Source organism: Eutrema salsugineum, unplaced genomic scaffold (assembly GCF_000478725.1).
Source record: "Eutrema salsugineum unplaced genomic scaffold, Eutsalg1_0 scaffold_7, whole genome shotgun sequence".
NCBI lineage: Eukaryota > Viridiplantae > Streptophyta > Magnoliopsida > Brassicales > Brassicaceae > Eutrema > Eutrema salsugineum.
The window spans coordinates 7,675,005-7,735,952 of NW_006256486.1; the positions used below are offsets into that span (position 1 = coordinate 7,675,005).

A 60,948-nucleotide genomic window follows, 5' to 3' on the forward strand; every position below is an offset into this window, starting at 1 on the left:
GTTTAATACTTTCATGAGAAGATTAACATGCCTTGAGTTCAAAGTTAAATGAAACCGCTTGATAAAATGATTCATTAGCCCATTAGTCTAGCTTGGAAGCACCCGAGTCGATTATCTTGTCTAAAGTCTCTGCCTTTATCATTCATTATAATCATCTGAATCGTTTATTTGTCATTTGCATCTTAGCTTTGTTCAAATCTCATTATTTGCTTTACTTTTATGCTCATCCGCTTGATACTTAGCCTAGCAAAAACCTTTAATATTCTCTCTTGACTTAATGAACAAATGACATAGATAGTGTCTCGTTTACAAGCTTGGATTGACACCCCTTTGTACTACTCTGACAGGGGATTGATAACCCTTATTAAGGCTTAAAAACCTAAGTTATCAATTGGCGCCGTTGCCAACTTGTAGGAGCATTAGTCTCTTATTTGTTCTTAAGTTCAAGCTTTTCTTTCTTTTGTTTTACTAACTCCTTTCCAAGTTCTTGTTTTGTTTTCAGGTGCATGAATTTTAGGTCTTGGAGCACAGGATCGCTTTTCCCATACGACGATAATATCGACAGATTAGAGAGGCGAACTCGCGAGAGAGAACGGCACTTTGACAGACTTGGAATGGCAGAACAACAGCGAATGGAGCAATAGGCTCAGGCAGCCGAGCACCAGGCTCAGTCTAATCAGGCGCAGGCAGGAAGAAATGAACAACAAGCCTATGTTAATCAGCAACAGGCTCAAAGAAACGAACGGCTTGCTCAGCAAAACCAACACCAAGCGAATAGAAATGAGCAACAAGCCCATCATGTTCATCCGCCACCGCCACAAGTACAGAGACAACATCCTCCAATTTGTGTTGGAGAAAATGACCGAGCTAATGCGCACCAATACCGAGCTGGGATTCAAGCTCCACCAGTTCAAAACAACAACTTTGAAGTTAAAGCTTCCCTGCTCAATATGGTGCAAAACTCAAAGTTCCACGGACTGGCTGGAGAAGACCCTCTCGAGCATCTAGATCAATTTGATCGGGTTTGCGACTTAACCAAGATAAATGGAGTCTCCGAAGATAGCTTCAAGCTACGCTTGTTCCCTTTCAGCCTCGGTGATAAAGCACACCAGTGGGAAAAGAATATACCGAGGGGGTCTATACAAACCTGGGAGCAATGTAAACTGGCGTTCTTATCAAAGTTCTTTTCCACATCACGCACGGCTAAACTCAGGAATCAGATCTCCAGTTTCACGCAGCACAACAACGAGAGCTTTAGTGAAGCTTGGGAACGGTTCAGGAGCTACACTAACCAATGCCCACACCACGGCTTCTCAGAGGCATCCCTCTTGAGTACTTTATACCGAGGTGCACTCCCCAAGATCAGAAACCAACTCGACACAGCTTCAAATGGGAATTTTCTTGGAAAAGAGATCAATGCGGCAATGGAACTAGTTGAAAACCTAGCCATGTCTAATGACACATATGGAGAGGACTTTGATAGAGCAAACCGTACAGAGGGATCTAGTGATGAACAGCGTATGAAAAAGGATATAAGAGAGCTTTAGAGCAAGCTTGACAAAGTTTTGATGGCGACTCAAAAGCCAATACACTTTGTAGGCGAGTTTGATGAGCAAGGGCCAAGTTTTGACAATGTTAATGAAGATGGTATAACGCAAGAAGAGCTGAATTACATAGGGAATCAGCAGAGGTATCAGCGGTTTAACAACTACAACAGTAACCCAAACCTCTCATACAGAAACCCGAATGTAGCTAACCCTCAAGACCAGGTGTACCCTGCTCAACAACAACATCAAAGCTATGCTCAAAAGGCTCCTTTTCAGAATACCATCCAGCCCAAGCAACAGTTCAATGGGCAACAACACGGCTACACTCAGCAGAATCAAGCGGCTCAGGGTAACAACTTCACCAACCAACCGCAGCAACACAAGTTTCCACCAGGGTTCAATCCGCAGCCGATGGGTAATCAGCAACAGATTCAGGGACCGGGTCAGAATCAGATGGGGAACGACGTCTGTGGGATATTACAGCAACTGTTACAGGGCCAGCAAAGGGTTGAGAGCCAGCACGCGACAATGCAGCAAGATATCAAGGAGCTTAAGCAAAACCAGGCATCTACATCATCAAGAGGCCCGGCTCTACCAGGTAAACCGGAGCCGAACCCTAAAGAGTATGTGAACGCCATCACATTGAGGAGCGGTAAGGAATTACAAACTCCAACGCCTAAAACAAAGATCATTGAGGCCAATGAGCAACTAGAGGGGGAGGCAGCCTCAGATGATGCGCACAAAGAAGAGGTCTCAGAGAAGGAACCGATCAAGGACAAAGGAAAAAAGGTGGAAAAGACAACCGAGCTTGAAAAGCCCGATGTTCCACCACCACCTTATCAACCCAAGATACCATTCCCAGGGCGTTTCAAAAAGAAAATCCTAGACAAAGCCAAGGCGGTCTTTGAGAAACACTTGGAGAACACGCAACTCACCTTACCCATTATAGATGCTTTCTTAGCTATACCCCAGCTTGGGAAGTTTCTAAAGGAACCGTTCCTACCCACAAGACAAACAGAAGCGCGGGCCAGAACAGAGTTTTGAAGGGTAAAGCCGTTGCCGTGACACGTAGTGGGGAGACCAGCAAGAAAACCTCGATGCGACCCGATGACGAGCCAACCCCCAAACGAGCAAGAAATACTGAGCTCACTCTGGCACCAGCTCTCGAGTCAAAGAGGAACGGGAAGAAGGCAGCTGTGGGATCTGATGACGAAGAGCCCGGAGCCTTAGTCCCTTATGTGGACAACGGTGACAAAAAGTCCAAGAAAGAACCAAAGCCCGAGCCCGAGGATGAACACTTCCCAACTACTGAGGAATACTTGGACCACTTTAACTCCATCAGAGTGGCCCAAGGTCGATTCCCTGACTTGGAGTTGCTGAGGAAACTCGAGATACTTGATGACGTGACCCTCATTTTTGAGAATATGGGCTTGGCAAAGTTCTTTGAGATGAGCGATGTTGCCTACGAAGGGATTACACAGCAGTTTCTTGCAACCTTGGAGGTCATCATTTACCCCAAGAGAGATCCAAAGCGTTTACATGGCAAAGGATTCGGCCACATTGAATTTGAAATGGATGGCGTGCACTACAAGGTCAGTTTCAAGGAGCTTGATGAAATCTTTGGGTTTGAAAGGAATGGCAGCTCGCTTGATAAGTTTGTGTACCCTCGCGATGAGCTGGCCGCCTTGTGGGAAACGATATCTTTTGGACCTTACTTCGGAGGCAAGAGCAAGACAAGCTGCATAAGGAACCCTGCGATCAGATACACCAACCGCATCTTAGCATCAACATTCTTCTCGACCTTTAACCCTGGTGTTATTCACACGGCCGAGCTTGAACTATTGGGACTCGGACTGAAGCCATTCATCACTCAAATGAAGAACAAGAAAGAGTTCCAAGGGCCGCTGCATGTACCATCGTTGGGTGCATTCTTTGCCATTCAAATGCTCACTTATCGGCACAATGTATGGTGCGACCGCAAGAAGCGAGGAGCAAGAAGACTTCAGAACGGTTGGATAGTCACCAAGATCCTGAGGGCTCAAGGGTTTATATTACCTGATTCACCAAAGAAGCCGAATCTCATTGATGAGTTATACCTTAGCAAAAGTGGTTTCTTCGGAGGCAAGTCAGGGGACAAATGGGTTTACAACTTCACCCTACTGCATAGAGACGGCACGCAGGTTCTCCTGCCTAACCGAAGCCTCACCATGCTCGACAAGCAGTGTAACGTCTCATTCTACGTTCTCAAAGATCAGTTGTATAACCCAGCTTTTGACCCACCAACACGCAAATGCACCAAGGCAGCACCTGGCAAACCAGAGAACACTAATGGCCCGGAAGATTGTGATAACGAGGAGCAGAGACAATATGAGAGAAGGATCGGAGCAGGCCGCTATCACTTTGATCCACAAGTGTGGGGTGAGCCTGAATACCACACCAAGAAGCTGTACTCGCGAGTAAACACCCTCCAAAAGTGGTGTAAGTGGCAAGACAAAACCATCCACGCATTGGTGGATTGTGTGAGGCATTTGAAGAAGAAGGTAAAGCAGCTCACGAGGCCATCCTCACCGGATAAGAACTCAGCGACCTCAACCGCACCGATTACAGAAGAAGGAGTTGGAGAAAGCTCAAACGCGAGGAACACGGAGTTTCCACCAGGCAAAGAAGACTGGATCGACCCAGCCACGGCTTTCCTGCCTGAACCCTCAGAAAGCAGCCCACCACGTCAGCCCACTCCCTCATGCTCAACATCGAATCCCTCGCACTACTTGGGATCCGACCTCTCCGACTAAGGTATCGACTTCAAACCTTGTACATATGCATCTTGTATATATCATCTTGCATTCGTTCAGTTTGTATTTTCTCTTCTCTCACACGCTTTTATAACACAAGGGACTGTGTTATCTAAGTGTGGGGGAGGAGCTTTGTGTTTTCTGATCTGGTTTTCTTTGTTCTTATTTGACTTTTGCATTCTTGAGTCTCATCTAGCTTAATACATGTGATAAATTACATCATTCTAGTTGCATCTCGCATTCTAAGATCGAGTCTAGCTGCATCATGTAGGATTGCATCAGTGCAAGGAGCAATGATAGATTTTTTCCTAGAGAGTAAATCACTTGAGAACTTGAACTAAATATGCTTGTGAAACTCATTCTGTGCTTGTAAAGCTTGAAACGATTTGAATCTGAGAAACAAGTTTGAATTACACTCAACTCTAGCTAAGTGATAACCTTGAACTTGAAATGTAAATATCTTTTGATGCATTGCTTGAATAGGCTTGTGGATACCGATATACATACTTGAGCTAGAATCGTTGTTTTTACCACCCTCCTTCCTTAGCTCAAGTAGCTGAATCCGCATCATGGATCAGTTCCCTCACCTTGAACCCATCTTTCTTTCAAGCCAATGTTTGTGTGTGAATTGTAAGGCCACCTTGGACTGAACTTGGCAGAAAGTGTTAGGTTTAGAGCGACAAGGGCATGGCTCATTGAGTGATATGTTCCAATATCAAGGAACCAAGAATATTGGTGAGAAATAAGTGTGGGGGAAAAGACTTGTTGGTGAGTGGAAAAAGGTGAGCTGAGTGGAAAAGTAAGAGTGGAAATAGCTAGGGGAATGAATGAAAATGAATTAAGTCTTGGATGTGAAAATATAAGCTCTGAAATGAAAAGAAGCCAAAGGCTCAAGTGTTCTGAAATAAAAATGAGAGAGGCTATACGCTATGAAAGAAAAGAGCTGTGTGAATAAGCGAAAACCAAGGCTTGAAAATAAAAGAAAAAGGCGAATCCCCTAGTGAAAAGAAAACGATTGTGAAGAGTGAGGATTCTGAGAGGGTGAGCAAGTGGGAAACGCTTTGAGTGGAGTGTGGGGGTGTGATGAGTCTTGCCCTTGTATGCATCGGTTGCTTTTTACCTTTAGCATTCTGCCGAAGTTTGGTCGTTCATAGAGAGATCCCTGTTGCATTGCACCCGCTTGAATATTGATGAGATCATTTTTATCTCATGACCTTACCCTAGCCAAGCCAGCCTATTTGAACATTGCATCATTTGATTCACCGGTTACGAACTTAATGAATGTGAAAGAGTTGAATGTGATAATGGCTTGTGGAGATTCCATGCTTAAGTTGGAAAATATCTGAGTATAGCTTTGCATTGCATATTTGAGCATGAATCCGAGTTCTCTTTGTGATCACTTCTCTCTAAAAAGGAAATATGAGCTCCATCTGCATTACAACCTCTCTCTCTCTTTTGTTCTCTTCGCTTGAGGAAAAGCAAAGGACAAGTGTGGGGGAGTTGATATGTCTATATTTTACATCATTTAGAATGCATTTTAGAGTCCTCACCATATGTTTTCCCATGTAAATTGAGTCTTTAGGCATGAAAATAGGATTTAGGGCTTGCATTAGGTCCCAAAGAGTTTTGCATGTTTTGAAGTCTTTATCAGGTGCTTTGGAAGTCATTTGGAGCTTAAGAAGAGGAGCAGAGAAGAAAACGGTGAAGAAAAGGGTCAAAAATGGTGAAAACCACTTGGAGGAATTTCTCGGCCAAATCGCGTAATGGCCGGACAGAAACCTCGGTCAAAAAGTTTACCGATCGCTCATTACCGGCCAAAATCCTTACCGATCGACCAAAATCAGCCTGGGTCGAGTATCGGGTGTAAAATACCACGGGTTGAGTTTTTGGCCGAGGCGAGAGAAATTTACGACCAAAAAGCTTACCGCGGTACACAGCCCTCGGTCATTTTCCTTACCGCGGGAAGCTTTTCTCGACCAAAATCTGTCCTTGTCCGCACATTTCAAAGATCAGCAATCCGGGGAACCTTCCGATCCGAATCAGTTGGCGGGGTCTTCATCAAAGTTGGAGACAATCAAGCAAAGATCCCAGAACGATCGGAATCATCCAACTCGGACCAGTGGAGAGAAAGATACAGCTTCCGGAAGATGCACCAGCATTACGCGCATCCGAGAACCGAACGGCGGAGTCCAAAGATCACGGCGGACAGAGCCTTTCCGGACCGAATTAGCTTGCCCGGTCTTCATCAAAGTTTGAGATCTGTGGAAGAACTTCTCAGGATAGTTGGAATCGCTTAGTTAGGAGCAGTGGTTTGAAAGGTAAAGTCTCCGGAGTTCACATCGGTCCAAAAAGCCTGTTTTCCGGTGATTTTAATACAGTGCAAAGATGTGAAATCCAGGAAGCCTTCCACTTCCCAAGCTCCGACAGTTTCTTCACCAAAGTTCGAGCTTCTAGAGTCATCTTAACTATGGGACTGGTCTCAGAGCATTTGGAGTCGTGTGTTGAAAGCTACTGTTTCCGGAAGGCAATATGGTCGAAACAAGCCCAAATGAGTTGCGATACACGCTAAGTATTTTCTCAAGCCTCGGCATCAGAACCTCGACATTGCTCAAGCCAAGGCTCATACCTTGGGAGTATTTTGAACTAGACCTCGGGTTGACGCCTCGGCACGTTGGAATCAAGGCATGCACACGTAAGAAATGAGGCTGGAAACGACTAAGTATTGGACGTGCACCTCGGTGTAATGACCTCGGCGTGCATGCCGGACTGTGTTCTCCCAAGTACCTCGACATCATGACCCCTCGACATTTTATCCCGAGGTCCCTTGTCACGAACCCAGAATCAAGAACAGAATGGCTCAAGAACATACACGTGAGGATAGATCAAAGACTAGGGTTCATGCATGTTCTTGACGTGTTCTTCACGAGATCTTCATCTGGATCCTGACTCACGTGCACGCCTCGGCATGAAGACCTCGGCTTCACTTTCCGACACACCGTGGCACTCACCCATCAACCCAAGGAAGCGGTTCAGTACCCGGTTTGTTCCGGGCTGACCCGCGACACTTTCCCTTTGCTATAAATACATTTTAGGACCAAAAACCTAATCATCTTATCTCTTATCTGTTTTTAGCTTTAAGAACTTGCCTCTTTTGTGAAACTGGATTAATCTAATCCGATATCTCGTTTTAACGTCTGAATCTTGCTCTTTATTTATTCTCCTTTTATTATCAGCATTAAACTCCTAATCATGACCAGCTACACGTCTTGCAAAGGACTTAGTGAGCTTGTTATGATCAGTGAGTAGTCGTTTAAGCGGGTTTAGATAAGTAGATTAGGGTGCTTTCAAGGTAGATTAGTGGGTTTAGGTGTCTAGTCTTGCATGTTTCATTCCTTAACCGAAGAGATCTCTAGGCTGGATCCAAGCACATCACTTGAGGTTCAGATCTGAGACATATCTCGCATCAAAAGTGTTTGTAGAAATGTCTGAACCACTCGGTTAAGGATTTAAGAGCCTTTCATCGCGAGAGCGATAGTTTGTTCTCTTAAATGACATTTTTGAACCGATTCTTATTGCTGACTGATTTATGATTCTCAAAAGGGATTTTGGTATGAAAAAAAGATCAGTTTAGATGTTTAATACTTTCATGAGAAGATTAACATGCCTTGAGTTCAAAGTTAAATGAAACCGCTTGATAAAATGATTCATTAGCCCATTAGTCTAGCTTGGAAGCACCCGAGTCGATTATCTTGTCTAAAGTCTCTGCCTTTATCATTCATTATAATCATCTGAATCGTTTATTTGTCATTTGCATCTTAGCTTTGTTCAAATCTCATTATTTGCTTTACTTTTATGCTCATCCGCTTGATACTTAGCCTAGCAAAAACCTTTAATATTCTCTCTTGACTTAATGAACAAATGACATAGATAGTGTCTCGTTTACAAGCTTGGATTGACACCCCTTTGTACTACTCTGACAGGGGATTGATAACCCTTATTAAGGCTTAAAAACCTTAGTTATCAAGCATGATGTATGTATGTGCACTGTGATAATCTTTTTCATTGGACCACCAAACTTTCTTCACTTTTCCACTAAGACGTCCGATCGGCGAAAATATGTCAGGTACACCCTCAACTGCATATGTTTGGCCAACTCCTCCATCATCATATCGACGAGTAGCTCTTTTGCGTGTTCGTACTTTTAGTGCAAAATAGTACGAAGTGAAGTGCGAAGTCTCTTCTGTTAAGCTTCCCGCCACAGTTGAACCTTTCACTTTAGCTAGGTTTTTGGCTTTACCCTTAAGATGCTTCATGAAACGCTCGAACGAATACATCCACATGTACTGAACCGGTCCACGGAGCTCTGCTTCATGAGGGAGATGAACAGGAAGATGTTACATAACATAAAAAAATGATGGCGGGAAGATCTTTTCCAAATTGCACAACAAGATTCGAATATTCGATGACAGTTGTGCTATTACATCAGCTGATAATGTTCGTGTACTAAGATCCAGAAAGAAAAAAAAGCCTGCATATGTACATATACATAATATTAGATAAAAATTTAATATGTACAAAAAGTATAATAGGGATAGAGTGTAGTTAAGTAGTAATTATTTTACCTCCAACAGCTTCATGGACATTTTTGGGCAAGAGTTCAGCAAATGCAAATGGAAATAATCGTTGCATAAACATGTGGCAGTCATGACTTTTCATCCTTGCAAACTTTACCCCATTCTCAACAGATTTAGAAAGATTAGAAACATACCCATCAGGAAACTTAACGTCAGATGAAACCCATTTGAACAATGCTGACTTCTGATCTGCATTCAACCGAAATACAAGAACTGGTGATTTCCCGTTTCTTAGTATATGCAACTCACTTCTGTTGCATAAATCAGGCAAGTCCAATCTTGACTTACTATTGTCTTTTGTTCTTTCTGTCACGCTCATAACTGTATGCATGATGTTATCAAAAAAAAATTTTCTCAATGTGCATGATATCAAGATTGTGTCTGAGTAGATGATCTTTCCAATAGCGTAGTTGCCAAAAAATACTTTTCTTGTGCCAATTATGATGAACTCCATAATCTTCAGGCATATTTGCAGGAGTGTGCCAGTTTCCCCCACGCGTTATTGTTTCCTCTGCCCTCCAATGCTCGATTTGCGCTTCAATATCAGCTCCTGTTAAATATACGGGTGGATGGATACTTACACTTTTCTTCTTCCTAAATAACCTCTTGTTCCTCCGATATGGATGGTTATCCGGTAAAAACCTGCGGTGATAATCAAACCAACAGGTTTTTTCTACCATGTTTTAGCTGAAACGCATCAGTTCGATCAAGACAATAAGGACAAGATAACCTCCCATGTGTAGTCCATCCTGATAGCATACCATAAGCGGGGAAATCACTTATTGTCCACATAAGCACAGCCCGCAGAGTAAAATTTTTCCCCGTTGAAAAGTCATATGTTTGAACGCCAGTATACCATAACTGATTCATCTCATGTATGAGTGGTTGCAGAAAAACATCGAGAGCTCGCTTCGGATGATTGGAACATGGAACCAAAATACTAAGGAAAAAAAATTCTCTTTGCATGCACATATCTGGAGGAAGGTTATAAGGGGTCAGGATTATTGGACATAATGAATATTGTCTACCAGACATACCAAATAGACTAAAACCATCAGTGCACAAACCAAGATAGACATTCCGTTTGAACTTAGAAAAATCTAGGTATACCGTATTGAAGTGTTTTCATACCTTTGCATCTGATTGATGAACAACTTCTTCATCTACTTGTGTATGTTCTGCATGTCATCTCATCGATGCAGCTGTCCTTTCAGATTGATAAAGCTGTTTCAACCTATCAGTTATAGGGAGATACCACATAAGTTGGTACGGTATCCTTTTACGCCCACCAGTTTGCGGCCTGTATCTTGGTTTTTGGCAAAATCGACATTCCTCCAGCTGATCATCATCTTTCCAGAAAATTATTAACACATACATCTATCATCTGAGAAGGTAGACCAAGACTAAAAATCAACTTCTGTATTTCATAGTATGTTGCCTCTGCCAAGTTATCCTCCGGTAGATACTCTTTCAGAAGATCAGCCCAATCATCCATGCAAACCTCAGCCTGGTTATGATCTGTTCTAATTGACATCATCCTAGCTGCCAACGATAATTTAGGCAGACCTTCTCTACATCCTTCGTAGATTGGCTGATTAGCATTGTCTAACAAATCATAAAATCGTTTGACATCTACATTGGGTTCCTCAACAGCTTTACCAGTATGTATTTCATGAAATGCATCAGTCACCATCTCATGCATCCTATCATGATCTAGACCTTGATCAGATTGATACTGATTAGGCTGACCATAATTTGATTCATCAAAATCAACATGACTTTGATAATTACTACTACTACCAGCATTTCCATGAGTATTACTGCCATATATTTCTCCATGTAGATACCAAACAAAATATTGTTGCATAAACCCTCTATTTAATAAATGCGTCCACACAGTTTTGGTTAGTGTATACCTTGTATTCTTGTATTTCAAACAAGGACAAAACATCTCCCCGCTTTCTTTGGTTTTCTCCATATTTGTGGCATGATACATGAATATTTCTAACCGTTCTTGAATTCTTCTGTTAACACCCCTTCTAAATCTTTACGCATATACATCCAGCTTCTTAGCTCGTATATAGACATCTCGAAAAAAACTCAAAAAAACTCTCTCTCTCTCTCTATTGCTTAGACAATATAATAGACGGTCTCTTGTGCCACGTGTAGCTGCGTGAATGAAGAAGCCTTTTTATATTATTATTTCTTTTTAAAAGAAATTATTCATTTGGGTTTCCAGCAATGGACAACCCAATATATCGGGTTTTTAAAAGAATTCTTTTGTCAACACCCCTTCTGAATCTTTACGCATATACATCCAGCTTCTTAGCTCGTATATAGACATCTCAAAAAAAACTCAAAAAACCCTTTCTCTCTCTCTATTGCTTAGACAATATAATAGACGGTCTCTTGTGCCACGTGTAGCTGCGTGAATGGAGAAGCATTTTTATATTATTATTTCTTTTTTAAAAGAAATTATTCATTCGGGTTTCCAGCAATGGACAACCCAATATATCGGGTTTGGAAACACAATCTCTAAACTCAAAAAAACACTATAATAAGGTTTAAGAGACCCAAATAAATCTATGGGATGCTGATGCTCTTATGTTTGAATGATGATGTTGTAAATGAAAGAAGAAATAAAGATGTATTTATAACAAAATTTCAGACATTACAACGCTTTTACAACGGTTTTTTTACATCGTTTTTACATCCAAACCTCAAAATAACGACGATTTTACATTGATTGTGCGATAAAATATTTCAACGATATTAGGTAGGTGAACATGTTTTAAATGTTCTTCACCTACCTTCTTATTTGACGTAAAATTGTCGTAATTATACATCAAAAAATAGTCGTCATAAATTCGTCGTAAAGTTACAGTTACATCCATTTTACCACGAATTTGCATGAAATATCAAATCTCTCTTTAATGATGTATAATCGTTGTAAAGCGTCGAATTATACGTCAAATTTACGACGATTTGTTTTTACGACGTGTTGTTTTTTCGTCATAAAGTCATCGTAACAGACTGTTAGAAAACGATTGTTTTCTTGTAGTGTCACATTCCTTATTTGATGAGTTTCCATAAGAAAACAGAGGAAACTCAATGTGTTGTTGAGATTGTTTTACCTGACCAGGGCTATGGTAAGTGACTTCACCACCACGTTCTGTTCGATAGACAATAGACATTGAAAGGAGCATTATTTATGTCGAAATTGAGATGATCCTCTGAACTTCCAGTTCCATTGTGTAAACAGGAGAGTTTAAAAATCACTGAGTCTGAGCACTTCTGATTTCTATCGATCATAGCTAATTTCTCATTGACAATGCTTTTCTGCCATGACCATGCTTTCTTGTATGGAACCAACTGGTTGATGGAGACTGTTCGTAAGACTTGATTGAAAGAGAGAAACTTTCATTTCTTGGGTTTTTGTGATTCCCTGAGTTTATTATCTTGACAGATTTGGATACTCTGTCTCTGTTTGCGTCACTAAGATGGTGATGATGATGGAGGAGCGTGAGCTTTGGGTTTGTAACAAATTTCCACTGATTTATCAAGCCATTGCGTAGAAAATTCGAGATGATTTATCCAGTGATCAAAGTTTTGGTCTTTGGTAGAGATTTTTCATTATTGAGTTTTTGGAGAAATAGCGGAGACACACAGGGAAATTTATTAGGGTAGTTTCATAATATTACAACACTATTAGGGCTAATTTGGTCTTTGAGCTTAAGGATACTTGAGTTTCGCCCTAGGTTCTGGGTTTACTATATATACAATCGGATGTCTTCTTCTTCTCTCAAAGAGTATTCAAGCGTTACAGACTTTTATTTCGTTTCCTTTTAGATTTAGGTTTAGATTTCTCATCACAAAAATTTGATTTTTTTATTCTCTCGAGTTTTTTCGGTGATTTCAGTTTCTCTGAAATTTCTGCACTATTTTTTTTTTTTTGTGGCGATGACGATGAAAAAATGACCTTTTATCACATGAGTGAGATTTTCAAATCTCATGATTACCTTTCAAGCGCTTCTGAGCCATATATTTTAGATCTCGATTAAATTTTTCAGGATTATTAGTATTTTCGTCCTAATTATAGTTGATCGAATTTTGCTCTGAACTTCTTGTAATTACTTGAATTGAATATAGTTTGGTTGTGTATAATGATGAAGTTAATTAGGTTAATAGGTAGGGGAGTTTGAAAAAGTTTCTTAAAGTTTTTTTGGTAAAATTGCACACGAAGAATTGCAGACATTCTCTTCCATCTCTAAGTCTTCACTTTCTTATTTTCTTTATGCTAAGAAAGTCTTTCTTAAGAAAATCAAGACTTAGAATAGAAGAGAATATCTGTATGATACAAAACACAGAAAGAAAAATGCAGTTTGCTTTAACACCTCTATTAGCTCCAAGCCTCAAACTAATCTCAGCCGTTGAACATAACTTCTAATCTTAGCCGTCCACATCTGTTCATATCCCATATCTTATTTTCTATAACAGTCTTCCAATTTGGCAAAAAAAAAATCCAAACAAATTTTCCTTGCATAATTATGTCAGTTGAATGAAAACAGTCTTATTCTTCTTTTTCAGGCTGTAACATTGGAACATATAAAAATGGAAAAAAAAGGAGAACTTGTACTAACTAGTAACATAACTTGTATCCGTGACCAAAGATTCAAAGAAAGTAACAAACAATAAACCTTTACTTTATCAATTTTTTCAGGTCAAAGAAAAATAGATGCATAAATTCACCCAAATCTGCATTGAACAATCAACGTCTATAACTTTTAAAACAAATCTACCATAATCAATGTTTCATGACTTGTTTCTCATCTTACAAATAAAAGACAATTAACTTTCCTTATGCTTGATACATCAGCATTAGAGAAGTTGACACCTGTCAACTAAATTTTAAATAATAAATTTTAATATTAAATTTTAAACCATTTAAAAAATATGAAAAGTTTGTATTAACTAACATTTATATAAGCACTTAAAGAACATGAAAAGATTGTATTAACTAACATTTATATTAATGTTAAACAAAAATTTATGTTATAACTAATAAAAAATATTGATAGATATATATTTAATTTTTATATAACTGTTGATTATTTAATAATATTCAAGATGTTAAAATTAATTTTTAAGATTATTTATAATAAAATACTAACAAGTAGTAAATAAAATGATGATTAAGATTTTAATTTTTTTTATTAATTAACTATTAATTAATATTTGTGTAAATGTCAAACAAAAATTTATGATATAACTAATTAAAAATATTGAATGATATGTATTAATTTTAATATAATTTTAGATTATTAAATATATTTTAAATTAATATCTTAAAAAAAAATTAGAATAAAATATTAACAAGTAAGTAAATAATAAGTGATGATTATATTAATTTTTATAAAAATATAACAAAAAAATGGAAAAATTTAGAAAGATAAATCCGCATGTTACGTGCGGATATTCACCTAGTATATATAAAGAGATAAAACATACTCATTTTTTTGGTGGAATGATGAGATTGTAATATAAACAACTTACATGAAATAAATCAATGAACGACAAAAAACAATAAATTTAATAGTTTTTTTATTCAGTATATTTTTCTCTTAGAACTCCATGTATTATATCCAAAAGATTAATTCTTGTTTTTATCAATAAAATAATGTCCAAATTTTAAAGTCAAAACAAAAAATTTATCTCTATGTTTTAGATAATAAATTAAGAATTTAAAATTTGAAGTTCTTATATTTTGTTTTTAATTAATTTAATGGTTGGTGTGCTCTTTAATTTTAATAAATTATTAGATCTTAACACGTGCATCCACACATGAACTATATATAATTTATCAAATTTTGTAATATAATTTGTGTTTTTGTTTTTGTTTAGATATTATTTTCTAATAAGTGATAAATATTTTTTTTTGTTTATATAATTTGTTTCTATAGATTTTTTTTAGTATATCTATGAATGCGATTAGAAAAACATTATTAAAATCCGTCCATTCATATTAATATGAAAAAGTACAACGATCATAAAAACGTTATTATAAGATGTCTATGTCTATGTATATTAATCCGAAAAGAACCGCGGTTATTATAACATAATTATAACCCATATATTATTTATATATTTTATATATATTTTTAGTTTGAATATTAAAAAATTAGACTTATTTAATAAAAATAGACAACACAATATATCCGATTTTTATTGAAAATATTATTTAAATTTAAATATTTATTGTATTAAAACAGAAGCACATTTAGTGCTTGTATCCAAACACTCCTAAAGTTTTTTTTATAATATTTTATTTTATTTTTATATTTAATTTCCGAAAATTAGTTATTAATTTAGATATTTTTAGATTTCCTAAAATCTAGGTCATCTTTAATTTAAATTTAAAATTATTATAAATTTAATTAAATTTTGTTACAAAAATTTGCATTCAATTTAATTTAAATTCAAAAAATTCAAAAAAAAATTATAATTAAATTTTATCACGAAAATTTAGATAATAATTTTAATACTTTAAAATTTCTTAAATACAAGAGAGATTTAAATTTAAATAATATTTTTATAAAAATACATAGTAAATAAATATTTATCGTATTTTGTCATAATCAATTAGTCTAAAATATTAAATATTTGAGATTAATAAATATTTATATTATACAATAATATGATCGAGCTGATTAGAATTATATATATATATATTTATATTTAAGGTCCATAAGTTAATTTATTAAAACATGTAAGATATTAAGATGATTTGAGACAATTAAACTAACAGGTTAGCCAGTTTATATATATATATATATATACATTTTTAATAGCACAAATAGTAAATAAATATCTTATTATATTTTTTCATAATCAATTAGTCCAAATATTCCATATTAGTAAATATTTATAGGATTATACAATTATAATTATAGTCTTATACAGGTTAGTTTGTCAAAACATGTAAGATATTAAAAATGATTTAAGACAACTAAACGGATGGATTAGCAAATACATAGATATATAGATTTTTTATATGTAAATCTAAATTCACATAATAACAAAGTTTATAATTAACATTAGATCAATGTATACTTAATTAACGCATACTCTTATTCTACTAATATATAAATTTTACTGTTTAAAATTAAAATATGATAACAATTTTTTGATTAAAAAAATAAATAACAAAAATAAATTATATCTAAACAAAAAAGATAAATGCAATTTATATTAGAAATAAAAAATAAAACATTTTCGTGCGGACGCACGGGGTTAAAATCTAGTTTATATTAAATCTAAATTAATATTTGGTTTATAATTTTTGATAAATAATATAACTTATATTTAAGAAAATCTATAACAAATCCAAATTCAAATTTAAATTTTTAAATTTATATTGAAGTATAAATTAAAAATATATTATTTTATTAATACTACATTAAATTGATTTGTTTGGTAACATAAATAAGAGTTATCCAAAAACAGAATAGTTGAAAAATAAGTAAAATCTATCTAACACAAAACATGCTTCTGTTTTAATAGAATAAATTATTTATATATTTTATATATTTTTTAGTTTGAATATTAAAATAAATTAAACTCATTTAATAAAAATATAGAACAATATATCCGATTTTTTATTGAAAATATTATTTAAATTTGAATATTTAAATTAAATCTAAATTAATATCTGGTTTATGATTTTTGTAGAAATATAATAATAAATTATTTTATAATTTTTGATAAATAATATAACCTATATTTAAGGAAATCTATAACAAGTCTAAATTCAGATTTAAATTTTTGAATTTATATTGAAGTATAAATTAACAATATATTATTTTATTAATATTACATTAGATTGATTTGTTTGGTAACATAAATAAGAGTTATCTAAAAACAGAATAGTTGAAAACTAAGTAAAATATATTTGAATACAAAACATGCTTCTGTTTTAATAGAATAGATTTTAGCGCGTTATTTACTGTTATTTATAAAACTTTAGGCACATTATTTATTTCTCTAGTAAATTAGTTATTTTTGTATTAAGTTTGAATCATAAAAAGCAAGTATACATTCTTTTCCGGAAAGCTATAAGATGCATTATCAAATTAACAATGTTGACTTTGGCATAAACAGAGCCAGCCTTGCTCCAAATCTATCGTAGCCTTGTGTAAGTATATGTAACATCCTTATCTCCGGTTCTCTCTCTTTCTCTCCTATGTTATTTTCTCTATCATCTTCTATCTCAGCTGTTAAAACCTAGTTCTAAATTGATTTCTCCCTCTTCTCTGCTTAAAAGTCAGTATGTGTCCAATGATGGAGACTTTTCCTCCATACTCGGTCACTGTTCTTCAGAACCCATAAGAGAGGAGATGAAATATAGGCTCCAAAATCCTTTCAGGATTGGAAGTGATGTACCTCTCACCACTTCTGCCATCTCTTTTGCTCCGTTGCTGCGACATTTGAAGCCCGAAAAAGTGAATCGTCTGGTCGCAGAAATCCATGATTCTTCTCCGTTGGATCCTGTGAGGATGGCTGCTCTCTAAGCACGCCTTGACAAGCCTTCTCCTCCTTCTCCTCGTCCACCTTCTCCGTATATGCCAAGGTGAGGACTTATTGTCTTTCTCTTTCTCTTAGAGCGTGTTTATCGTGTTTTTGCTAAGTCTTTTTTAAAATCTAGCTTTCCACCAAGCGAGCTATGTGAGTCTCTAAGTGTTCTCTGTTGATTGCCAAAACAGTATATATTATTATTATTTTCTTAGATCTGCATATTATAGGATTATTGCTTGTTGCTTGATACACACGTCACCTCGAATCTGACCTAAAATTATTGAACTCTAAAACCTGGTAAATTGATTGTTAAACATTCTTTCGTTACAACGTGGTATCAGAGCTTATAATTTGATCACTCCAGTTTTGACCTAGAGTTAGAGGATCGTGCCAAAAAGTTTTGACGCGTTTGCAAAATTGTTTTTTTTTGTGAATATTTTTTCAAAGCGTTGTCAATACTAACAAAACAATAATATATTGACGTTCAATCTAAAACTTTTTCTATTTTTTATTTATTTTCTGTAGCCTGAAGCCTAGGTTCAGGATGTGTGAGACCACACAGAAAAGGGTTACCCTCCATTCATGTGGCCAAATAAGTTTCACCCTTGGATCTGCAATGAAGTTGTTGTTAGGCGAGATTTTCCAGCTGGGTGTGGTCCTAATGTTGCCAAGATGGCCATTCCAGAACCACTACGCCATCTGGTTAACGTAATACTGGTCTTGAATAGGCAATCTCTAGTTAAAAGGCAGTCATTCGATGTGTTTGATTTGGTTCCGGTCTAGTCTACGCAGCTAGTGGCTCCAAAGGGTATGATTCACAAAAGTATCTAGAGCTTGTCAGCCTGTGAAAAGCAAGGGCGAGTTCGATCTCGCAGAAGCAATGAATGGAACCTACCCATATCATCCAAGGAGACTGGAGTGTGCTCCATATGACGAGTCCTGTGTGATGTGTGGTGGTGGAGCTGTGGGCATTATATGGTTGTGAACCAAGTGTGTGGTGTGACAGTGATGAAACTAGGTTAGTGCTTACAGTGTATTACACTTTGTTTGTGCTTGTTTTAAGATTAGACATTCATGATAGTAACTTGTGTAATGTCTGAAGGTGAACAGCGAGCCTCTTAAAGGTTCATCTTCAATGAGTAATCTTTTTCTTTCTGTGTTAAGGTTAAGATGATTGAAAAAAAAATTTATTGTTGATTGTGATCTGCACATTTACCTGGTAATTTTATAATGCACACTAAGAGATCAAACCAAGCAATTTAGTCTGCCGACATACATGCTCAAGTTTTCAATCTCTTTTTAAGGGATTCGGGATATGCATGTTACATATGTACTTGTATTTAGGCTCCATAACAAATACAAATTTTTTTTTTCCCAAAAATATTGTTTTTTTTTGGTGGTGATAGTTGAGGAGTGAATTTATATAGCCAGATATTATATTAAATGAATATTATAATTAATACAAAAACGAAATATTAGTAACTCACCTCAATGACATGCAACAGTAACAATTTACATGCTTGCATGGTTTAACTAATTTGGAGTGGAATCTCAGAGAAGTTGACTTTTTGTGTCGACTTTCAATTATATTGAAAACCAAATGGGCTGAAACACAGTAAAAAGAGGTCCAGTAAACCCAATAGTTACACACAAGAAAAAAAGATTAAACTGCATCAAACATGTGTGTGCAACGTGTTCAATTTGGAGAAGACGGAACATTTCAATCGACTCATCTCGCCGACTCAACAAAATTTCCACCATCAACTTCGGCCGCCGGTGAATTTTCTGGATTTCTTCAATTCAATTCCGCTAGTAAACTTCTTCAATTGTTGGTCCTTGCTTGTACTGGTACTAACACCTTTTGCACAAAATCGCCAGAAGAGATTGACTTGATCTATTCTTGAGCCATCGAGAATTAAATCCTCAGCAGATCAAACTGGAATACTCTTCAGAGAACCGTCAAAACACATTTTGAACTCTAAATCTTTGTATCACACTTAGATATAACTGCATCAACTAGATAGAACATCCATTGAACTTGGCTACTCTCCCACCGACAGGCCTCGACAAGGATATCTTATTCCCTTGGATCCTTTGGGCGATATGGATAATAAGGAACTTGAGAATTTTTGAAAACAGAACCCTATCCCCTGCAGAGACAATTGCAAAAGCTACTCGAAAAACTAGAGAATGAGTATCAGCACAGACGTCGATGGTCCCACCTATGGCTATGGTTTCAAACAGACAACAACTGCGTCTGCTACTGAACCATGTGGTGTACCAAACAGATGCTACATGGAATGATCTGTTAAAGAAAAATAAGAGAATGTTGAATACTCCGTTGTATTAAGAATAAGCCACAAGCGGCAATAGATACAATGCAATTGTTAACCTTAATCATAATACTTAATAATAATTATATTAAATTACCCACATATATATGTATTTACATAATATCCCATAATATTCCCTCTCAAGGTGGAGTATGAAGGTCCTGAATACCCAACTTGGATTTTAATAAGAAAATTGTGTAGAACTCAATGCCTTTATGAAAACATCCGCCAGCTGCTCATGTGTGCGAACGTGTGATATCTTAAGAACTTCTCTTTGAATCTCATCGCGCACAAAATGACAATCGACCTCAAAGTGCTTTGTGCGCTCGTGAAACACCGGATTCTTCGCAGTGTTCAAAGCCGACTTATTGTCACAGAATAGCTGCATTAGCTGATTATGAGAAATACCAAACTCCTGAATTAATGCCTTATCCCATTTAAGTTCACGTGTAGTAAATCACATAGCTCTATATTCTGCTTCCGTCGAAGAACAAGAAACAGTGTCTTGCTTCTTAGTCGTCCATGTCACCGGTGAATCACCAACCAAGACCACCAATCCTGTTAAGGATCGGCGAGTAATCGGACATGTAGCCCAATCCGAATCACAATATTCCTGTATCTGTCAGACGTAGCACTCAACATAATACCTTGTGATAGGTCCCTCCTCATAACTAAGAGATTTTGAACACTAAGAACACAATAAGAACAACACAACACAATTTCTTTGGCAAATTTTCAGTCTGACCATTATCTTGACCATGAGGTCTTTAAATATAAAAAGGAAAACAATTGATCGATCTTACAAAGAAGGAGATAAGAAAGTGGGAAGAGGGAAGTGGAGAGTGGAGACTACTGGTCCTATGATTAAGCATAAAAGATTAAAAAATTTAGTTAACAATAAAATTAGCAATTAATCAGTCCCATCAATATACCCATCCTCAAAGAGAACCTTGTCCTCAAGGTTCTTAAGAAAAGACTTGTGCATCTTCTTGCTTCTTCCACGATGGAATGGTAAGGTCGTTTCCAGTTAATACCCGCTAGAAACAAATCATGTTTCCATGGTCTAAGCTTTTCTCGTTTTCTGGCTGGAGCATGGTAAGGTCGACATTTTGGTGGTGAAGTCACCGGTAGTTTGAATGACGAAGTCACCAAGCGTCGAGATTCTGTTCGACTCTCCACCATGGCTATCTTCATGATGCTTTTGGCCAGCCGGTTTGGCTTCCTCACCGTCTTCATCTTCTTACTCCACGTTGCTGCTCCTTCCTCCCAATATTGCACCATATTCATCACCTCTTCGTGAAACTCATCTCCAAGAGCAACAAATGCCTCCTTCACGCCTGCATGAAGAACCACCATTGATGACTCTCCGCCATTAAAGATTGCTTCTTCGTCGTCGTTGTAGACATCAAAGATTGGAGGCCCATAGATGTTGTTGTATAACTCCATGGATTCTCGCTCTCTATTTAGCCACGACCACTCTTCTTTCTTTTCTTTTTTTTGGTGGGTGTGTGTGAATGATGTTTGGGGGTTTGAAAGCAAAAAATAAAAAGATAATTTTGATGACTGTTGATATGTGAATATCGACAAGAGGTAAAACAGTACTTTAGATCGGTAAACTCGGTTTTTATTAGATCGAATCAAGCGAATACAACTGAGTTCGGTAGTTAAGTAGTTAACAACGAACTAAGACTTAATGAAACTAAGAATCTAGCGTGACGAGTTCTCAGTCTCCAAGTCTTCTCTGGAATATCTTGTGTTCTCTGGTGTCGATTCATCTTCCTTTATATATATCTTCTGAGTTGGTCATCGAGTGCGTCTTCAGCGATATGGGAACGAGAGGACTTTCCTTTTCTCTCGGTCTTTTTCCTTTTCTCGTAGCAGTTTCTTTTTTCCATTGGGAAACTTTCCAGTTTTGACCGAACTCAGGGAACTTCTCCATTCCTTCGAGAAGCTTCCCGCCGACCTTGGTCTAATGGGCTGCGTTCGGCCCAAGACTTTACTCAGCCCAGTTCTTCCCGGTACATTCCTTCGTAAACCGAGCTTATATTACGCCGATCTCGGTTTGTACCGGAGAAAACCGGGATGCGGTTTTCACCTCCAACAATGACGTTGATTCGCGAAGAATGCCGTCAACAAGGATGAAATAACTGCTCAGATACCATTGATAGGTCCCTCCTCAAAACTAAGAGATTGTGAACACTAAGAACACAATAAGAACAACACAACACAATTTCTTTGGAAAATTTTCAGTCTGATCATTATCTTGACCATGAGGTCTTTAAATATACAAAGGAAAACAATTGATCGATCCTAGTCCTGGGCCTTCGGGTCCGTGGTTCGGGTCGGGTCGGGTTTTTCGGGTTTCGGATTTTTCGGGTCTAGAGGAATTGGACCAGTTCGGTTCTAGTGTGTAATTTGGTTTGGTTCGGGTCAGTTCCTTTTGGATTCGGGTCGGTTTTTGAATTTCAATAAAAAACCGAACAGGAACAAAAAAATTTTCGGGTCTGATCGGGTTCGGATTAGAACCGAGAACCCGAAAAAAGTGTACCTGAAATGTCAAATATAAAGAGTAAAACAAAAAACTTTGTAGCTTACATTCGTAAACATCATAATTCAACTCCAAATGAAAGTGTTTAAGCACAACAAAACCAATATGCAGAGTTTAGAACTTATATAACTCTAACTCCAAAACAAGAGTAGACTTAGACAACAAAATGTTTTGCAGCACATTTCCAAGTTCCAAAAGCAATCCAAAAAACACTTTAGAGGCAAGTAAGAAAGTCTAAATGAACACAAAGAACACAACCAAAAAGAAAACCAGACTCAGTGTCTCACTGTGTGCTCTCAGACTCTCAGCCTCTTCACTCCTTCTCTAAGTTGTCTAATGCTACGCCTACTCCTTGTTCTGCAAAAATCACACGTTCTCAAATCTCATCAGTCAAGACTTGACAAACTCGGAAGCTCAAAACTGAGAAGACTATTACAAGATAGAAATAAGTGGGGATAGTGTCATACATACCTAATCGCAGATGAGGAATTCAGCCTTCAGTTACACGACCAAAGTCGAACTCTAACATAAATTAACGAAGCTAATGTTAAAACGTAAAACCAGAAGCACAAACAACTATAAAAAACAAACTAGAAGCTAATGTTTACCTCTCTTTAGTTTATCCTGCATTTCAATCTCAGCAAGCAATTGTTCTTTTGTAATAACAACTCCCTTCTCATTCAAGTGACTCTCAGTCTTCATCCATTGCTCAGTGCACATTAAAACTTCTATCATATAGTGTGTTAAGCAACTTCTAGAAGGATTTAAGTTTCGGTTACTTGTGCTGAAAGCAGACTCAGAAGCAACCGAAGTAACTTGCATTGCCAGAACGTCCCTTGCAATCTCAGATAAGACAGGATACTTCTGACTGTTGAGACGCCACCAACCTAACACATCATATTCTACACCGGCCATAGTTGTCTTCGGATTCTCTGTTCTCTCCTTCAGATATAACTCCAGCTCGTTACTTGCATCCTGAAACCCGATTTCACTTGCCATCTCTTTGTACAAAGAGTCCATTCTTTCATACCCGAGCTCTTCCTCTAAGTCTAGATCGCCTTCAACCTGCTCTTCAGACTCTTGTGTAGATTGGTTCTGAGTCTGAGACGAAGATGCTACAGACTGAGATTTCTTTCAATAGTTACAATCTCATTGTATCAGTAGTCAGCTTAATGAGATTTCTTTCAATAGTTACAATCTCATTGTAACACTTGTAAGAATTGACACAAGTAGAAGCTGAAACCACCAGAGTAGACTTGTAAAAAATGATGAGAAACCTCACTAACCTTACCACGGACTCCCAATCAGCTGGTGTAGGTGGCCCAATCCGTTTAGTCCCATCCACCTTTTCTTGAAAATGGTCAGTATACAACTTGTCTTCTTCAGCCATTTTGATGAAAGTAGTCTTCAACTTAGAAGCTCTCAATAGCATCAGGTACGTTGAGTTCCATCTCGTCTTGCAGTCCAGACTTAAACTTCCTCTTGTCATCTTCCGTGACTCAAATCTAGAATCAAACGCCTTCACTCTGTTTGTTGATGCTCTTACATAAGACACAGCATTCCGAATAGCAGTCACAGCCTTATCCACTTCATACAAACCATCCTTCACAACTAGATTAATGATATGAGCAGAGCATCGGAGATGCATAAACTCTCCTCCTAAAACCAACTCACCTCCTGCCCGAGTAAATGCCTCCTTGAATCTCCTCAAAGCTGATGTATTAGCAGTGGCATTGTCCACCGTGATGGTGAACAATCTCTTTATATCCCACTCAGCCAAAACCTCCATCAGAACAGCAGATATAGTCTTTCCCTTATGGTCTGTGACATTCCTAAACCCAATAATTAGCTTCCTCAGCTTCCAAAATGCATCAATGTAGTGTGCAGTGATCACCATATAAGATGCAGCCGTCGTTGGAGCAACCCTTTAGAATCATCATCATCGCAGCGTTTCTCTTGACAAACATTTCCACAATGTCACGAGTTGCTTGTCTTCTAGAATGTGGCTGGTGAAGGTTAAGCCTTGCGTAAAAATGTCTGAAAGCCAAACTCTCTATGAATGCTAGAGGCAATTCTCCCAAAACCAACATCTCGTTACAGACTTCATGGAAAACTGCTACAGAAACTTTCGATAGCTTCAACTGCCCTTGCTCCCCTTCCTGATTTAAAGTATGCTGGCATTGAGAGTTGGTCTCATTCCATGTGTTGAATGCCTTGCAACCGCGGAGATGTTTATTCAAGCTTGTAGTCCCAGATGATGTTTTGCAGCACATTTCCTTGCCACAGTAATTGCAGTTGCACTTATCCTCATCCTGTTCGGTTCTCGTGTAGTGTTTCCAGACTAACGACCTCGGGGACGTGGTTTTCTTCTTCTTCTTTGATGGAAGAGAGCTTCCTTCAGATGCATTTCCTTTCCGCTTTCCAGTTGCAGGTGCAGGAGCAGGAGTCTCGAATTCATCTCCTCCATCTTCAGGTTCGTAATCACTTGGGTGAGGCGATGAAGAACCCATCTGCAATTATAATATCTACTCGGTCAAATCAAACCCTAATCCTCAAATGAAAACGAAAAGAGAAAGATGATGATTGTTGATGTGATTGAGTTCTCGATGAACCATACCTGTGATTGATTTCTTGATGAAGCTGTTTCTGGGATTCGCTTTGTAGGGGTCGAAGGTGGTGGTGACCGGCGGCTGAGATATCGACTTAGGTCTTCCAGCGTTTTGTTTTTGCTATTTACAGGAAAAAATTGAAGAAATGTCGAAAAGTGAGAGAGAGAGAGAGAGAAAGAAGCATTTTAGATAAAAACCGATCCAAAATTTGCAATAATTACATACTTATGTAATAACAATTACATAAACAACATTATACACATAATTAATTCTCTAATCTTATATTAACCTATTAATTTCGGGTTTTCGGGTCCCCGAATGGGTCTCGGGTCCAACCCAACACGAACCGAGAACCGATGCAAATTAAATTGGGAACCATTCGGATTTAATGAAGGAACCAAAACCGAACCGAATTGCGTTTTTCGGGTTGGGTCGGTTTGGATCCTCTCGGGTCGGTTTTTAAGCCCAGGACTCATCGATCCTACAAAGAAGGAGATAAGAAAATGGGAAGAGGGAAGTAGAGAGTGGAGACTACTGGCCCTATGATTAAGCATAAATTAAAAGATTTAGTTAACAATAAAATTAGCAATTAATCAGTCCCATCACCTTGCCCCGGACAGCTCTTCAAATACCGAATAACTCTTATCACCGCGTCCCAATGCTTTGCACAAGGATTTTGCATAAATTGGGCCAACATATGCACCGCGTAACATAGTTCAGGGCGTGTATGTGTAAGATACACTAGTCTACCCACAATACGTCGATATCGCTCCGGCTTATCACACATAACACCATCCGCCTCAGCTAACTTATGATTTTGCTCCATGGGAGTTGCAACTGGTTGACACCCAAGCAAACCGCACTCAGAAATGATATCTAGACAATACTTGCGCTGAGAGAGATATATACCCTCCGATGACCGTGAGACCTCAATGCCAAGAAAGTATTTCAAAGGACCTAAATCCTTCATATGAAAACATTGGCTAAGATATCCCTTAAACTTCACAATCAAACCTGAGTCATTCCCACCTATCAGCAAGTCATCGACATAAATCAAGACGTAAAGTCTCGTGTCACCACGGCGTAAAGAGAGTAGTCCGAGTAAGATTGCTTGAAACCATATCCTCGCAAAGCAGCTGTCAACTTAGCAAACCAGCACCGCGGCGATTGCTTCAAAGATTTCTTAAGTCGACATACCTTATTATCTCCAGCTGATTGAAATCCAGGTGGCAATTTCATATAAACCTCTTCATCTAAATCACCATGTAAGAACGCATTGTGAACATCCATCTGATGAACTTCCCACTTCTTGACTGCCGCAATCTTAAGAAACAAACGTACTGTAGTCATCTTTACTACTGGATCAAATGTCTCATCATAATCCAACCCTTCTTTTTGTCTGTTTCCAAATGCAACAAGTCTCGCCTTATAACGCTCAATCTCTCTGTTCGAGCGATTTTTTATAGTATAGATCCAACGATAACCTATAGCCTTCTTATTTTTAGGAAGTACAACAATCTCTCACGTGTTATTGTCCTCCAAAGCAACAATCTCAACTTTCATTGCGTTTCAAAAATTCTCGTCACGAACAGCCTCCACATATGATGAGGGAATATAACCAGTGGAAACAGCTGCCAGAAAAGCTTTCTGCGCATCGGAGAATAAATCACACGAGACGTAATTAGAGATAGGGACCATACCTTGGGAAGAAGACGCTGACACTGGAGGTGGAGAGAGTGTGAGTGGGAGAGGGTCTTGTAAGCAAGTAGTAGTGTGAGCCACAAAACCTCGTAAATATGCAGGTCGTGATCGCACCCGATGACCACGTCCCAACTGAATTTTCTCTGCTGCATTTTCTGGATGAACAATCTCCTCCGACACGGTTGCTGGTTCAGCACTAGTGTCCCCTAGATCAACGCTCCCCCTGTCTGGTGGCGTTGTCTCTAACCCATCATCATCATCGTCAAAATCAGTCACCTGTGGCGATTGGTGCAACACTGGTTGCGAAGTGAACAACGTATGACTAAAAAACGGAAACTCATTTTCCTGGAAGATCACATCTCGCAAGACAAAGAATTCCTGTTTGTCCAAATCATAAACTCTCCATCCTTTTTCCAAAAGGATATCCCATAAAAACACAACGTCTACTCCGGTCACCAAATTTATCTTTATCCCGAGATATTTTATGCGCAAAGCAGAGACTTTTAAACACTCTCAACCTAGAGAAATCTGGCCTCGCCTTATAGAGCATCTCAAAAGGAGTCTAACCATTCCACAAACTCGTCGGTGTCATGTTGATGAGATGACACACTGTTAACACACATTCGCCCCAAAACTTGACGGGCAGATGAGTCTGGAACATTAAGGATCTCGCGACATCTAGAATGTGATGGTGCTTACGTTCCACGATACCGTTTTGTTGAGGAGTATATACTCATGAGATCTGATGCAATATCCCCTTTGACGCAAAGAACGGTTTCATCGTTATAAACTCGCCTCCATTATCACTTCGTACAACTTTAACTTTCTTTTCAAACTGTCTCTCCACCATTGCGAAAAATCGTTGTAAAGTTTCACCAACTTCACGTTTTTCCATCAATAGAAACACCCGCACCGCTCTAGAAAAATCATCGACAATCGTGAGAAAATATGCAGCACCCGACGTAGATAAAGTTCTATATGCACCCCAGATATCGCAATGGATTAAATCAAAAATATCAATAGCTTTATTAGAACTCTCAGAAAAAGATTCATGGGTTTGTTTTTCCCTTACACAAATCTCACAAACTGCATCAGACTGCTTTTGTTTATCAAAATCCGAATACATAGATAAATAAGATAAAACACGAGAAGAGGGATGCCTGAGCCGTTGATGCCATATGTCGTGTGATTCTGACCGCACATCCTTATGTATCTACGGACCAAGCACACCTCGAAACACATAGACCCCTCCACACTCTTCACCCGCTCCAATCAGCGTCTTCCGGGTACGGTCCTGTAAAACACAAAATTCATCAGTGAATGTTATCGATCCTTTAATTTCCTTCAAAAGTTTAGAAACAGATATTAAGGAGCAATTCAAATCCTCTGAATATAACACTCCTTTGATCCATAAATCTCCTCCAAGACACACATTTCCCTGCTTAGTAGCAATTGCCTGGTCACCATCTGGTAAACCGATCGAACAAGGAACATTATCCACTACATCGGACAACAACTGCAAATTCCACGTCATATGATGTGATGTCCCTGTGTCAATAATAAATTCATTATTCTTACCATTTAATCTCTCATTAGATTCACTCTTTCGGGTGGACAGAAAGCTCAGCAAAGCCATGAATTGATCATCACTGAGTTGTGGAAGAGAAGCGCGATCATACTCCTTCGTTGTCGAGTTCACTTCATTCGCAGTAACAACCTGAGCAGCGTGTGCTCTTTCAGCTTGTGTTCCACGGCCTCCTCCTCTTCCAAATCTACCTGCAGCTCCTCCACCACGTCCAAACCTTGAACGTGATCCTCCACGCCCTCCTCGTTCACTAAAATCACGTCCACGTTCTCCCCACCATTCAGGGAACCCAATCAATTGATAGCAATCATTCTTGCCATGTACATGCTTGCCACAATACTCACACACCACGTCACAGTCTCTTGAAACAGGTGGAGCACCTTCTCTTTGACTCATACGATCACATGAACTTGCTTGAGCCGAGAAGCCGACAACTTCCGTAATTGCATCACTGCTCCTTGCCATATTCAATTGTCTTTCCTCCCGTATGATCCTCTGATACACCTGACTGAGTTTTGGAAGTGGATCGATGCTGACAATCGTTGATCTCACGGTTCCGATCAAGTCCATTTAAGAACTTGTTGGTACGTTCTTCATCTCTGTCTGCTTCCAATTTTGACGCCAACTCTCCACGAGAACATGTTCTTATTGGCTTGTAAACATCAAGCTCATCCTATAGCTTCTTCAATTTTCCATAGTATACCACCAACGTATCCCCATTCTGTTTACAATTTGCTATCTCTCCTCGGAGTTCACATACTCGCGGTCCATTACCAGCTGAGTACTGAGGAAGAATATCATCCCACAGCACCTTTGCTTCATCCACCATCGAAATAGAATCCTTAACGGTATCATCGATTGTGTTCATAATCCACGCAACAAGCATGGAATTCACGACATCCCACTGTTCAAGTTTTGCATCTTTCGTCGGTCGGTTTTGTTATGGTTCCATTGATGAACCCTAACTTCCTCTTAGTTCGCAAGGCATTTCGCACATGCTTCGCCCAATCTTCATAATTATCACCTCTGAATCTCACCGTGGTGATCAAATTCCTGGACCATCTGAAGAGTGTAAGTAAAACGGTGACAGCTCTTTGTCTTTCATCACAGCTACCACATCTCCAGCCATAATTTCTTCTCTCTCTGGTGTAATGATCTTCGTCTTCTTCTCCTCTAGTAATCTAGTTTTTTTTTTCTTTATGATCTTTTCCCTTGCTCTGATACCATGTTAAAGGGGAAGAAGAGAATGCTTAATACTCTGTTGTATTAAGAATAAGCCACAAGCGGCAATATATACAATGCAATTGTTAACCCTAATAATAATTACATTAAACTACCCACATATATATGTATTTACATAATATCCTATAATACGATCAGAATAAAGTCGCTGGTTTGGGATGGATCTTCAAAGATAGTGAGCAAACAGAGTTAAATCGACCTTCAAATCAGAGCGAGTAATTACTCTCGTCAGGATGAAATATCCAGCACTTCGATGAAGCAAATATCCGCCAAGACTTCCGAAAGATTAATTGTCTGTCAATTAATGCAAAAGGCAAAACTATCTAATTTCTCTCCAAAAAGATGAAACAATGATACAGCGAAACTATGATTCCAATTAGAAGGGATAATGAATTCAATGTTCGTAAAACAAAGAATCCAATGGTTCAACTTACAAGAATCCAAAAGAAGAAAGATCCTTCGTAGAGGAAGAACTATATCGCAATTACAGAGAAATTTACAGAAAAGAAGAAAAATGTAACAAACTCTCATAATGAATCAAACTTTTCCATAGCTACGCTTAATATCTCTGCAATTTGCTTTCTGTTGCTCTTAGATGAATCTTCACTGTAGCTTCATCTTCATATCTATACCATCCACGTGTTTATTTACTTGTAACATATAATATCTGTATCAAATCCTTCTCTCCCAGACAACCATGTCCTCATGGTTGAAATTGTGGGTAGCGCTGCAACAAATCATACACGAATTCCCAAGTAGCCTTTGTTTCATCTTCACCAGACCATTTAACCAACAACTTTGTAGCTGCACGCCCTTGCCTGTTAACCATCTTCCTCTCGAGTACACGTTCAGGTTCTTTCAGCAAAACATCAGAAACCACTGAAGGTAATTCAGTACCAATCGTCACATCACCCACTCGTAACATCAGCTAAAAGACGTGAAAAAAACCGGATTAATACGAGATGTTGTGGGTAATTCCAATTTATAAGCCACCTTCTCACACTTCTCAATCACCTTAAACGGGCCATAATACTTTGGAGCCAACTTCTGATTCACACGCAGCACCACTGACCCTTGACGGTACGATTGGAGTTTCATGAAAACAAAGGCACCAATATTAAAACTCCTCTCGGATCATCTCTTATTGACTGCTTGATCCATCCTATGCTGAGCTCTTAACAATTGAAACTTCAGGATAAGGAGCATGTTTTCTCGTTCCTATAAACTCTTGGCAACCATAGCTACAAGAGATTCACTTGGCACATAAGGAAGATGTTCTGGTGGTAATTGGCCATACATAGCTTTATACGGTGTCATCTGGGCAGAAGTATGAAAGCTTGTGTTGTACCAAAACTCAGCTAATGCCAGCCCATTTTACTCCACAAGTGAGGCGAGTCAATACTCATGCAACGAAAATAAGTTTCCCCCAGCCCATTCTGTCTGACCATCACTCTGTGGGTGATCCACACTGGAATAATTCAAAGCAACTCCCTGAAGTGTAAAGAGTTCCCTCCAAAACTCGCTAAGGAAAATGGCATCTCGATCACTGACAATTGAATTCGGAAGACCATGAAGCTTGAAAACATTGTCAAGAAATGTCTGAGCAACTGTTGCAGCAGTATAAAGATGGCTCATAGCTATGAAATGGGCCACTTTAGTCAATCGATCAACCGCAACATATATGACAGATTTTCCAAAAGAGTGGGGAAGTCCCTCAATGAAATCCATAGAAATCTCAGACCACGTTGTTGTAGGGATCAGTAGAGGCTGAAATAAAACAGGGTAAGCAGATGTATCATACTTACATTGTTGACAGACTGACCAGCTTCTGATAAACGCCTGAAAATCTTTGGACATGCCTTTCCAATAAAATATACCCTTAACTCGTTAATGAGTAGAATCTCTTCCTGAATTTCCACCCACGCCTGAGCAGTATAACCATTCCAGAATAGATTTTCGAAGAGCACTGTCATCTGAAACTACAATTTTAAACTCCCTCCTCAACACATTCTGAGACCATACATAATGCTTCTTTGATCCTGGTTTAGCGGTGACTGTCTCAATTATGGACTTCAGTACCGTATCTGTTGCATACCCTTCTTGAATCTGTTTCATTAAGTCACATTCCAATACCGACAGAGCCATATGCAAAACCTCCGATCCTTCAACACGAGATAATGCATCTGCTACTAAATTTTCCTTCCCTTCTTTGTACTGTATTTTATAATCAAATTCCAACAGTTTAGGGAGCCATTGCTGCTCTATTGGACTATTCAATCGCTGCTCCGATAAGTTCTTAAGGCTCCTTTGATCCGTCTTGATAACAAATGACCATAAAGCAAGTAATGACGCCATTTCTGAGCTGCAAAGACCACATCCAATAATTCCTTTTCATAGATTGAAAGATGGAGTTGTTTACCTTTCAAGTGTCGACTGATGTAGGCTAATGGGTGCCTGTCTTACATGAGTACCGCACCAATGCCTGTGCCACTAACATCAGTTTCCACCACAAAGGGTTTCTCAAACAACGGTAAAGCTAACACCGGAGCCGTACACAAAGCAGTCTTCAATGTTTCAAATGCCGATTTTGCTTCTTCACACCAAATGAAAGAGTCTTTATTTGTTAGTACTGTCAACGGTCTTGCAATGTTCCAAAGTTCTTTACAAATCTTTGGTAATAACATGCCAATCCCAAAAAAAACCCCTTAGCTGTTTCAGATTTGTTGGTTGTGGCCAATCAGCTATAGCTTGTACCTTGGCAGGATTAGTAGACACACCTTTTGCTTCTATAAAATGGCCCCAAGTATTCCATCTTAGAAGTTGCAAAAACACACTTACTCCTCTTTGCATACAGTTTTTGATTCCTCATTTCATCAAATACACACTACAAGTATTTCAGATGCATCTCCACCGAAGTGCTGTAAATCAATATGTCATCAAAAAATATCAAGACGGATTTTCTCAAGAATTCATGGAAGACAGAGTTCATTAGCCCTTGAAATGTAGCTGAAGCGTTCGTTAAGCCAAACGGTATAACTACATATTCAAGGTGACCGCTATGTGTCTTGAATGCAGTTTTGTGTATGTCTTCAAGACACATACGCACTTGATGATAGCCCGCCCTAAGATCAATCTTTGAATAAATTGTAGATCCTCTCAATTCATCCATTAAGTCTTCAATGAGAGGTATAGGAAATCGGTCTTTGATTGTCAAGCTGTTTAAACCCCTGTAATCAACACACAACCTTCGCGTCCCATCTTTCTTTTTGACCAAGACCACAGGCGATGCAAAAGAACTTGCACTCGGTTGAATTGTTCCACTTTTCAACAATTCCTGCACCATTTTATCAATTTGTTCTTCTGTTGAATAACATATCTGTAAGGTCTCTGATTAACTGAATTAGCTCCTTCTACGAACTGAATCTTATGATCTTGATTCTTTTGAAAATTAAGGAGGTAAATCGGTTGGCTCTTCAAAGATATCAGAATACTCATTGATAAGAGATTCAATCAGATAATAGTTGATGTCATCATCTGTTGATATGTCAATCGAAAACAGTGCAGATTCTGTTATCTCCTCCTCCTGAGTGACACATAACATCGATAGTTGTATTGTCTCTGCCCATAGTTTATTCAGTTTCTCAGCTTTTACACTCCGTACAGAACCATCCAAGATACCATGTAGTACCACTTTGTGTTGATTATACACAAACTTCATGGTTAACTTTTTAAGTCCCACGTAACTGGATTAATGGTTTCAAGCCATTGAATCTCTAATACTCCATCACAGCCATTCAAAGGGATAGCCATGAAATCTGCTTCAAAATGAGTGCCCTGAAACTCCCATTTGACTTTGTCTATTCGAGCTTGCACAGTTACTCTGATCCCATCGGCCACTATTGCCTTGGAATTTCCTATAGAAAGCATACGACAGCCAAGCTTCTCAGCTACTTTAGTATCCAAGAAATTATGTGTGGAGCCCGAACTAATAAGTATGAAGATGGGACGTTTCTGATAAATTCCTTTCACCCCCATTGTGTTGTGTGAAGAAATTCCTGCAAACGCATTAACTGAAATCTTTGTAATTTCTCCTTCATGTTGTGTATTCTCTTTGTCATCATCTGAGACACAATTTTTCTGCTCCTCTTCCACATCCAACAAAAACAATTGAGCTATTTTGTGACTTTTGTAATGCTCAGGAGTATACTTCTCATCGCAAAAATAACACAACCCTTTTACTCGTCGTTCATTCATTTCTTCCGCAGACAAGAATTTCCTTGGCTATAAAACTGAGTCTCTACTCTCCTCAGTCATGCCTGGTTTGTAAGTTGTCTGGTTCCTTCAAGCATGGTAAATACCCTTGGTAGTAGGATTAGATTTCCAAGAATTAGTTTGAGATCTCCGAGGGTGTGCGGTTTCATACAAAGCGATCAAGCATCAAGCATTGTCTCACCGTTTGAGGTTGAAACATGGGCATATGCATTTGTGTATCAGTTCGCAGACCTGCTAGATATGCGCTAACCTAATACGCCTCAGATAGCTTGACACAAGTTCTGATTTTCTCAAGCTTCTTATGGTACTCCACAATGATATCAGTTTCTTGCAATTGCTTCAATTCCACTATCGGATCGTCCCAAAATTCATAAAACCTCTCCTTTAACATGTCTTTATACACAGACCAGTTCGTGACATTCTCAATTCCCAATTCTTCTACTAAGGATTGATGCCACACAGTTGCATCATCTTCCAAGTGAATCAAAACCACGTGTATTTTGATTTCGTCGGGAGTATGATCAATCGCAAAGAATTGTTCTACTTTGAATAACCATTCCTTTAACTTATCACCAATAAACCTAGGGAAATCCAGTTTTGCAAGGTGCGTGACTCCAGCATAGTTAGAAATGGTACCTGATTGTGTTCCATTAACCGGAGCAAAATTAACTCGCGTCGGAGCTGGGGAATTGTATGTGATGTCCCAATCTGTGCCCGTTGAAGTCGATCCAGCTGGTTTTTAAAGGAGATTGATCGCTTCGAACATATTGGCTACAGTTTTCTCCATTTTTTGTCTCTGCGAAGCCATCATTTCTTCGGGAGAAACTTCGTATGACGAAGCATCTGATCAACACGTGAGCTATGATCTTATGCAATCGTTTGCGACGTAGATTCATTTCTTAATGCCATCGATCTCGTTTCTGCCATTGTTTCCGAGGATTTTTGTTGTCTGATACCTTTTATACAACAAAACTACGATTCCAATTAGAAAGGATAACGAATTCAATGTTCGTAAAACAAAGAATCCAGTAGTGCAACTTACAAGAATCCAAAAGAAGAAAGATCCTTCGTAAACGAAGAACTGTATCGCAATTTTAGAGAAATTTCCAGAAAAGAAGAAACAATGTAACAAACTCTCATAATGAATCTAAATTTTCCTTAGCTACGCTTAATATCTCTGCAATTTGCTTTTTGTTGCTCTTAAATGAATCTCCACTGTCGCTTCATCTTCATATCTAAACCGTCCATGTGTTTATTTACTTGTACCATTTAATATCTTATCAAACAATACAAAATAGAGAGAGAAAAACAGAACAAAATCAGACAAAGCCGAAAAAAAATTCGGACATCACCGCAAACTAAAATCCGATGAATGGAAAGATATATAACACAAAGATCCAGACATACCCGAATTTATTCTCCAATCAAACAGAATAAAACAAAAAAATTTAAATTGCCCTCTCTCTCTCTCTTTGAAAGATCTAGAGAGAGAATGAAGAGAGTGTTGTGATTCTCACATTCTCTCTTTCTCTCATTCATTCAGGTTTCACCTTCTTTCTCTTTTTCTCTCTTTACTCTTTTCTTTTGTTTCTCTTTTCTCTCTCACACTCTCATTCTCTCTAGTTCTCTGTTTCATCACTCTTTGTTGTTGTTTGGTTTTGTAAGTGGAAACAAAAGAAACTTAGAGAGAAAACTTTTAAAGACTACATTTTGTTATATTGATCAATCGATATTCTCCTCTCTTTTACAACATACTTATAGAACTTCACTACTCATTGCACTCATTGCACTTATACCTAATGATCTCTAGACATAACAACTTCTACTACATCATACTCCTAGTTTTCTAGACTAATTCAACAAGCAAACTCTTCTTTAAACATCAACCACTCTACCTGCTTTTAACTACTTCTAATTTTTTTAACTAGACTTAGTTATTCCTTAACTGACTTGGTTTATTCTCTTGGGCTGATACAGATAAGCGTAGGCCCACTTGACTTGTGGCTTAGTGAGATGTAAGGCCCAATCTTCTTTCTCTTGAGTTGACTTTCTTCTTCCTGGTTGACTCTCTTCTTCTTCTTTGATTCTACGACAATCTGTGCTTCTTCTTTCTTCTCCTTTTCACTGATATCTGCTTTATCTTCTGTTGAAGATTCAATCGAAGGATTTCAACTTCAACAAAGAGGGCAGATTTAGAGAAATTTTTTTAATATGGAAAATCTGAAAGTGTTCAACAACTTCCTTTATTAATCTACTTACGCAGTTTTGCGTTTTTAAACTGCAGAAAAAATCTGATTAGCAAAAGCAAAATCACGTTTAAAAACACCATTCCAATGATCCAATCTGATTAGCAAAAAACCTGCAAAATCACGTTTAAAAACACGATTTCACCATTCCACAAGTTACCAATAAGAACCTTTAAGTTACCTTATCATGATGTCAAAACCGAATGAACAGTGAACACAATTTTTTCTTACTTTTCAAGCTGTAACATTCGAACATATAAAAATGGAAAAGAAAAAAAAGAGAGAGAGAGAGAGAGAAAAGAGAGAGAGATAATAATGCTCATACAGTATAGTAATATAACTTGTATCCGTAAAATAAGGCGAATTATATAACAGCTGCCTTAAGTTCTTGGTTGTAAAAAATATTTGTTTTTACATGGAAGCAAGAAGTCCTCTCATTTCAGTTACCCCGGGAACGTTTTCATTAGGGTAAACTTTGGCTACAAGCTGCACGAAGCTCTCGTACTTGTCCAGAAACTCCTTCTGTTTTTCAGTACACACAACATAGTATTAGATTCAAAAACATTGAGCTGATGCATTCTTCAACAAATTTTCCATTAAGTTTAATTTAGTACCTTGCATTTATCCCACAACGATGGTAGCAACTCCTCTGATGCTAAATTCTTCTGCAACTTTTTATACATTGATGCGATCGATTTGTCCACCTAAACCAGAAAAATAAAGAAAGTGAATGTTAGGTGGTCTACGAACAATTATTAAAACACTCCAATGAACATCTATTTACTTACCCCTGACAAACTTGATTTTAACATCTTTCGGAGTTCCATTTTCGATAAACCGAGTTGGAAAGGTATCTGAAATGTAGAGAGTATGTGTATCAGGATTAACGCCAACACAGAGTTTAATATAATGACAAATGAAACTATGGAGCAATTTTTGTTAACAACTAACCTCTTCAGGGGTGATAGTGTACATAAAATCCTCAATCTTTTTAGCAAACTGGAAAAGTCTTTCGAATTGCTGCAGGGACAAAGAACACATGAAGCAATTTACAAATTATTAACAAGTAACTCCAAGAAGTGAGTTATGCTAGATGCAAATGGGAACACCACCACTTACGTAATATATTATCATGCTAATGTGGCGGGTACAAGCTTGTTCATATGCTTCACTTGCCTGGTGATAGAACTTGGCTAATGTGGGCACGACATTAGCCAGGTCATACAGGCTGCACACAAAAACACACAAATAAAGCTTAATGAAATATGAGTAGTCGGGAAGGAAAAACAAACTGAGAGGGAGAGAAAGAGAGAGAGAGAAAAGGGCCTTACCTATTCTGAAAAGCAGCATAATTTTCCAAAAGGAGGATATCTGCATATTTAGGATCTTGCTGGGCAATTTTCTCGAGGGTCACGAACATTATGCTTACCTATAAAACACCACTAGTCAGACTCTGTCAACCAACGTCGTAAAGAAAGTTAAACAATTTGGCAATAGAAAATGCAGTAACAAGCTGAGATATGCTTAATTTATATTTTGTCGTTATTCAGATCGAGAGTGAACTATTGGTTGGTTTTGATTATTGTACGTGCATGCATGTTATTGCTTGACGTGGCAAACAGTTTTCTTTCATTGCATGGTTTGTGTAATTTTACTGAATCAATAGAAATAGCAGTACTTACGAATTTTGTGTATGCCTGGTCAACCAAATCCCTAGATTGTCCTTGTATGTACTGTTCCATACGAGTAGCAAGTGCCGCAAATCTGTGAAAATGAGATAATGATGTTAGGACAGCCTCAAATAACACTAGAACGGTTTCTTGGATCACCTATAGTCCATCTGACCAACAATCTTATAGGAAGAAATAGTTCAGAACCACAAAAACAACTGATGTTGTTTACAAGGTGGAAGAAACTACAATCCGGTTTGGAAAGAAATAGGCATACACATTGGCACTAAATTGTATTAAACAATAACCTTGGAATATATGGCAAGACGCCCATCTGTCTTACGTTACGTTCATTTCTTTCAATCTGGTGACAAGCTTCATCAACGAACTGCATTTAAAGTCAACTTAAAATGATTAGTAGGATGAGTATGCCAGGAATGAAAATCATACAATCTATGTGAATAAACATACGCGGCTGAATTGCATAGAAACCCTCGACTCCAGATCGCCAAGCAAAAGGCGAACAAATCCTGCAGCATCAGCTTTCTGACCAGATAGATAACGTTCAGTTATACCGTGCATTGATATGCACCGTAGGGGATCTATTTTATAAGCCCAATCAACAACAGCATAGAAATCCTCCTGCAATGACAAGAACAAAGATCTCGCTTTTAGTAATAAAATGAACTGCGAACTCCATATGTTATATCCAGAAATTTAGAAATTGGGTCTTCCATCTAACATGGAAGCATCATTTTAAGGGAAATCTTACCTGAATACCATCAAGTAAATCTTGAAGAGATTCATTCAATGCCGTCAAGTCTGGGGAAGTTTTACCTGCAGTATTTGGACAATTTTGTTTTTTGCTTTCAGAACCGTTAAACCCTATACTATGAGGATGTAGTGAAAGCTTTAATGATGGCAGACAGTTTGACATTACCGGTTTTCTTGTCAGTCTCATCAATGTCCATGATCCCCAAATCATCATCATCGTTACCATCGTCATTGTTGGGCCTTTTATCATTGCTAGCCCCTCCAGGTGGAGCAAGAGCTGGTACCTCAAAGCACATGAAGTGCGCAAAAAAGGAACTCTGTAGTATGAGGCAAAAACGAAACATGAGGTTTAAATACATACATCAGTTGCATCTAAAGGCCAAACAGAAAATCATAGGGTCACCAATTACCTCATCTACAAGAAGAGGGATAAATATTGTTAGCATCTTGGCATAAGCATCTGACACTGCAGAGGTGTCAGTGTTTGCATTCTGACTAGAACCCGTCGATCCTTCTAGCCAGACAGTAGGGTTTCGTGATACTTTTGTGCTTGCACGAAGCTCATTCGCGAATTCACGAGCCTGTATGCTTAGAAGAAACAAATCTTTGGTAACATAACTAAATATTTAACGCCCTGATGGGAAATGAAGAAAAGAAAATGTTTGCTACATATCCATGCATTTTTAACATTCAGTAGGTTTTAGCAGCCTTGGTGAATTCAGAGTTCCAATAAATCAGTGGTCAAGTTGATAAAGAAAGGAATATCTGTCCTCACCTCCCGGCGAAGGAGCAAGTTCAGGGAGCTGCAGTATGCTTTTCTTAATGGCCCCAAACAGTTCTTATCAAGACCCTTCAAAAAGAAAGGAGACAAAGTAAGCAATGTACTGCATTAAGCTGTTATAATGTCACCTAGTCATTCCTCGGTTCTACCTTTAAATGTTGCAAAAGTCGTGCATATGTTCTGCATTTATACCGCAAATCTGCATGGTCAGGCCTTTTCAGCTGACCTCTCTGTTTATAAGATGTGTCGATAAGTCTTCAGAATTATAATCACAAGAGTTCATATCGAGAAGGATAAATTTCACAAAACTAATACCTGAGAAAAGTAACTTTTGTCGCTGATCATGAAATCTACCAAACTAGCAAAGTAGTTTCTCAAGAACTCGGAAGCTCTCCTAACAAAAGTAGCTTTTAATTTTTCTAGCTCTGCTCGTTTCTCTTTTACCTGAAGAGAATACAACAAGAGTAGCCGATATTCAGGTAGGTGTACATAAACTAGACATTATTATGAATGATTTAGACAATTCTTTCTATTCTAGCCACTAGACAACGTAATAAACAAAGCTAATATAAAAACGAGAATAATATAGAGCAAATAAGAAATATCTAAGTGCATACATACAGCTCGCATATTAGCATAGATCGGGTCTAAGTTGGGCACTTCAAGACCCCTTAAAGCTTTGGCTAACCACTCGCAAGCCTCGATATTTTGGAGCATGTCTGCTTCATCAAATGAGCCTCCTGTTAGGGATGCTGCATACTGCAATCAATCACACCTCTATAAGTGAACCAAGTAGACAGATGAGAGGCAAGCACAAAAGAATGTTCTTCTGGTGAAAATAAAGTGAAACAAACCTCAGAAGGCACACGCAGTCTCTCAATAACTTTATCAAGTTCCTCGATGAGAGCTTTATTGTTTACAGACTGCATCTCTAACTTGTTGTTTCGAGTTTCTATCTGGATACCACACAAAAAAAAAGTGAGAATATGTGCTGACAAAGCTAACGGTCAGTCCAACACCACAAATACTTGGAATCAATTTTCTTTCTCTCTTACTTTCGCAGATTTCAGAAGTAATATGACAGTTTATTGATAACATACTACAGCTAATTTCTTAATGCGGTGGCACTATACTCATATTAAAAAAAATGACCAGGAATGATCTTTAATTGGTGGTGTGGTGCGTCCTACCGATTCAATGTCTTCCCTCATGTGCCTAAGTTTCACGTTGAATATTCCTAACCATTCATCCATGTCATCAACAATATTTGTTGCTGCCTCTAGTCCATTCAAAACCTGAAAGATATGAAAATGGCCACATAAGCAAGAAAATTAAACGCTGATATTCATAAACTGCCCAGATACCAAGATAGTCCTAAGAATAATAATTCGCAAAAAAGAATTACCTCATCTACTAATGGTTCGCTTTCCAGAATTGCATGTACATTTGCCGCTTCAAGAGCTTGGAGCTCTCGCTTCAGCCTTTCAGAAAATGCCTCAGCTTCACCAATGCCCATTACATAACTGTATATGTCAGTTATATTAGTGGAGTGAACAATCTGACAGAACTAAGTGGAACAGATAAACAATGACAATATTTTAAACTAAATACAATCAATAGGACAAATTTAAAGAAGTTGTTCCATAATTAGCATGGTGGATATATATGCAACTCTATGTAAGTCATAAACCTAGTGTCACGAGGTTAAGATTCATGCTGAAGGAATCCTATGTAATTTTTACTCTTCATTCCATATAACAATAACGTGAAGTCGATAACGAAGTCCTCCTTTCTCAGATATGTACTTATTTACAGAAAAATGTAGTAGATGCTTGAACGAATAGGATTTAACAGAAATGATGACTGGAACAGAATAAGACATACGTTCCCAAGAGAGCCTCCATATCCTCTTCCTCGGCCTGAGAGACTAATTCTTTCTCAACAGTAACTTTCAAGTCACTTTCTGATACAGCTTCAGCAACAGGCTCACCATCTTGTGTACTTCTTTGAGTAGTGACTACTGGAGTGTTATCCTAGACCAATATATGAAGACAAAGAAAGACAAAGCAGATAACACTATTATATGAAAAGAACTCGTGAATATGAATGGAAGGAAAATGAGAATCACAAGCACATACAAAAGCTTTTTTTGGAAATATGAGACCTAGACCAAAATGTGAAAACAGAAGTAGTTATAATCCGCACCTTCGCCCAAAGAGCCATCTCGACGATATCTATACCAACGACTTTAGGAAGCTTGCCTAATACGTCCTTGCATATGTTCAATATGCAAACTAAAAGTCGGTTCCTATAATCACACAATAGAGAAAGGTATTTACCAAATGAGCAAAACTACATCACGAAAGATATCATCGGTTATCATCTATCCGTCACATCTTGTATTTCCTAACTGCAGTACCTGTCATCAGTATTGCGCATGGTCCACTGAGGAGGAGCAACACTTTGACTCCTGAGATTATCAAACCCCTAAAAAATTTTTGCATTAGCAAACGCAGAGGGAACATGAAAAAATATTGAACAGTATTGTACAATTCCACACTCAGATTTGTCATCTCTTACACAATTACACTACAGGATACAATAATTTCAGTAAGCGCATTTCTTCTTGAAATCTTACATATTGGCCACTTCGTTAAAATCATCGAGTGATCTTACCAGGGTAAAAGTGCATCCACTTGGGTCATTAGTTATGACTTCCACCTTTGAAAGATGCTTTAGTTTGTACATTTTAGCAGGCTAGATGAACAAAGAATTTAAAACATCATCAGTTAACATGACCTTCGAGGAATTTGCTACCATGGTAGACATAAATCTGATTGTTAATGTCATCAATCTTTATTCTTTCCAATCAAAATATCAAATCTTGTTAGCTTCTCACTAAAATGTGCCTCATTTGGATAAGGAAAATGAAGATTACCTCAAGGACTCCTCCACTTGAGTACTTCATAACTCGAAGAAATGCTTTCTTCCGTTGACCCTTCGATTTGACTGTCGTAAGCAGAATAAAAAGAACATACTCAGTTGATTACAACTCTCTTAAGAACCATTTGACGAGAAAGCTTTAAACATGGATCCGAGGCAACATCCTTTCCACTCGAATCAGAGCTTTTCTTGGCACTCCCCGAGTACACTCGATTATTACACTTAATATAAGATCTCTGAGATATAAAGAGTAGACACTACCAAAATACTTTCTGTTCTAACAACAGTGGAAACTTAAGGATTTTATATTCCGAAAATTCGCTTCCTATGCTTATTATAGATAATTTAGACTGTAGAGGATACCAAAAATTCTGATCAAATGCAATAGAACACCAAAACTCAATGCTTAATCGAGCTATACAGCTTAAAGATCGAGTAATTGAAAGTAAAGCAGATTCCCTTCCTATGCGTATCTTAAATTCGACCATTACAGATAATTTGAACTGTAGAAGTAACCAAAATTCCGATCTAATGCGTCAGAACACCAAAACTCAATGCAGCGTGAAGATCGAGCAATTGAAAGTAAAGCAATATAAGGCGTGATTCCAGAAAATGCTATCAAATCTGAAGGATCAATAAGAGGGGAAGGAGGTGGAAATATCACCGGAAAGAGCGAGAACCCTAGGTTTGGCCATTTGGCGACCCAATTTCCCAGACTTTCCCCAGACACCGCGGCTCTTGGCGACGCGTATCGACATAACGATCGATTGTTTGGTTCCTTCGATCGCCGCCTCGCAAGCTCGCCTGAGCTCGTCATCGTCGGCGCTAGATTTCGCCATTGTGTTGTCGCGCTTCTTCTTCTTCTCTCTTCTTATTTTACTCGTCGTCGAAGATCCAGCAGGTGGTGATGACCGAGAAAAATTAAGCCTTACGTTTAAGAAAATTGAATCTTTTTTGTTCCCAATTCAGTAAAAAGGTTCTGGATTTACGTGGCACAGGCATTATTGTAAATTTGTAATCTTTTTTTTTTGAAACATTACATTTTGCCACGGTCTATTATTTTTTTTAGGCAAAGGATTTGATTTTCATTAAGATTAAGGAGCCTCACATCGACGAAGAAAAAAAAAAAGCCTCACATCTAAAGACATTAGCAAAAGGAAATACAAGATAACAAGTGCCAAAAAGTGCACCAAAAGATGGTTAAGCAAATGATAAATTGTAGATACACTTCATCAAAAGAAACCATAAGATAATGATTAACGGGGTACAATTTCAGAGATTTCTCTTGATTTGCTGCATTCAATGTAAGTATGTAACATGAATGGTTGCAAACTCTGCAATAAGGGCAGAGAAGACTGCTAGCCAAGAGGAAGAACCTTGCAATACCAGCGAGTTTTGAACATCCAATTTCCTCTAAACAGAGCTCGTCATGAGTTTTGTAAGGCTAGAAGCTGAAAAGAAAAAAAAAAATTGGCTTCTTATTCACATTCTCAACTTCGAATTTAAGACTAGTAGAAAATCTATTCGTTTTAGACCATCTGCTCTAATTCCATTTTAGACAAATTGGTCTTTAAAATAATTTTAATTTTATCAACCCGAAACAAGAGGAAATTTTGGAAAACTAAACATTTTTTTATCATCGCACAGCTCGGAACGAAACTGAATTTTGCAATCTGAAAAAACATTTAACTCTCTAATGCTTAATGTAATAGCAATTGTAAGTGTTGCCTTCACAGACAAAGACCCTGCAAATAAAGCAGTTGCTATATGGCAATTAAAAGTTGAATAGAGAAAATCGAGAGCATATGTTCAGGCTTTCTTTGGTCGGGTCCGGATCTGAATCCAAGGAAAGCAAAGGTGGAATGGAGTAAAGTTTGTAGACCAAGAGCAGAGGGTGGACTTGGGCTTCAAAATTTGAGGATTCCAAATGAGGTTAGTGTTCTGAAGTTGCTGTGGAGAGTTATTACAGCGAAAAGCTCCCTATGGGTCGGTGGCTGCACATGAATCGCATCAGGGGAAACTCTGTTTGGCTCCCAGCGAATCACTCCCAAGGTTCCTGGATGTGGCGACAGATCTTGCAGAGCAGAACACTTGCTGAGAGTTTTCTTAAAGTGGTTGTGAAGAATGGCAGATCAACTTGTTTTTGGCTCGAGAATTGGTCTTCGATGGGGATTCTTCTACAAGCTGCAGGTGCTCGGGGTTGTTTAGAAATGGGTATCCAAGTGGAGGCATCAGTGGAGGAGGTTCTCTTGACTCATAGACGAAGGAGGCATAGACGACCGATACTAAACCAGATAGAGGATGAGATAGTGAGTGCTCGCTCTCTGTATACTGTAGAAGATGAAGATGTTTACTGGTGGAAAGTTAAAGCTGATAATTACAAGGCTCAGTTCAGCACTAGGGCCACGTATGATCAACTGCGACAACATCAGGATAGAGTGCCGTGGGCGGCTGAAATTTGGTTCAAGCATCATAGCCCTAAGTTCAGTTTTATTGTGTGGCTTGCCGTACAAAACAGACTGTCGACGGGAGATCGTATGGTTGTTTGGAACGCAAATGTCTCTGCCACCTGCTCGTTTTGTCACGTGAATATCGAAACCAGAAATCACCTGTTCTTCACTTGTTCATACTCGAAGAAAGTTTGGGAAAGTCTCGCTCGGGGTATTCTCTGCAACGAGCTGACTACTGATTGGGATTCACTTGTTCAGATCATCTCGAGAGTGACAGAACAGGGTAAAGAGTTTTATTATCCGGTATCTGTTCCAGTTGACTGTTTACACTATATGGAGAGAAAGGAATGCCCGTCGCCATGGCACTCCTCCGTCTATAGCTGCAAGATTGATTAAATGGATTGACAAAGCAATGCGGAATCGTTTCAGTTCGATAAGGATGCTTGGAGATGTTCGATATGAAAATGGGCTTCAAACATGGCTTGCAGCTCGTTCTGCACACTGATGGGAGCTGCTCTGTAGCTCTTAACATTTGCACACTCTGTTTTAATCGTTATTAATTTTCCAGATCGCATCTCCCTGATGTAGAAACGCTATTTTTTTGGGTTTGAATAAAATTTAACATTTATTTAAAAAAAAAAAATTAAAAGTTGAAATCTGTTCAAAGACGGACATGTTTGTGTCTTTGAACAGTCATCCCATTCTGCTAATACTAGAGCTAATCCAGGCTGCATCAACAGAGCAACTAGAGACATCAGGTGCATGAAATGGCCTACGAGCTTTTCCTTAGGGATATAACTCGCTGAACTTGGAGGAAAATTTTGAGTAACATCCTCATACTGAGGTAAAAGCAATTAAGTATTTATTTAAACATTTTTTTGGAATTTTGTGATTTTCATTGTTAGACGGAATTTCTTTTTAATTTTCATTTAATTTTTACAAAAAAAAGATATTAGTATTCTAAGAAATCGTCAGAAAAAAGTTATGATTTTCCCATCGGAATCTTTAATCCATCGGCCACAAACCAAATCGAACTTCAAGTATTATTAACTACAAGAAATTGCTGAAACGACCAAAGCAAGGTTAGCACCATTTAGAGGATAAAATCCCAACATAAAATACTTTGTTGGATAATTTGATATTGGGAGAGTATAGGCAACAATGGACAAACAAAATTAAAGATATCTAATATCAAACTATCGGTTGCTAATTTACCTTTGGTATTCACTACATGAGTACCCACGCATATGCGTGGGTTTTCTTTTTAATATTTTTATAATGTTTAAAACTGAAGTTTAGTTTTATCCTTAAATTTCAGTTTACAATTCTTTCATTATATCACACATTTCACGCGTGAAGAATTTGAAGGCAAACATTCTAGCAAGAAGCGCTTGTGTAACCAATTACAAATTATTATTTACATAAACTCGATATCTTCGGTTTGGGTAACCAAACCGTTCTAGGTATCTAGACTGACGATCAAAAACCAAAAAAAAACTGAAATTCAATTTAGATTTTTGGTGATGTTAAAAAAAATTAGATTTTTGGTTTTTTGGACTGGCCATATGTTTAGAGAGATTGGTTGTTAATTTGTTTTGTTAAAGTGATTTTGTTTTAATTAGTTTTTTTTCTCGACTTTTTCTTTGGTTTTATGAAATCTTATCAGAAATTTTCTCTACTAAGAAACGTTGTCTTCAATTAAAAGTGAAAAATTATCTTGAACATCATAAACAAAGATATGAGAATCCAGCAAATACTAAATATTATGATTAGGAACCTAAGAGATATATTCTCAAAATAAATGGATAACTTTATTCCATAAAATTTTCATATTCTCATTGGCAAAACCGTCACAATCTCCACTAAAATTAGAAAAGTTAGGAAATGAATACATCATGAAAATCTGTGATATTTCATACTATATATTATCTTTTGCATCACAGGTAGAGTTTGGAACTTTAGATAAACATGACCAGCTATCGTAAAAGCTTACCAAATACGTCTTTCTCCATTTTCACCATCGGATTTGGCTCCTGCCACTCCAGTGGCTTTTTATTGCAGTACTTGGGAGAACCAATATTCCAACTCCAAGATCTGATGGAGATAAAACAAGCTACATTTCATGCACATAAAATGATATAAATTATATTTATCTTTTCTCCACAAAGATTTCTTTAATTATAATTCATTGAGACGAGATTTTTATCATTTCTTGTAAACACATAGATATTAAAAAATTTACTAATGGATGTAATAGGTCTTTCAGAGTATTATTTTTCTCCCTTAAAATTTTCTCTAAAACAAGAATAAATAGAATAGATAACTTACACCAGCTTAACTTAAAACAAAGTTTTTAGAAATTATTATTATAGTTTCGTCGCCGAATTATTATTATTTTAGAAATTATTATTATAGCTTTGTCTTGCTATTTACTCTTCACAGAATTCTCGAAACCATCATACAAAATCTTCTTTTTAAAAGCAAAATTCTTCTTTTCTGTTAAATGAACACAAACGATGGTATTAAATGTAGATGTTTCTGCCCATGGCCAAGAAATAAATCTTAGACCGTGGATTTGTGAACAACATTCACTTTAATAAGCTTCTATATAGAAATTTGCATAAGTTACAACGTGGAAGCTGTAGATTAGAGATTTATTAGAAAATCTTAGGTAATATTTATTTCTTTCCATGTCTTCTCCTCTATATTTGCTGATTATTTTTTATGCGTTGAAACATGAGTGACCAATATTTAAGACAACGTTTGAAACATCATTAAGAATATGAAACATCAAAAAAGGGAGTCAAAAAGCCATGAGGCCCATGATGGTAAATAAATCAGTACACAGAAAAATGAACATAAAAGTAATTAGCTTAAATTAATTAAAGTTTCACTAAAGTTTTTAAATAACAAATAAATAAATTGATGTGTCATTCAAAGAAATGTTGATATGTCAAGTTTGTGAGACTCAACTGAGAAAAAATTCGCTTCACTCCGAAATATATCACTCGTATCAAATATTTTATTAATTCTACTTTAACTTACTATATTTAAAAGCAACTCTCCAATAGCATTGATATATAATGTTATAAAAATCTCTAATCCTGGTTTTTGTGTTCGTATCTTCATTTGTTTCCATTCAAAATGGTTGATTATATTTTTCAGATAAATAAAATATGTATGAAGATCAAATATCAGACCTCAGTTCATGCCTCAGGTCAAGTAAGCAAGAAGTTTGACTTAGCAACCATCTTAGATCAATGATAAGACTAATTATTACAAATCCTCTCTACCAAGTACCAATCAGAGAGAAACACTCGTTCTACTTTAGGCATATCGAACAAACAAAGAGCGAGATGAATTGTTCTTGAAATAATAATCTGCTAAATAATGAAACATTAACAAAGAATCAATAACTGATGATAATCCTCGTCCGACGAGAGTTGATCACTCCCGCGCCGATCCTCCCCATCTCTGAACCCGACTCTCAGCTTGCTCAGCCTGCAGAATTCAAAGTTTAATGAAATGATCAAACCAAACACAAAGGAGGAACATACCATAGAGAGGTTATGGAGAAAAAAAGTAAGATACCTCTTTGTTCCAGTTAGTGTAGTAGATGATTCCAATCAATATAAGAGTCTGTAAGCAGATTCCAGCTACCATACCTCCCCATATTCCCTAACAAATTCACAAATGAATCAGTCACCAAAATTGAAAAAAAAAACAATGCAAATACAGACCACTTTAACCAGGGTAGATACAAAAACCGAACCGAACCGAACAATTTATGCTGAACAAACCGAACTAAAACTGAAACGAAATCAAACTTAGTGCCATGTTCACGTATGCATTGGTAGAAAACTAACCTGAACTCCGAGGTTTAGTGTGAATCCAAGAACAAGACCAGCAGGAAGTCCAATAATGTAATAGCACGCAATGTTAACGTAAGCCACTAGAGACTGCCACCCCGCTCCAACCGCAACCCCTAAAAAGATAAACCAAAAGTGACCAAGAACTCAGTGTTTTCAGATCCTTACTTGATTATTTTTATTTTCTACCACCAACTATCTCATGAGGTACCTGACAAGACAGGCTGGAGGCTGTTCAAGAGGACAGTGAAGCCCAACAAGACAGCTATTCTCGTGGTTTCCGCTGCCACAGCTTCGCTAGAAGTGAAAAGATGAGGGAAACTGTCTCTTGTGGCTAAGACAACACTCATGCACACAACTCCAATGAGTGTCGAAGTTATGGAGACAACTAACACCGAGAATTTCGCTAGATGTGCATTTCCTGCACCTAGCTCATTCGACACCCTCACGCTGATCACACCAAGAGAGTTTCGTTAGCTTCTTATCTTGCTCTATACATATATTCTCTTAGAGACGTAACAAAAAGGTAGAAATCTTACCTTATCGCAGCGTTAAATCCAATTGAAATCATTGCGGTCCAACCTTCTATGTTCATGCTGTGAAAGCACAAAACATTTTAACAACAAAAAACATGTTTTCAGTGGAAAAATAAATAGGGACCAGAAAAAGTCAGTTACCAAATGGATATTGCATCGACTGGTATCAATGGATTAGGAAGGAGACCAGTGACAACGACCAGAACCATCAAGTACCAAAACTCCAAACTGCAGAATCCAAAGAACAAACCGGTTATTCATTTCTTAACTTAACAACATCATAATTTATATATCTACTAGCCAAAAAAATGGAAATGAAAGAAAATTTGGTACCAGAGCATAACAGCAGAGGCTAAAGATAGTTTGACAAATCCATAGAGGTCACGAAACGCAAGCCAAGAAAATCCACTCCATGCACCGTCTGATTTGGTGATTAAGATATACAAAAGCTGACCGATAACAATAAGCCACCACGACGTGTTGAGAGTGATGGCTGCACCTACAAGTCCCCATTTAAAGTAAAGAATGAAGAGCCAGCTAAAGACTGCGTGTATAATTAGAACCAGTCCGGAGATCCAAGCCATCACAAGCACTTTTCCTTGCGACTGTAAAAATTTCTGTATTGGAAAGTTGGCTGAATATGCAAATAGTTGTGGTATCATCCACAATGCAAATTTCCCTGTAAATTTCAACTTGAAATAGTTAGCATGTAGATGTCGTGAACGTATCTTCATTGGCAAAACGTAATAAAAATAGTGATACCTGCGGCTTTCGAGATGTGAGGAGCCTCGCCGAAGAAGGAAAGAATAGGAGGAGCCCAAATGTAGATCGGAAGCATACATAAAGCAGTGGTGAAGAGAATGACCCACGAACGTTGCATGTATATTCCAAGCATCCTAAGCTGTCCTGCTCCATATGCTTGTCCACACAACGTCTCCAACGCACTCCCCATCCCTAACTGCCACCATTTTTACATTACCACAATACGAACTTGTTATGTTTTGTTTGATCTCTTTGCTTTCTCCATAGGTAAATCAACAAGGACTAGGGGAAATGATAAAATATATAAAACAATGGAAGAGATCTCCGATCCGCGAGGTTTCTCAACAATTTTCTTTTTAGTTTTAGTTCTTGGTTAAGTATGATATCATTGCTACTAACTGGTTCATGATCACAAGCAACACATTGCACATATTTAACTTTTTCCATCATCTACCATTTTTAAATGTTGTAACTATACATAATTTGAAATCAACCACAAAATAGTTATTTTAAAGATTTTGTTCTGGCCTACGCTTAACTTGATACGGACCTAAACCCTCTAAAACATGCCCTCTCTATTTAATATATCTCAAGGTTGGAAAATTTTTCAAGAAATCCTTCATCAGGATTAGTCCAGGTTGCTTATAGAGAGTTGATAATTATTTAACTGAAAATTAGATTTAAAATACATTGTTAGTTGGTGAGTATGCATATATGTGAAAAGAAAACGTCACTCTATATTGGACTTTATATTTCAACTAAAAATATGAAAGTTGAACTTGCAAAGGACCAACTTTTATAACCAGCTGTAATTTCTTACTACTTTTCCAAAAAAATATATAGGCATTTATCTAGTGTACACTTGATATAGTCTTTTTTTTTAATTTAGTGCTAGATATGTAGAAGAAAATACTAAGTATATATTATATGGTAGAATAGTGGAAAAATAAGTAAGTATATTTTGGCTCCAACTGGTGATCATAATTAAGGAATGGAATGATGAGAAATGTGCTATTCTTTTTCAATTCTAAATTTTTTTACCATTTAGAAGGAATAACTATTACATGTCCTTTCTCTTCATTCCTGTTTTAAAATGGAATGATAAAACAAATATATTCCCTATCAAATTTATAAGGAACAAGAGGAATGCAAAAAAAGAAACTAATAAAAGTATATTAAATATATTGTTCTATTCCTTCTCTACAATTTTATGGATACCATTTACTGTGACAATTTATTACATTTCTTCTCTATATTTATTCCTTCTAATCTGTTCCTATCTTTCTTCTTCGTTCTTTTTCCCTATCATTCCTATTGTTCCTGAAATGATCACCAATTGGAGCCTTTAAGTTGATTGTATTTTTGAAAAATTGTTCATCAAAAGTAGTATTTCATTAAATTCCTCAGTTTTTTTTTTGGGAATTTTGGAATAACTTTGTTAAATTAATTAACATAACTAATAATTATATTAAAACATCTTAGACTCCCTATACTTGAAAGTATATTCTTTTTTTTTTCCAGCTCCGATCACACTCAGATACTAATCAGGAACATAAAATTTTAATCATGAAAATTCTTATTTTCGTGTCCAGTATCATTTTCACAAATGAAAAATGCAATGAAACAAGTCCAAATTCCATTTTTGTTCTGTCCCGTTGCAACTTCCCATAATGCTACAGTTATTCTTTAACTTTTGAGCATAGAAAGGGACAGGGGATAGAAAAAAGTATGTTGTGTCAGTCCATAAAGTCTCCTATCGAACCTAGTTGCGTCTAAACTTACTTTTCTTTTCTTTTGGGTTTAGTGTTAAAGTATGCCAATAATTTATTTCAATATCCAACTATCTGGCTAATTTGGCAAAAGAAAAAAAGTTTAACACCTTTCTTGTCTACAAACAAACCTCACAAACGGACATTGCAAGATTATGTGAATAACTTTAAATATATGGAGAGAAAATTTCAGTACAAGAGTTAAGATGAATAACATAATTAAATGCTTTAATCAAACCATGTAATGAATCTAACTCTTATATATTATAATAATTTTAATGAAGATATCTACTTTGTGATTAACGACTTCAAACAAAAATCCATTAAAATATTAATTTCTGATTGCGTGGCCTATATTGGAACACAACATATGAACTAGAACGAGACAGGTGTGAAGAATGACGCACCATGACACCAAAGGCGAGACCGGAGATGACCGAATTCTCGACGGAGACGGCGGCGAGCTCGAGTTCACCGAGACGACCGGAGAAAGTCTGAGTGAGTGCACCGAGGGAGTATTGACTAATGGCCGTGAAGATGGCCGGCCCAGCTAGCTCCCATAGCCGCCTTGACTCTTCGCCGAACTCTTTGGCCCATACTTTCGACGCCGGTTTGGTTTCGGATAGTTCCGGTGGCTCACGAGGGTCAAGCAAAGGCAAAGTCTTATCCTTTCCCATGTTCGGCCTTGTCAGAAGCTTTTGCCTTAATTGCTCTCTGGCACTGTCTCTCTTGTTCGGATGTGAAAGAAAAATAAATAGAGAATGGAGACGGTGGTAGGTACCAAAGTGAATAGGATGATATGAAGATTAAAAAAAGAAAAAGAAAACGCTAAAAATGACCAAACGAAGCTAATGAAATGAAAGCCCTAAGTTTTATAATAAACTATCAGAATTTTTTTTTAATTTACTTTCGTTACTTTGAAAATTATTTATTATATTAAAACAGAATATTTTTTGTATTTACTTCCAAAGACTTCCGAAATTTTTTTAAAATATTTTATTTTATTTTATATTTAATTTTGAAAATTAATTATTAAATTAGATTTTTTAGATTTTTTAAATATAAATTATATTTAATTTTAAATTTCAAATTATTCAAAATTTTATAATAAATAAATTTAATTACCAAATTTAGATTCAATTGAATTTAAATTCAAAAATTCAAAAAAAATTATAATTAAATTTTATTACAAAAATTTAAATAATAATTTTAATACTTTAGAATTCATTAAATACAGATTAAATTTAATTTAAAATTTAAAATTTCAATAATATTTTATAATAACGCATAATAAATAAATATTTTATTGTATTTTATCATAATTAAAATTAATAAATATTTTTATATTATTTAATAATATGATGGAGCTGATTATGGTTATATATTGATACTTAAGGTCTATGAGTTAATTTATTAACATATAAGATATTAAAATGATTTGAGACAATTAAACTAACGAGTTAGCCAATTTATAGATATATATATTTTATAATAACACAAAAAAATAAATGAATATACTATTATATTTTATCATAATCAATCGGTTTAAAATATCAAGTATTCAATATTAATAAATATTTATATTATAAAATAATATGATGAAGCAGATTAGGGTTATGCATTTATAATTACAGTTTTATACGGGTTAATTTATCAAAATATGTAAGATATTAAAAAATAATTTGAAGCAACTAAACGGATATATTAACAAATTTAGAGATACATAAACTATTTATGTGTAAATCTAAATTCACATAATAACAAAGTTCATAATTAATATTAGATATATATATAATTAATTAATTCATACGCTTATTTTACTAATATACAAATCTATACTATTTAATATCAAAACATGATAACAAATTTATTTATTTAGAAAAAATAAATAATAACAAAAAATTATATCTAAAAAAATACAATTTATATTAAAAATTAAAAAACAAAAAAAATTCTCGTGCGGACGCACGGAGTTAGAATCTAGTAGTAATTTAAACCACATACCACAAAGTTTCTAAAATTTTATCAGAAAATAGTACTTGTTTTGCAATTGAAAAAAAAAAGTTACATAAATACTCTTAAGAAAAAATGGAGTTGTTTAAATTTTTACAACAAAAAATGGTGTTGAACTTTTCTCCATAACAATAAAAACTGATTAAAAAGTGGCGTGAACAAATAAAGTTTAGCATCTACATTGTATAGAGATTTTAAAAGGAAAATAATACTCAATAACTCTGAAAAACTTAGTATAATTAAGAAAAAGAAAAATAGCATGATTTTGAATTTTTGTTCGGGTGTTAGTTTTTGTTCTGAACATAACATCATTAATTTATATTTCCAATAATAACACAAAATTTTATATTATTAATTAACATAAACACTTAAAAAAAAATTTGTTCTTAGCTGTCAATCTCAGAGAGTTTTTCAGAAATTTTTTGAAAATATGCTTAACTTACTACATTAATTACTAATGTACAATTTACATACTCTTATTTAACTTATATTAGTTAGTTTAGATATTTAGAATAGATATATGTTATACTACACATTCGACTTTAAAAAATGAAAGCCTATAATATCGCAGCTGCCAAATATTTATCCGAAATAGTATAATCAAAATATGTTATATTGTTCATAATTTTCTTTTACAAACAATAATTTTGGTTTATAGTCAACCATGATTATATCACCAAAAAATATTATTATTTTTTCGTTTAATCTTATTATTTATGTTTATCTTACCACTAAGATAATATAACAACTTACAGTAAAATTACTGCTCATAAGTTTTTGAAAATATTATATTTATTTTAATTGCACCAATTATATCGCTGACTAGTGATTTCTTCTTCTCACAAATCTTTTTATAAAATAATTCGTCAAAAATGCTTAAATAATTATTTGAGAAACTTGGGAGTCGCATCAATTCTGGCTACAAATGAGAAAAAGTATATCAAAGAAATCGAACTTCAAGGGTTAACATTGTTTTAATCAACATTGGAGAAGAAGAATAAGTACCATTTTTGGGTTGGTTTTTTGCTTATATTTTTTAAAACATACAAATATTTTTTAAATTAATCAATTCAAAATATAAACAGAATAAATAAAATGATCAGTGATTATTTGCAAACAAATAAAACTTTTATACATAATATAAAAATAAAAATACATATAAAATTTTTTACATATTTCACATAATTTAAAAATATTATACTATTTTTTTAATTGACCGTTATAACAACTATTTCTCACAACTATTATATAATTTATACTAACCAAATTTTTTTAATCTTATGATTAAAAAAAACAAACCTCTCAAAAATGTTTAGATAAAGTTCTCTATCGTCAATATTAAATATGACTCAAAACCTCTTTATAATAGGAGAAATCTAAACCTTAAACTGGAAAGAGAGAACTCAAGCATAATTTTTTAATTTTATTGTAACTTATTTAGTATAAATATTTAATTTCACAGTAAGTTGTGATACTTTTGGAATTTAGATTTTAGTGTGCTAGTTTTGGAAAAAATGTTTGTGCTATTCTAGGGTATTTTACAAAAAATAATTTTGTTAAGAAAAATGATTGTCTAATACATTTTTTTGGTTAAAGATTGTCTGATACATTGTAGAGTTATAAGAGGATCTCACAATAGATAACCGTAAATTAGTTAGTCAGAAAGTAGTCAGTGCGAAAGCAACTGTAGAAAAAAATGTCAACATTACCCCTACATGAACCTGAGAACCTAGCACCTGCTAAAATATGCTTTAATATGTTAAATATGATATAGTGTCTATGTGGCCACCACTTTCTGACGAAATCATTTTTGCCCGTTTAGGAGTTTTGAGGAAAAGATTAGAAAAAGTGGTTTTGTCCTTATCAACTGGTGGGAAAACAAAAGGGTCCAATTGATCTAGGGTTCCAACATAAACCCCGTCTCCAAAACGTGAAACTTCCGTACAACCATTTTAGGCGATGGACATTTCCGATCATAGTAACGGCGACGGTGTTCAATCTGACTCCATTTCCGACAAGGTAAATTAGTTGTTTGGATATAATTAGAAAGTTTAATTGTTTGGGTTTGATATTAACTTTTCAGATTCTCGTTTAAGTTTAGAAGTCTGGTTCTGTATATAGACTATCTAAATTGTTGGTAAATGTAGTTAGTTCTCTCTAAACATGCAATCTACTAAAGTTTAGAGATCTGGTTCTGTGTATAGGTGGCCGATTTTGATCTTCCTCAAAGGATCTTCAGCCCCGAAGAAGTTCCCATGGGCGACTGCGTGAATATTTACCAGAAGATGATTGTCATCTCCGACATTGATGCCACTTTGAATTCGTCGGAGCGAGAGTTTATGAAGGCGTCTCAGTTTGGGAAATTGTTTGAATTCGCAAATCAGCCTGCCTTGTCTGGTGACTTTGGGTTATTTACTTTGACTAGATTACTAGATGTGAAGAGGGAGAACGAGATCTGGTTGGTGTTTGCTGGCAAACCAATCTGATTTTCAATCCGGGAGTTTAAAATAGTGTCAGGCTGAATTGCTGTAAATATCCAAATTCTCAGAAGAAAGCCTCATGTGGTTCCAGCGTACTTCAAGACTATGTTTGGTGATGAGAAGAAGGTCCCAGTCGAACGGCGGATGGGCTTGCGGGCCTAGGATTTGTTTTTAACAAGCTTGTTGGTCCTCAAAAAGTTTTAAATTTATAAAATCCTAGTGTCTGCAAGTGCACAGAAGTACGTTGTAGGAATTAGGGTGTCGATCCACAGGGATGATGTGCAATCTGCAAGAAACAACAAACTAGAAAGTAAGAAAAGTCATAAACTCATGTGGTTTTTGGGGTTTTTGGTTAAGAATCCTAAACTAAACCTAATCTTATATTCACAAGAAATAAGATGCAATGCATATGAATTGTTAAAAGAATATCTCAAGCATATCTACTCAAACTATAGACTTTAAACTCATAGGTGGCAATTTAGACTTCTCTGGTTTACTCTAATCGATGTTTGGTGGCATTTCCAATTAGCTTCCAGGCGATTTATCTTCATTTGTTTATGGGATCTGCATGAAACTAGAATAGACATGTGTATGATTAACCAACTCTTGCATCTTAATCAACTAGTCACTCAGATCTGACAATTAACTCTCGCTCTCATGCCAGAACTAAGATCATGCATTAGATATTGAATTCGTCTGCTCACATCTTCTCTATAGGTAGCTCTCGACTCCTATAGCGACTATGTTCTTCTGAAGTTAGGTATGGATGATCTGATACATCACTCTTGTGGCTCTGATCGATCCTAGGCTCAGAGAATAGGTTATGAAATATACTCTCATGCAATATGAACAACTTAGAAGAGATGAGATCCAAAATATGGTCTCGAACTTAGAAATCCTAATCGATATGTATGTCTATCAAAAATTCTTCAAACAACTTGACTCTCTAGGACAAATCTACATGATGCAAGGAATGATAAAAGATATGAAGGAATGAAAAGATGAAACAGAAAAATTAATTAGATAGAAAAGAGAAAAAACAGTGGATCAGGGGAAGAATTTCCATCTCCATTGCCTAACCTTAGAAAAACAAAGTTTGGTGGCTCCAAATCTCATTACAGGAACACACACCCGTTTAGGGCTACTAATAAATGTATTTATAGGTCCTAAGGTCTTCCAGGTCTCATTTAGGGCTTCTCTGAAGAGGAATGACGAAGTGGGCTTTGATGTTGGACCTTGTGGCTTGTCATTAGGTCCACCAGGGGTGAGAGTCTTCTGGGGCAGGTAAAATGCCACTTTTCCGCGGGTGAAATCCTCCCGGGACTGGTGAATTTGGTCAACTTGTTCTCCATGTATCTTTTGAGTGCACCGTTGGATCTTTGTAATGTAAAGTGCTATGGAAAGCTGGTTGTCTCCTCTTGATTTTCCCCAAATTTGAGCTGGATCAGACGATGGGAAAGTCTTCATTTGAGGCTGAACTTCTGACAGTCTAACTCTGAGCTGAAAATGTGGATTTCTTCAATTTTGCCATTATTTTCTCTAAGTTTCCTGAAAAGAGCCTTGAAACTACAAATACATAGAAATAATAATAAAAGTTCATAAAACTGATTAAAACCTCTGAAAAAACATTTAAAATCAATGGTAAAAATGAGTACAAATACAATGTTATCAACTCCCCTAGACTTAGACTTTGGTTGTCTTTAAACAAAACAAGATCAAATCTGGAAAAATATCATTCAACAGAAATGAGAGGGAACTCAAAAATATCAGCAACCATACTTCTAGACCCTAATTATGGACAATGCATCAATCAGATCAAGTCTAGAAAATTCTCACCAAAATACAAACATAACTAGTCCGTTAATCCATCATTCGGAAATCCACACACTTAGAACTAACTTCCAGTCAACTAGCTCTTAACATTCATTAAAGATTTCAGTGATTTTCATCAAAAAAGATATTAAACAAGGCATTCAAGGTTAGGTATCAAAAGGCTTTTAGTCGTAAGGCTTGATGTGTTTAGGGTTGCCTTTTTCTGGAGAGACAGGACATTATGTAAAACAGCAAGAGAGGATGAAACTGTCAATTCCCCCACAGTTTCCAGTCACATTATCCTTGCTTCAGGATTTCTCATCTCCTTCCTTCAGGTTATCCTTATAACTCCCCCATACTTGAATTTTTGTCCAGGTTGTGAATCCATAACTCCTTAGGTGAATATCTATTGCCTTGGCTCAAATGATTTCGGCTTCTAAGACTCTTTAGGCCCTTGGTTTCCTTTTGTTTATTTATTTTTCTCTTTTTTTTTTTTTTTTTTTGGGAAAGGGAAAACCGCTTTTTGACTTAGAGTCTTACGAAACACAATAATTACCTTTAAGAATGAACTTTTTGAGACATCATGAGGCTTGCTGAGGTTGCATGGTCTACTTCCTTCTCGGTTTTATTCAGTCCTCTTGAGTGACTGAAAACTATGTTGTTCCTCCCTCTCTAGCGTTTTTGCACATATCTGTCAACATAGACTTAAAAGAGAGTGTATGAAGTTTGAGCACGAAGGTTTGGGTTAAGGGTGAGGTACCAGCTAAAGATGAACTGGCCATCTAGGACAACAAAAAGGGTTAACAATAAGGTAAAGATGTCCTTGATGTATATCATGATGCGTTCTTAAAACCATTGATGAGAAAATTAGATGTCAAGATTATGTCCAAGTAAAATGAGCTAGTCTATCCTGTCAGAAAAGATCTTCATGGATAGAAATCCTCTGGTGGGATTTCGTAGTGTAAGTACTCTAGCTACCGCCTAATCTAGAACTAAACCTTGAAAGAGCTTTTTATGAATAATTTGTGTAGAAGCAAACAGGTTGGTTATCATCATCGCTTTTGTCATTATTCCCTCAAAATGTATTTGACCTTTGAAAACACTTTTTGAAACTCAAAAGACTTTTAAAAAGTTTTAAGAAAACCGAAAAAATTGAAAATTTTAAAGAAAAATGCATAATGCAAAGGCTCATGCAAGAAAGATGGTTAGAAAGGGATGAAATCCTCCTCCAGACTTAAATCACATTGTCCCCAATGTGAAATAAATCAAGCAAAGATAAGAAATAGAGTATGTGAAAATTTAAAAGATAAAGGAAAAGAAAACTTACCTGGTGTTGGTGATGGATTGTGAGGTGGTAGGATGTTGAATGGTGGATGGTGGATGGTTTGGAGTGGTTCTTGATCAAACTTGGACTGGTTTGAATCAAGGTGGAGGTGGAAGTGGCCAAGGGTGGCCGAACTGGTGCTGGTCGTGGGTCAGGATGTCGCGGCCGCAATGGGACGCTTGCTGGTCGCGGCTGAACCTCCTTTGGCGGCGGTGAAATGCTTGCTGGCCGCGGCTGAACCTCTTTTGGCCGTGGTGAAATGCTTGCTGGCCGTGGCTGAACCTCCTTTGGCCGCGGTGAAATGCTTGCTTTTCTTCTCTTTTTTTTTTAGATGCATACTAAGACCTGTATAAAATAAGAAAAACCAAACTTTGATAGAAAAGAAAGTTAAACAAAAAACAAATAAGTACCTAAATGGGTTGCCTCCCATCAAGCGCTTTGGTTTATAGTCTTTAGCTATACTTTGCAAAGAAAAAGACTTAGTTCAAATAGGATCTTGTCCTAAGACAAGTCCTTTTCGAAGTCTTTTTGTTCTTTCTTTCAGGTTTTTTATCACTCCAGAATTCTTCTGGTTCAAATGTCTGGGCTTTATGATTTCCTCCTTTGCTCTTAAGTGGTGTAGCTTCATAGAAGATGTCCTTGTCGATATTTGCAAAAGATACTCTCTGGTTGGGCCAATCCATGATGGCTCCAGAAGTTGCTAAGAAAGGCCATCCAAAGATAACTGGATATGAGTCATCTTTTGTCTTCACTATGTATAAATCGACAGGTGCTATGCAATCTCCAATCCTTAGAGGAATGTCTCGGGCTATCCCTCTTGGTATTGCACTTGAATCATCTGCTTAGTTAATCTTTGTCCTGGTACTTGAAATGTGCTTAATGCCAAGTCTCAAAGCAGTAGCTTTGGACATCATGTTAATACAAGCTCAAGAATCACAAAGAATATTGAGAAATCTTTCACCTCTAATGTCACAAGAGATACGAAATTGACCTTGTCTTGAACTTTGTGCAGAGTTCGAACTAGTCTTTCATGTGGATGATCTGGTGCTTCGAATGCGGAATAAGAATCACAATAGAACTTTGCTGCATCCAAAATGATGATTAAGTCTATGTATGGTATTTCAATCCTCTTAGGTGAGTCATCCTCCATCTATGACATCTGGTTCATCTTCTGTGATCTTCATGCATGGGATGTGAGAGTCATGCTCTTCTGGATCCTCAGGGTCTTGGTGATGCAAACTTAGAGAGGGATGGTGGTCATCCGTGGGTGGAGGTATCGCACCCGCGGTGGAGATGGGCCTGGCCACGGGTAAAACTTTCGCGGCCGTGGTGAGGAGTTCCGAAGGCTGCTTAGCTGGTTCTCCTTCTTGCTCTTCCAGGATGTCTTCAGGGCTATTTTGGGTGTCCATTGTAGGATCTCCAGCTTCAGAATTTGTTGATCCTTCATATTTTTGCTGACCATGAACAAGAGAATCCTTCCTATGATTCTAAAAGATCTTCCTCACCACAAGATTTGTGTCTCTTTAGCACTTAGAGAGATGCTTTATGTCAGAATTGGTTTCCCTGCTCTTGTGCTCAAGCTTGCTTAGGCGAAATTCAACCTCTTGAAGTTCACCATCTGTCCTTCCTCTGTACCATGAAGCAATTTCATTGGCCTTCTTGATCTCTAGCTTGGCAGTCTTGCC

At 36.8% G+C, this 60,948-nt stretch overlaps 3 protein-coding genes and 1 non-coding gene across 4 annotated transcripts; 1 reads left to right on the forward strand and 3 right to left on the reverse strand.

Annotated features, from left to right (window-relative positions):
* Positions 1–1,205: 1,205 nt before the first annotated feature.
* On the reverse strand, positions 1,206–1,312 carry LOC112083175. Its single transcript, XR_002897474.1, has one exon. It is a non-coding gene; the product is annotated as a small nucleolar RNA R71 (small nucleolar RNA).
* Positions 1,313–36,286: 34,974 nt separating this feature from the next.
* Positions 36,287–43,187, reverse strand: LOC18010661 (exocyst complex component SEC3A). The gene is made up of 25 exons (XM_006393510.2): positions 42,913–43,187; positions 42,244–42,314; positions 41,982–42,062; positions 41,725–41,792; positions 41,511–41,613; positions 41,190–41,338; positions 40,711–40,828; positions 40,496–40,600; positions 40,160–40,261; positions 39,927–40,064; positions 39,621–39,749; positions 39,455–39,535; positions 39,300–39,374; positions 38,935–39,105; positions 38,691–38,841; positions 38,523–38,587; positions 38,222–38,392; positions 38,059–38,138; positions 37,763–37,844; positions 37,412–37,509; positions 37,200–37,308; positions 37,032–37,100; positions 36,869–36,934; positions 36,695–36,784; positions 36,287–36,602 (listed from the first exon to the last, which is right to left on the reverse strand). The coding sequence occupies exons 1-25, from the start codon at positions 43,085–43,087 to the stop codon at positions 36,492–36,494; spliced, it is 2,658 nt and encodes an 885-aa protein (XP_006393572.1). The 5' UTR covers positions 43,088–43,187; the 3' UTR covers positions 36,287–36,491.
* A 1,043-nt stretch (positions 43,188–44,230) lies between these two features.
* LOC112083039 lies at positions 44,231–45,094 on the forward strand. The gene has a single exon (XM_024150763.1). The coding sequence runs from the start codon at positions 44,231–44,233 to the stop codon at positions 45,092–45,094; it is 864 nt and encodes a 287-aa protein (XP_024006531.1).
* A 2,832-nt stretch (positions 45,095–47,926) lies between these two features.
* Positions 47,927–52,462, reverse strand: LOC18010652 (protein DETOXIFICATION 33). Its single transcript, XM_006393511.2, has 9 exons — positions 52,042–52,462; positions 49,866–50,061; positions 49,437–49,782; positions 49,245–49,331; positions 49,107–49,163; positions 48,779–49,017; positions 48,565–48,683; positions 48,290–48,376; positions 47,927–48,199 (listed from the first exon to the last, which is right to left on the reverse strand). The coding sequence occupies exons 1-9, from the start codon at positions 52,309–52,311 to the stop codon at positions 48,146–48,148; spliced, it is 1,455 nt and encodes a 484-aa protein (XP_006393573.1). The 5' UTR covers positions 52,312–52,462; the 3' UTR covers positions 47,927–48,145.
* Between the last annotated feature and the right edge of the window lie 8,486 nt (positions 52,463–60,948).

What these genes read in the sequence shown, in the direction of transcription:
- LOC18010661 (XM_006393510.2), bottom strand. Translation starts at nt 43,087, where the DNA reads ATGGCGAAATCTAGCGCCGACGATGACGAGCTCAGGCGAGCTTGCGAG. An exon ending in GCGAACCATTAGTAGATGAG is followed by an intron (nt 40,601 to 40,710) that starts GTAATTCTTTTT and finishes CATATCTTTCAG; the next exon opens with GTTTTGAATGGACTAGAGGC. An exon ending in ACTTGCTCCTTCGCCGGGAG is followed by an intron (nt 39,106 to 39,299) that starts GTGAGGACAGAT and finishes CTAAGCATACAG; the next exon opens with GCTCGTGAATTCGCGAATGA.
- LOC112083039 (XM_024150763.1), top strand. Translation starts at nt 44,231, where the DNA reads ATGGGTCGGTGGCTGCACATGAATCGCATCAGGGGAAACTCTGTTTGG.
- LOC18010652 (XM_006393511.2), bottom strand. Translation starts at nt 52,311, where the DNA reads ATGGGAAAGGATAAGACTTTGCCTTTGCTTGACCCTCGTGAGCCACCG. An exon ending in TCACATCTCGAAAGCCGCAG is followed by an intron (nt 49,783 to 49,865) that starts GTATCACTATTT and finishes TGAAATTTACAG; the next exon opens with GGAAATTTGCATTGTGGATG. An exon ending in GTCGATGCAATATCCATTTG is followed by an intron (nt 49,164 to 49,244) that starts GTAACTGACTTT and finishes GTGCTTTCACAG; the next exon opens with CATGAACATAGAAGGTTGGA.